Raw genomic sequence first — 64958 nt, 5'->3', positions numbered from 1 at the left:
GTCACACAGCCCAGCCCATTGTGTGGCAGACACTTCCTAGGCAATAGGTCCCCAGCACTGCCAGAGAGGGGAAAGCTAACTGAGTCCCAACAGGGATCAGACATTTTCTCCTCTCTCTGCTCTTGATTGGATATGGTGATTTCTGATCCTGTCTTGAGTTTCTCTCAGTAATGGACTTTGAACAGGAATCTTAAACCATATATATATATATATATACCCCCACCCTCAGTTGCTTTTGGTCAGAGTATTCGTAACAACAGAAGACATGAAGCCAAGGCAGGCACTCAGACTGGAAGTGGCACTGAAGGCTTGGTCTCTTCTGTTCCGTCAAGGCCTCCTCCACAGCCAGGAGTGAATGCCATCCAGAGTTGGACTGGTGATGGGTGAATGAACCAAAGTATTCCAAATATCTGTGTGAAGAGCTATGTAGTCAGACTGGTGGCTGTATGTGCACGTACCATGCAGAGTAGCAGAGGCGATCTCCATGGGGACAGTGAGAGGAGGGAACTTCTGAAAGTACAAGGAGTGCCAGCCAGCTCAGATGGGCACTACACAGGGGAAGTTTGCTTCAGTGGCACAGGCTCTCAAAGGAGATCCTGTTTCAAGGAGTGGACATGCTGAGAATTTAAGTTGTATGTGTAACTGAATGTCTTAGTCTCTCCAGGCTGCTATAACAAAATAGCACCAGCTAGAAAAACACATCCTCGGTTCTGGATGCTGCAATTCAAAGATCAAGGAGCTTGAAGATTTGGGATCTGGTGAGGACCCAAGTTCTAGTTCATAGGTGACTTCTTTTCCCTCTACCAGGTTCTCAACCTGGGGGTCATGACCCCTTTGGCAAACCTTTATCTCCAAAAATACCTACATTAAAGTCAAAACAGTAAAAATTTGCAATTATGAAGTAGCAACAAAATTAGTTTTATGGTTGGGGGATCACCACAACATGAACTAAATTAAAGCGTCACAGGGTTAAAGAGTTGAGAGCCACTACTCTTAAGCATGAGAACTACCTCTAGCGCTTTCTACTAGAAAGCACTAATTTCATTTAAGAGACTATGTACCCATGGCATCATCACTTCCCAAGGCCTGAGGGATCAGACTTTAAGTTGTGACTCTTTGGTGGGCCACAGACATTCAACCCCCCATGTTGGCATGAGCTTGTTTTCAAGTTCACATGTATATCGATTGGTCCTCGTACAACTACAGAAACACCGCAAATTAACTCAGTGGTCCTTATTCCAGTTCCTGATGAGAGTGCATCCTGTCCACATAGGCAATTGGCTGACTCATAAGGATGAAGAGCTGAAGACAAAGGAGCTGTGGGGTGCCTGTCTTGCCCTTTTTCTCATGGCCTCATTTTCACAGAAGACACTGGCTACTCCAAGCAGTAATGGGAAGAAGAGGAGCCCCAGGATGATCTCCGGTGTCTCTGTTGCTTTCTATGTTGGAAGCATGGTCTGGTTGGAAAGAAAAATATGGCCACTAGAAGAGGTTGTGAGGGCAAGACAATAGTGTAGGCTCCTTTTGCACTGAAGGCCACTGAGGTTCCATGCTCTTGGAACACCATAAGCCCCTTTACTGGAGGCTGGGAGAGAACACCTGAAGCTGGACACGGGTTAGTATACTTTCTCTTCTGATTAGCTCTTGTAAGAATTTTGTTGGTTGGTTTTTAATGCAAAGAGGTTTTCAATTCTTGGCTTCCTGCTGGGTCTTGGAGATTTTGTTGCAAGGTCTCAGGTAACATTAGCTGTCTCTGGAAAGCCAAATTATGATTCATCCGACAGTGGCTAATACTTAAGACCTCCACTTGTTCCTACTTTTCCAAAAGAAACCACAAATGTTTATCAGTCCAGCTGTCTCCAAGCCAGCAGGGCCTGTGAACTGCTGTAAATGTGCAGATGTCATCGTATTGGTTCAGCTCTTAGCATCTTGATCTCAGCTTTGGGGGAAATTTCCCCATCAAGATGCTCATAACAATTTCAAGGCACTTAAGAGTAGCTTTTGGTTGGAGGCTGAAAGATGAAACATTAGAAAGTCCTCCCCACCCCACAAGCCATTCTGACTTATTTAAGGTTACTATAGCCGTGGTGCAATGCCATGATCAGGGGAAGAAAGAGTTTATTAGGTTTATATTTCTGCATCACTGTTCATCATTGGAGGAGGTCAGGGCAGGAACTCAAGCAGGGCAGGAATCTGGAGTGAGGAACTGATACAGAGGCCATGAAGGGTTGCTGCTTCCTGGCTTGCTCCCCATGGCTTGACTAGCCTGCTTTCTTATAGAACCCAGGATCACCAGGTCAGGGATGACCTTACTCACAATGGCCTAGGCCATCCCCCATCAGTCATTAATTTAAAAAATTATCTATAGCCAAATATTATGGAGGCATTTTCTCTACTGAAGGCCACCCCCTTTTTTAAAAATAACTCTAGCTTGTATCAACTTGACTAAAACTATCCAGCAAACATCCCAAACAAGCAGAAAAGCATGGGAAAATCTAGAAACTATGTTTCCAGAAAGTTCCATTGTAGAGCTGCACCCTCAAAGCTGAATGTGTGTAGATATTCTTAAGTCTCCATTTCCCACCACTTCCTTCTTGCCTTCAAGAAAGAGATGGATGGAGATTTTTTTCTTAGAGTTTTACTGCTGAGAACAGACACCATGACCAAGGCAACTCTTCTAAGGACAGCATTTACTTGGAGCTGGCTTATAGGTTCAGAGGTTCAGTCCATTATCATCATGGTGGGAACATGACAGCATCCAGGCAGGCATGGTGTAGGAGGAGGTGAGAGTTCTACATCTTGTTCCAAAGACAAACAGGAGAAGACTGGCTTCCAGCGAGCCAGGATGAGGGTCTTAAAGCCCACATCCACAGTGATACACCTACTCCAACAAGGCCACACCTCCTAATAGTACCACTCCCTGGGCCAAGCATATACAAACCACCACAAGATTATACCCAATTATTTAATTTTAACTACTGATTATGTGAACTAAAGTTACTAGGAAGAAGAAAAGACCTCACCCATGTTAAAGATTTCATACGGCCAAATGACTTATGGAGAGTTTAAACATTGCAGAGTAAGGCCAAATTACATTGAGCTACTCTCTGAGAACCATTGCTCTTCCTGTGCCTGATCCAATATCCTTGTGACTGTCAAAGCTTACAATGTGTTCTCAGCAGACCAGTAATAGCTCTACCACCCTGTCCTAAGAATGTATAGGAAACTTTCTGAAACCCATAGCAGAGGTCTGCCTCTGTGATCTACCTGCCTGTTGCCCCACCAGTGCATTTGGTAGATAACTTCGGTTTTTGACCTTTTTTGTTCTGAAACTAATAAATTCTCACGTAACCACTTCTGTGGTGGAAAATGGTATTTGTAGAAACAAGAGTCTATTATCCCAGGTTCCAGTCACTCATATTTGTCTCTGGAACAAGCTGCTATTCCTTTTGTGGTAACGGATTTGTTGTTTACATTGACAGTTATTTAGAAGTGCACTCACGTGTGCACACACATGTCCACACCAAGACAACCCTTGGATCTTTCTGTCTGAGAACACATGCAGTGCTAGGGAATGGAGACCTGAGAACACACAGGCCCAGCTTTAAGGGGAACTCTACTCCTTTGTGCACCTGGGACTAAGAACGAACTTTCTGGAAACACTCACGCAGTTGGTTTCTGAATTTACCATCTGATCTCCATGTAATGAGGGAAGGGCTGGGACCAGGTAGCTTGCCTCTTTTCAACCCCACGCTGGGACAATATTATCCTAAGAACCCCTTAGTGATGAATGTCTCCCAGCCAGACTGGCCCTGTGCTGCATAGCAACCCTGGCCCTGGGGACATCTGTGCAATTGTACTTCCACACCATCCCTATCCTCAGCCCCCAGGGTGTGTTTGCTGCCTTTGAAACACAGATCAATATTTATGCTTTACAGAATTTCCATTTAGCAGGTTTGAGCATGCCCATGAATTAATAGATAAACTTGTTAAGGACCGAACAAAAAAAAAAATAATGAGTTTGTTGATGTAAATTGGTCCTCAGCTGGAAGTCCAGGCAAAGTAATCACACAGTTCTACTTGTTGACAGTTGCATTTCCTTAAATCAATTATCCTCATGAGTTTTCTACACTAGCAGCTTGCTGTGACTATGGCTTGGTAAAGCACCAGCTAATTGTTTTGTATCTTGTTACTGATGATTCTGGGTTTGCTTTATTTTAAGATATCATACGCTATTCTGAGCCGACCACATTAAGTGACCTCCCGTTGAAAAGGATTCTTCCTCCATGGTGCCATTTTCTTAACTGAAAAGTGCTTCCTTATTGCAGTCAAAGAACCATTGCGTTTTATTAGGCTTGCGCAAATGGGATAAAAAGAACACAACACAAACAGTCTGGTCGATGTTAAGTCTGCCGTTCCTAGTTCCTATGGTAAGTGTTGCGAAACCAGGGAGGGTCTTCAGGTGAGGTAAGAGGGGCAGGTGGTGGATATGGGACGTGCTTGAGTGGGCCCTGCCTCCATCCTTCTTGAAATTTCACCACAGGAAGCAGAGAGTGGAGCTGATGCATTCCGTGTCCTTCCCTGCGGTTCTGTACCTGAGAATCCATTAGGTCCACAGAAGGAAGACTTCATCTCAGAAAACCCTACCATCTTGCTATTAACATTTACTTAGCATTTTAAATATTCTCCCCTCCATTCTCTGGAAGGCCCTTCCTTCCACTTTGGGCTCTGGTGCACAGCTTCCTCCCTCTTGAGTCACTGGTGACCATGCAGGGGACACGGCTCCTGCTTGACCTCGAGTTGTCTCCTTCATGCCTCTTGTTTGCTCTTTCTTTCTTTCTTTCTTTCTTTCTTTCTTTCTTTCTTTCTTTCTTCCTTCCTTCCTTCCTTCCTTCCTTCCTTTCTTTTTTCCCTCTCTCCCTCCCTTCCATTTTCCTTCCTTCCTTCCTTCCTTTCTTTCTTTCTTTCTTTCTTTCTTTCTTTCTTTCTTTCTTTCTTCTTTCTCTCTCTCTCCCTCCCTTCCTTTTTCCTTCCTTCCTCTCTCCCTTCCTCCCTCCCTCCCTCCCTCCCTCCCTCTCTCTCTCTCTTTCTTTCTTTCTTTCTTTCTTTCTTTCTTTCTTTCTTCTTTCTCTCTCTCTCCCTCCCTTCCTTTTTCCTTCCTTCCTCTCTCCCTCCCTCCCTCCCTCCCTCCCCCCCTCCCTCTTTCTTTCTTTCTTTCTTTCTTTCTTTCTTTCTTTCTTTCTTTCTTTCTTTCTTCCTTTGCCAGATGGTAAAGGAACAGGCTGATTGACTATGGCCAGTTTAGATAGCTTGTTTCTGTCTCCTTGGGAATGTGTTTGGAGTGAGCCCTTGAGTGATTAGGGCTTAGAAAAGTTCGACCCCTGCAGGCAAGAGTGTGTCTCTCTGAGTGTGGCTCAGACCATTTCAGCCAAGATCTCAGAGAGAGTTTTCTCATTTTCCTCAACTTACGTCACAGAGTTCATCTGCATCTTCCCAGGGTGAAGGGCAGGGGAGGCCGGCACACCACAGACAGCCATTTCTCAACCCATGAGCTCTGACCTCAGGACATGCATTTCTTGGATGCTCTTCATTGTCTTCCTCTCCAGTGCTCAACCCATCTCCCCCTGATGAATGACCATAGAGAGCAAGTTAGTACAGGGATAATTTATTTAATGAATTGTTACTGGCAAAGGTTCCTACGATGCTGAGAGACCTAAAATGAGGGAAATTATCTGCTTGATTTATGAAATCTGTGATGACTGGGGTTTGCTCATGCTGGCAGAACACCTTTCCATTGTATTTTAACATGAGTCAGTCAGTGCTCGAATTACATGGGGTTATTTAGTCCTTAAGACACAAGAAAGCTAATGCCAAGATCCTCTGCTCAGCCCCTCACAGACTTTACAACAGGTCCTTGGAGACTTTCAGTACTGAAGATATGGAAGATACTCTAATTCAGGAGTAGTGAGAAAGAAATGCCTGAACACTGCCGGATGTTCGGCATTTACTTTTTTGATCAGTTTCTACACAGGTCTCTCCCTGAGAAGAGCGAAATAGGCTTTCCTTCACAGCTATTTGCGCAGGCAATTTACATACACCTGCGAATGTGGGTGTGAGCTGTGGATATGGAAATGTATCTTTTCATAGATTGAGGTGTCCTATGGTCTCCCCCACTATATTACCTTATATGACTATATTCTGTGTAACTTTGAAATGCAACAAATTAGCAACACCTGTTCCCATTGTGAATAGCCTCTGCCTGGCTAGGACTTGCTTTGAGCAGAGAAGAAATTGAGACATGGTTGTGGCTGAATCTGAAATATTGTCTGTAGGCTCATAGGTTTTAACTTCTGGTTCCTGGTGATAATGCTGTTTGGGAAGGTCGTGGAATATTGGGGACGGTTATGTGGCCGTGCCTGAGGAAGTGAGTCTTGGAGGGCATGAGGTTTATATCCTCGCCTTACTTCCTGTTCATTTCTCTCACTTCCTGTGTGTGAGCTTCCCTGCCATACTGGGCTCTATCTTCCTAGAATTGTTAGCCAAAATGAACGATTCTTTACTTAAATTGTTTCTTGTCAAGTATTTGATCATAGCAACAAGAAATGTAGCTAAGATATGAATAAAGGGGCCATACTGACCAATTTAGAATAAGAGTAAAGAAAACTAATCAAGACTGCTATGAGCTCCTTGGGTCACCACAACTTGTTTTTGGATCCCAGTAAAGAAAAGTTGAAGAGGGATGTGGTGGTTTGAATGTGCTTGGTCCAGGAAGTGGCACTATGAGGAGATGTGACCTTGTTGGAGTAGGTGTGGTCTTAGAAGTTTGTTATTGTGGGCATGGGCTTTAAGACCCTCATTCTAGCTTCCAGTCTTCTCCTGTTTGCCTTTGGAACAAGATGTGGAACTTTCAGCTCCTCCTGCACCATGTCTGCCTGGATGCCGCCATACTCCCACCATGATGATAATGGACTGAACCTGTGAACCTGTAAGCCAGCCCCAATTAAATGTTGTCCTTATAAGAGTTGCCGTGGTCATGGTGCCTGAGGTGAGACCCAGGCCTGTGCCATGTGCTAGCAGTCTGGCATAGCATTGTAATGCCACAGTGTGATTGTATGACACGATTTCTTCTTAGTTCCTGCTGAGAAAAATTCACAGTTTAATTAACAGAATGAATAGAATGTGTAGATTCTTTCTTTGAAATGCTTTGTAATTTTTATATTTAAAGCACAAAACTCCATGTAAGCTTTATGGTATTTTGTTTCATGTTATGTTCTGAGATGTTTTCTCAGGAGGGGAGAAAAAAGCATCATTTACATTAAGCTTTGCTGCTTGGAGTCAAATGGAAGACTCATAACAGTAAAACTGGGAAATACAACATGGGTTCTTTTGAAAGAACTTCTTTCAAAAATTATAACAAATAATATTTTATGATCTTGGCCTAGCAGCTACTTGAACATTCCTGTGTAGTCTTCATATTCATCTATATTTAAAAAGTATGTATGTATTTATTAACTGTATTATCAACAATGTATAGAATTGTTTTCTGTGCTTTTTTTATTTTTGTAGCCTTATGTGTTCCAGTTTTGCATTCAGAAAATGAGGATGCTTGCTCTGATTGTAAATAAAAGGGTCATTAATGTGCTGTGTTCCTTGGACATAGAGACTTTTTTCCCAAGTCTTTAATCTACAGATGTCTATAATATCTAAGTGAAACTGAGTGTGTCATTACATACATGTTCTCTAGTTGGTCAACCTTGGTGACATGTGACCACCATGTGAGTGAAAGTGAGGTAATTATAGAAACTATATAAAATTAAACATATTATTGGCTTTATACTGGTTCTATAGAGACATGGTAGCATTTTAATGTATTGAGCCAAGTATACATTTTGTAATTAATTTTATTTTAAATTTCTAATGTGGTTAATAAAAATTTGGATTACATCTGTCTTCACATTATACTTCTGGCCAGTGGCGTTAGACAGTGTTAACTCTTGCTTGAGTCCTATTTCTTTCTCTGCATTCTGGGTACCGCTCTCTGTCTTACCTTCCAGTTGAGTGATGCCACCTGTACAGATGGTTGCTCATGTGTTGTGCATTTGGACAGTCCATAACACTGCTGGGTTCATCTCCTCCATCCTTCATCACAGGAACTAGACCATCTATGGCTGGCAGGAGCAGCCATGACAAACCCTACAAGTATTGCTGGGTGTGACTGTATCGGGCTTGTGATTAGTAATTGCTTATGTGAATTAAAATGAGCACGCTCAGGGAATTCATGGGTTTAATTCCAATAGTATTTTAACTAACAGTTATTACGATCTGTAGTTTTAATTAAGTCTCCTGCACTTGTGTGCAGGCCACCATTCAGGAGAGATTGTGTGAGAAGGAATGGTGAAAGGGTGGCTGCTGTTTACTGGCAGGAAATGTCTGGTGCAACCGCAATACCTACCGCAGCAATTGGAAATTAGCCACATATTGCTTCATGCTGTGCTCATTAATTATGGTCTTTCTGGGCATTCTTATAAGGAGCCAGTCTCTTCCACTTACTTTCTCAGCCTCTGGGTTGTGTGTTAGGGGAAATGGCGGAATATTATTTGTAACACCAGTCTTAAATATTGAATTTGCTCTGTCTTTATTTTAAAATGTGTTTACTTTTAACTAAATGTTACACTCTTTAAAATAGTCACAATTTCTAAAAAAAAAATTAGTTGCTTTGTAGCTAATGGATGTTTTAAGTCCCAATCTCTCAATTTATTTAACACTCACTGATTCTTGGGATATTCCCTATGAAGGTTTTTTGTTTACTTAACTACCTCTTGGGAATTTTGCTCAGCATTATGTATGTTTATATCCTGAAAGCAATATCTTTTGTGACGTGCATTACAGACTTAAAGAAATAAAGCTTATTTAATGAATGTAAAACTATAAAAACTATTTATATGGGGAAAAGAATTAAGCACAGGAGACCAGGCTCTGGAGCACCACACACACTTGGCATGCTTCTGTTAAACTTTAGCGTTGCAGAAATCTTAATATAAAATTACGATTTTCCAAAATAGATATGCAATTACCAATATTTTCATGTAGACCTGATATTTTTCTCTTCTAGTGATCCAGGTTTCTTACACTAATATATTTTTAAAAATATATGTAAAATAGGGATAGATAACCCCCACTCTGTATTGGTTTCTTTTCCACTGTTGTGACAAAATGTCATAATAATAGCTGCTTAAGGGTAAAAGTTTTCTTTGTGTTGGTTCACAATTGAACTCATAATTCAAGGGTGTGGTTAACCATGGCTAGGAATCAAGGTGGTAGGAGCTTAAATCAGTTGCTACTATTGTACCTGCTGCAGTTCTGGGATCAGAGAAAGGAGTAAATGTACACAGCTCACATTCTCTTTTTAATATAGTTCAGGATCCTAACCTAGGGAATGGGGTCACCCACAGTAGGCAAGCCAGCTCTTCTCATCACAATTAACTTATTTGAGAGAGTTTTCCACAAGCATATCCAGAAGCCTGTCTGGAAAAAGAAACCTATAAATCCACAAAGAAGTCACAGTAATTTTCCAAAGCAAAATGCACATTATTGCTACTTGTTTATTTTATGTTTATTTCTCTGTGCTAATCACTTTTGCCTGTCAACTTGAGATAGCCTAGAGTTACTTGGGAGGGGTCTCAAGTAAGGGATTGCCCAGATCAGATTGGCCTGTGGATGTACCTGTATGGAATGCCACTCTGGGTGGCACCATTCCTTAGGGGTCCTGGGATATAGCTAGCTAAGCAGGAACTTTGACAACCCAACAAGAAGCGTTCATCCAGAGTTCTGCCTCAAATTTCCACAAACTTGACAATTTATGTGACATAAATTCCTAGGGTAATATAACTGAGCAAGACTGAAATAAATGATTTTAAAATATAATTCTGAATGCAAGGATCAAGCTGAATGTGTAAGTGAAAGTCTTCCACAGAGCATGCCATAATCCCAGCTCTATGGAAAGTATCCCATGAATCTCAGGCAAGAAAATAAGCCCAACAATGAAGGTCACTTATTAGAGTTAATAAAAGGAGTCAATATTTCTGGATATTAATATCAATGTATAAAAGTCTATATTATGTCCATACCTACAAGATTTCAATTTTTAAAATGATATGTTTTGAAATACCATCTAAAATTAAATGGCTAGATTTCTATCCAACAAAATGGTTTCTAAGAAAAACAATGAAAATGGAATTTTTTTAAAAAATTTTTTTCTATTTTTCTTTTTTTTATTACGTATTTTCTTCAATTACATTTCCAATGCTATCTCAAAAGTCCCCCACCCCCTCCCGAAAATGGAATTTAAAAACAATTAAAATAACCTGAATATTTACAGGAACATGGACCATTTAGACATTTGAAGCTCCATCATGACCAGTTGTCAGTTCCGTATACATGGGTTGATTCTGGGTTTGCTCATTAAAGTGTACATCTTGGATAGCAATCGGCTATCCAAGGCATTTAGCAATGACCTGTGCACAGGCACAGGCTATGGTGATGTCCTGTGAGTATGGCCAATGCTTTTTTCAGAGTGAACTGGCTTTTTATGAGATACCTGTACAGAAATTTCGGTGGCATGCATGGGGTTGGTGATTTGAATGGCGTCGCTTTGGCTGGCAGCTCTGTTTGCTGGCTGTCTTAGTCACTATGAAGGTAAGGCCCTTCGTGTGCCACTTTAATATCGTTCAAGGAATAACAAGTCAATTGAGTGTGATAATACCACGTTGCCATTTCACACGGAGGAAGAAATGGAGGTACTGGGAGCTGTCTGCTGTAGGACTCACCCTCAGCACTCTGGAATTCCTATTCTTAACCACCACACACAGCTGAAACTTCTTGGCTATACTCTTACATATTCTTTATCTTCAACCACAGCAAGGCATAAAACTCCTTCTGTGAGTTTCAGAATTTCTGTCCTAGCGCATCTGAGAAGGCATCATTGGTGTGCTACCTCCTAAGCTGGTGGATGCCTTACAACCTCCAGTCTTCTGCCATCTCCCCTCTCACAGGAGCAGACTCTTAGCCCTTTATTCTTTCATGGGCATCAGTAACAGAAAATCAAATCAAGCCAAATGAAAGGTAGTGTTCCCATGATGACATTTGAGGTTGGATTGGTCCAGCTCACAGTGCTCTGCCTGTTTCTGCCAAATTCGAGATCTTAGTGCAGCTCGCCAGTCACCAACAGCTACACATTGAAGCTCAGCCCAGAGACGTTTACTGTATGGATGATGGGAAGCACAGCAATGCTTGGGCTTATTGTGTAAAGTGATTGGAAATGACCTTTGGGGAATCTCAAATGAGGTTACACAGAATTGGAAATCTCCTATCTGCTTTAGGTCATCATGGATTCTTTTTGAGACATTTCTGGGTCTGATCCAGGAAGGAATACAAGGCAGAAGTCACAGTAATCATGGAAGGTCAAAGAAACAGTTACCAGACTTCTAAAATAGAAACAATTATTTCTCTAATCATTGGTTCTATCAAATGTTAAAATCAGGGGTTCTTTAACTTATTTCGGCTTGGACATCCTTTCCTAGTCCCTAAAGAAAATGCAAAGAAAAGCTGTTGTGGAAATTTAAAAGCTACATGAAATTTGATACTTAACTACTCCAATGTTGCAATCAACCTGCTTACATTGTCTACCACAATTCTAATTCATTATATGCCAACTTATAATTGACAAGACAAGTTTACCGCCTCTTGGCATAGAAAATACGTACATGGCAGAAATGGTACTCTTAACAATGTTGATGGCAGGAGGTTTCTCAGGATTTGCTACAATAAACACATCACCCGCATGATCCTTCCAAACACTTGACTAAGTGAATAACGGCTTTATGTCCACTTCACACATAAGACTTTTGAAGTACCGAGTTGCTAAGATGTAAGCATCAGGGTTAGTAAAGTGTTTTGTCAACGGTAAGGAGGTGGGAGCCTCTCTCATCATAGCTTAATAACTGGTGCAAGCATAGCTTAATGTATACACCTCATGCATGTGAAGAGTTCAGAGACCAGATGGGCTAGGATGTTTGATATGTGGGTGATTTGGAGACAAACTGCAAACATCTCCATTATTGGCAAAAGCAGCCACAGCCCCCACTTTAGTCAAGCTTCCTAGGAGCTTACAGATAAGAAAAGTAATTTTATTGAAGTCAAAGCTATTTTCTGACAGATGATCCAGCAACACATTGAGGTGTTATAAACCTAGCGGTTCCTGCTGGAAGTTGGTACTTAATGCCATAGAAAAAGAACTTCTGAATTTTGTTTCAAGTCATAGGCAACGATGGAAAATTAGTCACAAGAGTCAAATTTTAGAGACAAAGAACCATTTTTCTCACTGGACTTAGGCTATCAAGGAAAAATGTCATCTCTTGATGACTTAGAGGAAGTGTAGGCATGTGGTACAGCTCACAAAGAATAATCACTTTTGTGCCCTTGTGGAGCAGCAGGGGTCAATTGCAGATAGAGTGGGCAACGCTTGGAAGTTGAGAAATTATTGCTACTAAAAAGCATCTTGCCTTAGTGTGGGAGCAAGCTCAGCCCTGTGTGTGTGAGGACTTGAGCTGTACACTTAATCCAGGTAAAAAACATGGACAGTGGTGCACATTGTAATCCCAGTGCTGTGGTGTCAGAGACAGGAAGATCGCAGGAACTCACCATCTGCCCAGTCTATCCTAACCAGAGAGCTTCAGTCCCACGCAAGACACCATCTCAACAGACAGCATGGATGAGGGCTGAGGCTGTCCTCTGGAATCCATGTGAATGTATGCATGCATGGATGTACACAAATAATACCAAGTAGTAGTGAAGCTGAAGGAAGAGATGAGATAATGTCTGGAGCATTTTGTGGAGTTCTTAGCTCTGAATGCTAAGACTCATCCGACCTGGCTTGAAAATCGTACCAGACACAAACTGAGAAGGAAAGCAGCAGCTGCCCACAGCCTAAGCTTCCGCAGAGGAAGGCAGGGGTGAAGGGCAGGGAAGTCATACCCCGAGATGAGGGGCTGTAGGCTGTAAGAGTACTATACCACTTCCCAGTTAGAAGTGATGCACACTCATTTTTGAAAAGTATAGAACTGCTTTCATTTGGAAACATTTTGGAAATAACATTAGATTCAGTTTCAATGGTGCTCACAATTTTATCATTTCTCTCAGCTGCCACAAATTCATCTTCATTTCTCAGCTTTTCTAGCACAATATTTTGCTGTATATAATCATAAATGTATATATAATCATATGTATAATCATATATTATATAATCATATGTATGTATATATAAGCACATATACATCATGCTTATGTTCTGTTCCCATAAAGGCATTGCATAAAAATACAATTAGAAATAAATGCTAAATGATACATTCTTGGATAGAAAAATCCAAGATAAATGAATATGTTTTTATTTCTACATGTAAAATCTCACTCTGGGTGCCAGAACGACCCATCACTCAGTCTCCCCACAGCCTTAATTGCAGGAAGTTTTACCTTGACTTGAAAACCTCTTAACTCTGTGCCCTGGGATCCTCTGGAAGTATCCCTGCCTCCCTCAAGTCATCAGCCTTGCTTGGACCGTTCTTAATTGCTCCGTCCTTTAAAGGGCACTTAGCAAGAACCACATTGAAAAATTGATATTCTGAATTCACATCCCAAGAATAACTTTAAAACAATATAGACTTCAACCCAAGTTAATTATAATTTTTCACCATAGCAGGTCTTAAACCATGAATGAATAATTACATTCAATTCTAAGTTGAATAATACTATTCTAAGGTCTCACAAATCACTAAAAGGGACACTTTCCAAATAGCTCACTCCAAGGGCATGTGACATTATTATGGAATTCATCTACTGAGGAAAAATTAAGTTACATCATATAAAACTTCATGTTAAAATACAAGCTCTCATAAAACCTATTAATGTTACAATATTGTTCAGTGCTTCTTCATGTGTCTTTAGCAAGGATTTTATTCCAAAGCAGAATTAGCTCATATTTCTATTACACTTAATTGGTCCGAATCCTGGCACAATAAATTCATGGAAAGTCTTAAGCTTTCCAAACGCTCTATGATTGAAATCAGTTTATCTACCTCTGCTCAAGTCAGCTCAACGTTTTCTGTTATCTACATTATTTTATTTTATTTGGGTTTTTCCCTGATAAAGCATTTTAATTTCAAATGCTGTTGTGTTTGGCTCTTGCTTATGCAAAAATAAGATTCCACACAGCTCTGTTAAAGTTTTATAAAATGTCACAGAGATAACATCCCTAGAAATTTCATGTTAAATAATAAGATGTTTTGATTTTTCTGTGCATTAGGACTTAAAAGAAATTCTGCCACTTGGTGGGTGCCTGAGGTGTCAGGCACTGCCTTGACACCTGATGTTGCTTTTATTTGGTCCCCTGTTTCTGCCCCAAATACCTGATTTTAATGATTTACCATGGTGTCTCAAGCCTGGAAACTTTTGCAGGTCTTGTCATCCCTTTGAAAATGTCTGAAGACAGCTAAATAGTTGTCTTAAATGAACATGCAATATTCAACAGTACTGCCAATAGAAATCTAACTATTACTTCCATTTGTGTAGAAAGCTGATGTCTTAGGCAGAGTTTCTATTCCTGCACAAAACATCATGACCAAGAAGCAAACTGGGAAGGAAAGGGTTTATTCAGCTTACATTTCCACATTGCTGTTCATCACTGAAAGAAGTCAGGACTGGAACTCAAGCAGGTCAGGGAGCAGGAGCTGATGCAGAGGCTATAGAGGGATGTTACTTATTGGCTTGCTTCCCCTGGCTTGCTCAGCCTGCTCTCTTATAGAACCTAAGACTACCAACCCAGGGATAGCACCACCCACATTGGGTCCTCCAACCTTGATCACTAACTGAGAAAATGCCCCACAGCTGGATCTCATCGAGGCATTTCCTCAACTGAAGCTTGTTCTCTGTGATAACTCCAGCTTATGTCATGTTGACACACAAAACCAGTCAGTACAGATGACTTGTTTCCAAGGTCCTAGAAATCAGTGGTGAGTGTTCAGACTTCAAACCACGCATGTCAAACTAACTGATACCCTGCCCCTGCCTAGAGCCCCTACTATCCAAGCTCAGGAGGGCAATGTCCCCTGCCTATTCTCCACTAAAGATCTTGGTCTTGTTCCTCAGGAGTTTCACCTTCAGGGAGACTCTGGGATGATAGCATGTTGATGCCACAAGGAGAGCTGTTCTCTGTGAGTTAGACCCCATAAGTTTAGTGTGCAGGTATCCCACAACACTAGGTGCTGAGTTTGATACCTGTGATGAAAGGGGCAGATGGGAGATGGGTACTGTATTAGTCAGGGTTCTCTAGAGTCACAGAACTTATGGATAATTTCTAAATAGTAAAGGAATTTATTGATGACTTACAGTCGGCAGCCCAATTCCCAACAATGGTTCAGTCGCAGCTGTGAATGGAAGTCCAAGGATCTAGCAGTTACTCAGTCTCACGCAGCAAGCAGGCGAAGGAGCAAGAGCAAGAGCTCGACTCCCTTCTTCCAATGTCCTTATATTGTCTCCAGCAGAAGGTGTAGCCCAGATTAAAGGTGTGTTCCACCACACCTTTAATCCCAGATGAAAGGCGTAGCCCAGATTAAAGGTGTGTTCCTTAAACTCGGAGATTCAATCTTCTGGAATCCATAGCCAATATGGCTCAAGATCTTCAAACCAAGATCCAGATAAGGATCTCCAAGCCTCCAGATAAGGGTCACTGGTGAGCCTTCCAATTCCGGATTGTAGTTCATTCCAAATATTGTCAAGTTGACAACCAGGAATAGCCACTACAATCCACCCCTTGTCAACTTGACACAAATAATATCTCATGTTCACATGAAACAATAACAAGGTTGTAAATACGCCTAACACGATATAACTATCCCTCGTACAATCGCAAACGCATTAGTAAATTTACAATGGGCATTCATATTACTTTATAATCCTCGTTTCTGCAACTGGTTACGTGGCCTTAATTGGTATTTATAACTACCTTCCTCTACTACCCATTCTGTATTTCCTTCTCCTTCAGCCAGCACCTCAGCAGGTCTTGGCTCTTTTCCTGGAGGATTGACCCATACCTTCATTCCTGATGGATCTGCGTTCTTTGTCATCCTGCTTGGATTAGGCTGTTGTAGTTTCCCATTGACTTTAATCACAGGACATGGTAGTACTAAGAGGCGCCCTAAGGGATCTCCTACACTCCAGACATAATCTTGCTTACCACCATTGTGAAGAGGTAATCCAATTTCTCCATGGTAATCTGGATCTATCACCCCTCCTAACACTGTTATTCCTTTTTTAGCCTGTTGGTTTAAGGGCATTAGAAGCCCAAAATGACCAGGGGGAAGTCTGAGCTTCCAGTTCAATGGAATGTTTGTTGTAGCTCCTGGTAGGAGGACTCCCCTCTCTGGAGCCAAAACTTCTAGGCCAGCAGAACCTAGAGTTATGGGGACAGGAAGCAAAAATTTTCCTAGAGGGTCACTAGGAGTGATAGTAAGTGGAACTATTCCTTTTTCCACCCCTTGATTCCTGGACCCATGAATCCTGGCTATGGGTGAAACTGTACCATATATCGAGCGCTGATTCAAAGCATATACTGCCTTCTGAAGAACTCTGCCCCAGCCTTCCAAGCTGTTACCACCTAATTGGCGCTGTAACTGCGTCTTCAAAAGGCCATTCCATCTTTCTATCAGCCCAGCTGCTTCAGGATGATGGGGAATGTGGTAAGACCAGTGTATTCCATGATCGTGGGCCCACTGTCAAACTTCTCTGGCTGTGAAATGAGTTCCTTGGTCAGAAGCAATACTGTGTGGAATACCATGACGATAGATGAGGCATTCTGTCAATCCGTGAATGGTGGTTTTAGCAGAGGCATTACGTGCAGGAAAGGCAAATCCATAACCAGAATAAGTATCTACTCCAGTAAGAACAAAACGCTGTCCTTTCCACGAAGGAAGTGGTCCAATGTAGTCAACCTGCCACCAGGTTGCTGGCTGGTCACCTCGAGGAATGGTGCCATATCTGGGGCTCAGTGTTGGTTTCTGCTGTTGGCAGATCTGGCAATCAGCAGCAGCTGTAGCCAGGTCAGCCTTGGTGAGTGGAAGCCCATGTTGCTGAGCCCAAGCATAACCTCCATCTCGACCACCATGGCCACTTTGTTCATGTGCCCATTGAGCAATGACAGGGATGGCTGGGGAGAGAGGCTGATTGTCCACAGAACGGGTCATCTTATCCACTTGATTATTGAACTCCTCCTCAGCTGAAGTCACCTTTTGGTGAGCATTTACATGGGACACAAATATCTTCACATCCTTTGCCCATTTGGAGAGATCTATCCACATACTTCTTCCCCAGATGTCTTTCTCACCAATTTTCCAATTGTGATCTTTCCAAGTCCCTGACCATCCAGCCAATCCATTGGCTACAGCCCATGAGTCAGTGTATAATCGTACATCTGGCCATTTCTTCTTGCAAACAAACTGTAATACCATGTGTACTGCCCGAAGTTCTGCCCACTGTGAAGATTTCCCTTCACCTGTGTCTTTCAAGGTTGTCCCAGAAAGGGGTTGTAATGCTGCAGCTGTCCACTTCTGGGTGGTGCCTGCATAACGTGCAGAGCCATCAGTAAACCAGGCTCTAGTCTTCTCCTCTTCAGTCAGTTGATCATAGGGAACACCCCATGAGGCTATAGGTGCATGCTTGGCAGCAGATGGCATTGTAACAGGAGTAGAAACCATAGGCATTTGAGCAACTTCTTCATGTAACTTGCTTGTGCCTTCAGGACCTGCTCTGGCCCGATCACGTATATACCACTTCCATTTGATAATAGACTGCTGCTGTGCACGTCCCACTTTATGACTTGCAGGGTCTGATAGTACCCAGCTCATGATGGGTAGTTCAGGTCGCATAGTGACTTGGTGTCCTATTGTCAGACGTTCAGTTTCCACTAAGGCCCAATAGCAGGCCAAGAGCTGTTTTTCAAAGGGAGAATAGTTGTCTGCAGATGATGGTAGAGCTTTGCTCCAAAATCCCAAAGGCCTTTTCTGTGATTCACCTACAGGGGCCTGCCAGAGGCTCCAAACAGCATCTCTATCAGCCACAGACACCTCAGCCAACCATTCAAACAAACTTTTGACACCTTTTTTAACTATGCGAGCTTCCGTATTAAACCTAGAATCTCTACTCAGAGGACCCATGTCAATAAACTCAGCCTGCTCTAGTTTTATGTTCCTTCCACCCTTATCCCACACCCTTAAAATCCATTCCCACACATATTCACCAGGTTTCTGCTTGAATGAATTAGCAAACTCATTAAGCTCCTTAGTAGTGTAGCGAATTTCCTCATGGACTACACTTTCTACCTCCCCTCTAGGAGCCTGTTTTGCTTTGAGTCTGGTTACAGGTCTAGAAGAAACTATTGGTGGGCCGTGAGCAGACTCTGCAAAATTAATTTCCTCATGTGGGGAAGGCATTATTTCAAGAGGTGGGGCTGAGGGTACTACTTCCTCAGGTGGGGAAAACCCTTGAGAATCTGAGGATTCAAAATTCTCAGCTTCAACATGGTCTTCCCACACATCCCCATCCCATGTTGTAGGATCCCATTCTTTGCCAATTAGAGCCCTTACTTTAACTGTCGACACACTCTGAGGCTGAGACTTGAATTTTCGCTGTAGTTCAGCCAACCTTACAATGAGAGTTTCTGTTTGATTTTCTGCAACTTGAGCTCTATTGCTACAAGAGAGAAGATTCTCCTCAAGGACACACTTAGCAACTTTTAGATCGTTTACTTGTGTCTGGAGCCTTTCGATTTTATCACACAACTCCTTCCTTTCATTCATCATTTTTTCCACAGATACTAAGAGCAGCCAGCCAGTAAAATCATTTTTCGATTTTTTCCCCATCTTGTAGAAAGCTTTGTGCACTGAATCACCTAATTCATTAAGAAAATCAAGGGCATTAGCTTCTTTAAGTTCGGAATATAGTTTCAACCATGGGTCTTCAAAATTCTCTGAGCTCCCAGGAGGGAGAGAATCTGGAGAGGTTTCAATAGTTGAAAGTGCTGGTGGATCAACAAGCCAATTCCAGAATTTTAAAAGATTCATCCTTGTACTTCTGTTACTCTAGAACCACTCCTGGTACCAACTTCTGTATTAGTCAGGGTTCTCTAGAGTCACAGAACTTATGGATAATTTCTAAATAGTAAAGGAATTTATTGATGACTTACAGTCGGCAGCCCAATTCCCAACAATGGTTCAGTCGCAGCTGTGAATGGAAGTCCAAGGATCTAGCAGTTACTCAGTCTCACGCAGCAAGCAGGCGAAGGAGCAAGAGCAAGAGCTCGACTCCCTTCTTCCAATGTCCTTATATTGTCTCCAGCAGAAGGTGTAGCCCAGATTAAAGGTGTGTTCCACCACACCTTTAATCCCAGATGAAAGGCGTAGCCCAGATTAAAGGTGTGTTCCTTAAACTCGGAGATTCAATCTTCTGGAATCCATAGCCAATATGGCTCAAGATCTTCAAACCAAGATCCAGATAAGGATCTCCAAGCCTCCAGATAAGGGTCACTGGTGAGCCTTCCAATTCCGGATTGTAGTTCATTCCAAATATTGTCAAGTTGACAACCAGGAATAGCCACTACAGGTACATATGAATTTGGATCCAAAGAAAAGGCAAGTAAGAGCAAAGTTGACTTGGGAACAACAGTGGGTGTCTAAGGAGGGTGATTAAAGCTCTCAAACCAGAAAGGGGATTCCTATGCAAACAAGGGCCAAGGAAGCACTGCAGAGAACACCACACACACGAAACACACTAGAACCATAGAGAGCTGTATGTCTTCCTCTCTCAGAACCTGCTATGACTCACGGGATGAAGAAAGAAGTTATAGCCATTCAGGAAGAAGACAGACATCTCCCTCCACAGGGAGAATACAGAGGCTAGCCACACTTCGGTGCTGGAAGGGCTAGAGGAATTCAAGGCTGTCCCACAGAGTGGGGATGGAAGACTATGAAATAATGGCTTTTCATCTCATGGGAAGACCATAGGAAGCGTCTCCTCAGATACACAAGGTGCCTGATATACATGATACAACTGTCACTCCCCAACACATTTCAGAAGAAAACCTCAGGTAACCAACTGAAATTATAAAAATCCAAAACACAAGAATGGAGAAGCCAAGGAAGAATAGGGGAGGGTGTCTTTCCCTTTGAAGGGCCAGTAGATAACAAGAGAGATAGCAGCCACGTCTAGAGGAGAAAACATTGATCCACCAGGAAACACTTCAAGACAGAAGGACTCCAATCATTCTGACACAGGTTAGACTTAAGTGGAAACATTGTTAAAATTCACTTCTTGGTTTACATTGTGTTAAGTTCGGGAATACATGGAAGCATGCTTATAGACACACTAAAAAAAGACATGAGCTCAGCCAGTAGGTTTTTCTTTCCCTTTACCGTTTTTTCCTAACAGGCACATCTCACTGCTAAAAACATCTGTTTAGAGTTTCTTTATGTTGCTGTAATAAAACCTGCAACCAAAGTGAGTTATGGAAGAAAAGTTTGTTTTAGTGTATAGATCCAGACTGAAGAGAATCATGGTGGGGGCGGCATGGCAGCAAGCAGCTAGAGCAGGAAGCTGAGGGAGCTGACAGATCACACCTTCAACTACCAAGATAAAGCCAAGTAGGGAGTAGGGAGCACAGGGGGAGAGAAGGAGAAACTGGAAACGGGGCGGGGCTATAAACTCTGAAAGCCCACCCCTAGTGTGGTTCTTTCTCCAGCAAGGCTCCACCTCTTAAAGGTTCCAAATGCTCCCCAGACAGCTCCATTGACTGGGAATCCTGTTCAATTACTTGAGCCTATGGGGGAACATTTCTCATCCAAACCACGAGAGCTTGTGTGCACAAATTGCGCAGACTGGCGACATTCTAAAACTTAACCAGTCTGTATGACAAAGCTGCTGGCAAACTGTCCCGTGGGAGCTTCTCAGCCCACAGTGCAGGGTTTGCCATTTGCCCACGGAGGACCGCTAATGCTTCCGCTCCATTCTGTCGCTTCATTCCCTTGATGGAGTGCTTTCTGGTGTGGCTCTGTGTGTGCGCTGTAGTGAGGCTTCCTTCTACAGCTTAGTGTTTGTTTTCATTCCTTGACTCTGCATCTTGGTATAGGTGTTCACTTCACAGTTTTTACCCGACTCTATGGCTGCTGGCCGGTAGCTTATTTTGTGGGGTAACAAGAGTGTGACCGTGAGCCTCTGCACTCAAGGAGTAGAAGTGTAACAGCAGAGTTGTCAGGGAGAGCATGATGCAAGAAATGACTGTCTAACTGGCTCTGTGCAGAATTCCTGTCACTCCACTTCCTCACCACCCCTGATAGGTATGCAGTGGTGTCACACTATGGCTTTTAAGTAGAATTTAAATGCTGACTGTTAAAGTTGAGCGCTTTTCCATAGGGTATTTGTATGCTGTGTGTTTTATTTTGAGAAGTGACTATTGAGTATATTCTTAAAAAATCGGATTATGTGTGCTTTTAAAAAATTGATTTCTAGGAGTTATTTACATATTATGGATACATGCTTCATTTCAAACATGTGTTATGAATCAGAGCTCCAAACACTAAGCCATGAATTGTCTTGTTACCATTTAAATGGCCTCCTTTGACCAGAAGAGCCTCCTTAATTTTAAATAGTACTATGACTCAACTCCCTTATTTTTCTTTTCTTATTAGTACATATTTATGTACCTTTTACATATTTATTTTACTTCAAGACTATGAGAATCTCTGTAAGTTTTATTGTTTGCCTTTTCCAATTAGATTTGAGATCTGTCACAAACTGATCTCCTTGTACAGGATCCAAACACATTTGTTTTCCAGGAGGGCAGCCCGTCAACCCAGAACCGTGCTGAAGAGGTAAGCATTTTGCATCCTGTATGTTTCTAGGCTGCTCTTTCACCCAATCACTTGGATCACTTTGTGTGTCGGAGTCTTTCTTTACTAAGTTGGATTACTCCTGAGGTTCTCCTGATCTTTGCACAAATATGAGGTTGTAGAGAGCGAAGTCTTTTGTTTTTGTTTTTGTTTTTGGCTCTGAGAAGAAATGACACTGAAGTTTGTGAGTGCTCTGTACAGTCTCAGAAAGTTCAGATACTAGTGGCTTGGGAGATTTTGCTAGTTTTAACTCTCTGAATCCAGGGATCAGGTCAGAACTGAGAAAGCTAAAATGGCATGAACAGCTGCATCGTCCATCTGGGTACCACGCAGGTGTGCTAGGGCACACAGACACTCTGAGAAGATGACAGGGGTCAGCATGGGAGGGGCTCCTGGCTGACCCTCACCTGGGCAAGCTTCCTCCTGAGGTCTCAGGCAGTTGGTTCCTGCTGCTGTTCAGCAGATCGAATAAGTATGTCTTTGTGAGTGGCATTGAGGAGGACACATTCTTTGGTTAAATTGTATCAATAGTCTTCTAGTTTAGATAACAGAAGATCTGAGCCAGAGCAGGCAGGGCTTGTGTAGTAAAAGCCCAGAAATGTGGCTGACTCCTCACTCAGAGACCCTGACACTATTTTCTTTTAATTCTACCTATAATTATAACTTCCCTTTAAATATTTATCTCAGTGTCATGCACTGGCAGAAGTCTTACTTGTCACTGACTCCGTGTGACTCATGTAATGGGCACCAAGGAGGGAGGGGCAGGGTTGAACTTTTTCTCATGAAGTTTATAACACTAAGGAGGATGTAGAGCATCCTACCGAGTTCACCTTATATACGTGTATAGGAAGCAGTGTGTGCGGTGTTCTCCCCATGCATATGGCAAACAGGATAAGAACCAGGTTAGGAGGAAGCCTAGCTTCTGGTAGAAGGAGCAGCTGGTGTTAGGGGAGGGGCAGCCTGTAAGGGCTTGGGCAGAGCACAGAATGGTAGCTGGTCTTTCCAGGACGGCCATGCATGGGACAAGGCAGGGTATCTACAGCTACAGCCCAGGTCCATCATAAAGGAAGGGCAAGGGGAGGAGGGTCTCTGAAGAGGCTTTACATCCATTGTTGGGCAGTAGTGGGCTGTTACTCTCTGTGCAGTGTCTGGGATGAAATAGTGCCTGTCCTTTTCTAGTAGTGTTAAGGACCCTCTTAAAGCCCTTCTCAGTGACTCGGGAGAGGGGAATGCACTCAGAAAAGCACATTTTAAGCCACTCCTCCTACAGAGTTCCAGCCTGATCTATGAGCATTTCTAAAAAGTCACCCATCAGGGCTCCAGGTGTTCGGGTTTCTAGTGGGCCAGGAAGGGAAGTTCATAACTGGCTGTGGTGATGATACAGAAGACGTCAGTAGTGACAAGAGTTTCGTTGGGTCCTCAGTTTCCCTTTGTGTATTTTCAGGGAACTGGTAGCTTCGATGTGGTGATGTTGCATGAGGTTAATCTGGCTGTACTCAGTCTCCACACTGCTGGCTCCCTAGAGCAGACATTTGCTTGTCTTCCCAAGGTCACCCTCTCCGCCCACACATCAGTTAAGAACAGCCCCATTCAGGCATCGGCCCATTCTCTTCGCCCAGTACTTTAGAAGATCCGGAGGCAGCTCGGCCATGCATACATCCCACAGTCTAGAGAGCAGGAAGGTAAGCTGTTTACCCGGCAGTCAGACAGCATAGCTGGGAGGGCCAAGCAGAGAAGGGAGGCATAATGGAGGTCAGGGACTCAAGTTGGCGCCAGGACCGGGGGACAAAGGGTCTGTACTCCTTCCCCTTACAGGACAGGATGGCCGCTGGTGCCAAATTGCTCACCAGTTTGTAGATGGCAGCCAACTTCTGTTCTCCTCATAATAGGAATGTTTGTCTTTCAGAAACACTTTGGAGTTCCATGGACGGGGTTTCCAGGGCATGAGAATTGCCAGTGCTGGAAAAGACATTAAAAAGGAAGAAAGGAAAAAAAGAAAGCCACAAAACAGTTTCTTTCTTTGCAGGCAATAAGAAGCTGACTGCTCCCAGCCTAAGGCTGCCTTTGTTTCTGCTCAGAGATTGTCTTTGATCCAAGCCAGTGAACAAAAGCTCATTATCTTACCTTTAAATAGAGGGATTTTTAGCAGAAACATTGAAGGGTTAGGGGGAGGAGAAGGGGTTCCTCTCAGGATGCCCCCAAAGGTCCCAAGGCTCCTAGCCACCAAGGAAGAGCATGAGAAAGAGCACACAGACCCCATGAGTGGCTTCTGAGAATGCTGAAGACGGTCTTTGTAACTGTTTGTATTTATAGTTATTGAACAGCTCTGTCAGTCCATTTGCAAGCAGGACACTGGCGTCTTTACTCAGATTTCCTGTGTGCTGCATGTATGTCACCCAGACAGATTTCTCTAGGTAACTTTCTCAGCTGTCTACATAACCTGACACCAGATGCCCAGCTTTCTTTCAGGATGGTGCCTTTCTCCATGGCCTCCAAACCTTTATAAATCAGAGAAAGTAAACAGTCCAAGAGAAGGCAGATCTGGGTAAAGGCATGATGGAGCTGCCATGGTCTGCTCCAGGGGACCTTCCTAGGTTCTCATAGAACTCACAGTATGTTCTCATTTCCTTGTTGAAAATTCCTAAAGAAAACATCCTTTTATAGTGTTGGAAAAGCATTCTTATTTGTGCTTTTGGCTTTTCAAATTACAGTAACTCTTTATTATAATATAATTATAAAAGGTAATTATAATCTTTCAGGTGCAAAAATGCCTTATTAAAGTGCACCTGTGCACATACACATACACACGCATACATAGACATAGACAGACAGAAGGTAGACACAAACACAGGCACATATACACATGTAGGCATAGATCGATACACACATACAGGCACAGACAGATGCACATACAGGCACACACACACATACATACACATAAACATATATACATAAACACAGATATGCATACATATAGGCACAGACCTATAAAAAGACAGACAGACATGAACATGTACATACATGAACACACACACATACACACACACATACTTGGCTTACAGGCCATATTTGAAAATAAAGAAGTTTAATAATTTCTGACCATTTATTGGAGGATTATCATCTGAGAACAGTATTCACTGATTTTAATGTACCCTCTCTTTTCTTCTATATAGGACCCATCAAGGGAGACTTTAGAATCCTAATTTAATTGGTTTGGACATTGAAACTACAGTTCACACTTGTGATCCCACCACTGGGGAAGCAGACAGGAGGATTCATGAGGCTTGCTGGCCAGTTTGTCTAACTGAATCAGAGAGAGAGAGAGAGAGAGAGAGAGAGAGAGTCCTGGTTTCAAAATACAAGATGGGGAGCAATTGAGGAAGACACCTGATGTCAGCTTCTGGTGTCCACATGCTCTAACAGACATGTAGATGTGTACACACATGAATATACTCTCTCTCACACACACACACACACACACACACACACACACACAGAGTAAATTGAAAGTAGATGCTAATGTATCCTTTTAAGCCTGTATACAAAGTGGTAGCTCTGATGTCTGAGTCCTAGGATCCAAAGCTTACCCGCTGGGTCACAGTACAGTATATTTAGCATTCTGTCTAAACTCCACCCCACAGTTACCTGGCAACAGCCATGTAGGCCTGACTCACTATAAAAGAGGCTGCTTGCCCCTTCCTCTCTCTCTTGCCTCTCTCTCTTGCCTCTTGCTCTCTTGCTCCCCCTTGCTCCCCATTCCCTTTATCCCCCCCACCCCCCGCCTCTACTTCTCTACTCTCTCCCTCTCTGCTTTTCTCTGCCTCTACTACCCTCTTAACTCTCCTCCCTGTGCCCTGAATAAACTCTATTTTATACTATACTGTCATGTGACTAGTCCCTCATGGGGAAGTGATGCCTCTGCATGGGCCCTCTGAGGCACTCCCTTCCCCCATACCGCACCACACCCCTATAGAACATATTCTTATACCTCTTTATCTTTTTTTAAAAACACATCAGTATGTGTTGCGACAAGTAGTCTTCCCCAGGGCCCCTTATGGTTCCAGATAGGAGAGTTGGAGATCCAACATACAGACACAATTTTAAAACCCCAATTTTTTTTTCTTACCCCCAGACAACATGGCAACTAAACACAAGGTACAGCTTTCTGCACAGAGAATAACTAAGACAATGGTGTGTGAATCGCCCAACTCACGAAAAGGAAAGGACTTTTCTGTGCAAATAGAGGCACTGGATAATAAAGTTGTTTATTGTGAAATCCCAGGCTGTCTGCCAAGAGTGGGTAGAGCCCTCTGAAACATGGCAATGTCAACTTTCAAGCCTGCGTACTTGGTGACATGATTAAAATAGTGAAAAGAAAAAGATATTTCCAACTGACTCAGCAGGTTCTGAGAAAGCTGAGCTGGAAGAGAGACCGTGCCCTGGTGAGCTCAGCTCTTCTGAGCAGGGAACACTCTCTTTGGAATAAAGCAGGCTAGGCACTTTTAAAAAAAAAATTTTTGCATTTTCCTGATTCACTATGTACCATTTAACATTTTATGATGCTTTGTTTGTTTTATAGACGAGGCATTAAATTCAAATTACAACTTGAATGAGATTTACTCAGTCCCCCTTTCAGTGTGGGAATTTCTCATTAGCCAGACTCCCATTTCTTATGTAGATGGATGACCCAGACCTTAATGGTGGGTTGGAAAAGATGAGGTTATTTCTGTTACCCCAAATCTCTTTGTGTCAAAAAAAATTTTTTTTTCTGATCTTACCTATTTCTCATTGCTGAATATTTTGGAAGGGGGCCAAAAAATATTAATGTGTGTGTGTGTATGTTTCTCCACCTCCTAGCATCGATAAAGTGTCCTGTTCAGCCCCACCCTGTAATTTCATCTTTCATCGTTGACTGCTTGACATTCTGTCAGGGAAATATGTTCTTGTGTTACCGGGGTGTAAATAGGGTTCATGTTCTCTTGGGAACCTGACTTGCCTTGAAGCTCAGATTGCATTGTTTCTGATGTGCCTCTTGCAGAGAAGTGAACTCAAATGGAGGTAGAAAACTCATTTATCACCAGTTCAAATGCAAATGAAGGCTGCGGGCATTCTTCCTTTCATCTGCAGATTAGCAGTTTGTAGCCTCCTTTTGTAGTTTAAATGCCCAGTATGTCTTAAGGTACAACACACTTCCAAAGTTCTCCACCCCACCGGTCTGAGCTTCTCCCCATGTGAGGTTATGATTTGTTGTTTTCTGGGAATATCCTGTAGTTGCTGATTAAAAACTGAAAGATGGCATTTGAAAAAGAAATGTCATTTGTACTATGAGTGGCTTAAAATTATTTTGATACACAACAAAGGGAAAGACTTCTAACTCAGCACTGATATTTTAAAAAGAATTGGCAGCATCTTTGAGTGACTCGTGTTCACTTAACATGTGTGGTCCTTACAGCGTAGGGTCCTTTTGTGGCTTGTATACATAGTATGCCCCTCAAAGGCTCGTGTGTTGCAGGTTTGCTTCTCAGGTGATGAACTTTTGAATGAACGTATCCCAAGGCTCTTACTTCACCCGTGCATGATCCATTTGTGGATTCATAAGTTGACAGCATTATTAAGAAGCGGTAGTAAGTAGGGTGTGGGGCTTTGTTGGATAATCCGTTTTCTGTGACCCCTTCTCTCTCCCTAGACACCATGAAATGAAGAGCCTCCTCTTCCATAAACAGCTGGACTCCTCAGAGGCCCACTGCAACGGAGTCACAATGATTGAGGCCTCAGAAACCATGTGGTAAAATAGATTTCTTCCTTTTAAATTGCTTTCACTAGCATTTTGTCCCAGTAACTGAACATTGACTCAAGCAGACATACTGAAGTTCACAGTCAATCCATTTCACACACAACATATTTATTTCAGGTCTGAAAATGCTCATTTCTAAAGTGGTCCACCCGACAATGACAATTAATCATGCCCTTTGTCTAAATTTAACACGTTTAGGGTAAATTTGAGAATAGGTAATATCAGGGTGAATGCCAGTTCTTTGTCTTAGAAGTCTAGAGTTCATGGGTCAGAAGTCATAAAAGAAGGTAACAATTTGCCTGCTGGCCTTGACTGACAGTCATGTTGAATGTTTCTCACAGCCAAAATGGAATAAGGCATATTTTTTCATCTGTCTTTCACTCCATCTATCTGTTCATCTATCCATCCATTGATATATTTTTTTTAATCCAGTACTTACTTGCAGATGTCTATGGCATACCAAGTTCAAACCTTGGCTATATTGCTCAGAATTATCTGAAATGTGAGACATTAGTACAGTGCCCAGGAAGCCCATTCTGACTCCTAGCCCAAGAAGGTGGGATCCAACTATAGAGCTAGAGGGAAGTGACCACAAAGACCCATCTCATTTCTAGTACCAAGTGAAAGCTCAGGGTCTTTTCTACAACTTCCATATTTACCAATTGCTCAAAGACTCACAGAATTTCCTAGATTCTGTTATATTCAGGGTTACATTCTTTACAGGAAATTAAAATTTAATTTCATTAAAAATCAGTCAGTTGGGAAAGGTATATGGCAGAACTGTGTGTGTGTGTATTATATGTGTGAAATGTCTTGTGTTCACAGGATGTGTGACCTTCAGTTGAATTGTGACAATATGAATAGAGGATCTTCATATTGAAGGTTTACTTGCGCAGTACCAAGGGTTCTTTGGGGCTTCATTTTGCGGACATGATTGATGAATTATATGGTTGTACTAAAACTCCAGGTCCTCCCTCCATGGATGTTGGACAACTATGTCATAGTAACAGTCTTTTATTCCCGGTAGTCTGACCAGTTATGAGTCTCTACAATAACCACTACCTACTGTAAAAGGAAAGAAAGTAGGAAACAAAGAAAGAGTGAAAAGAAGGAAGGAATTTACATCCATATGTAAGCTAAATGCAAGAGTAATCTAGAATCATAAACACAACTGTTTGGAGGTTAATTCAGTAGGTATATCACATTCATTTAAAAATCAATAGCAGAGGTTTCTTTCATTGTCTCTATGATCTCCTTAGACATAGGTCTTTGCCCTTGGCTTATAAGGTGTTAAGTCCATGCCGAAAGTAGTTTGCTGCACCCTTAACAGTCATTGCATTATTGCCCAGCAAGTACACATTGCTTGGTATGTTAATGGGGTAGCATATAGTGTTCACATCTGAGCAAGAAAGTTTGTGATACTCTTCCCAATCATCCTGCATATCCTCTTCCAGCTTGATGAAATCCAGTTAGTTATTGTACAGGTCACTCTTAACTTATTTTCTCTATATACTACCACTAGAACATTCTGTGTCTTTAACACTAGAGTTTTAACAGCCAACTTGTTCTGGAATGAACCCAATATTGGTGGCAGTATTCTTTATGGTTTGTGGGTCTTCAGAGGCCTCCTTGGTGAATAATACATAAGCAAGTAGTTCATTCTCAGCACTGGGATGTTCAGTCAATAATCTTGTGGCTTTTGAATGTGTCTTTCCTGTCTATTCAGGGTGACTTGTTTAAACTTTTGAAACTTATATTTTCATTTTTTTTAATCAGTTGATTTCCCAAATCTGTAGCATACTAAGGATACTGTTGTGCAATGAAACCCTTTACAGAGTATGATCAGGATATCTAAAAATCCAAAATGATCTATTCCAAGTCAATGAAGTTGGTCTTGGGATTCAGCAGCTAATAAAATATTAGCAAATTACAATGTAGCATGAAAATATATCATCACTTCTATCAGTTGTCCCAGAAAAATAGCCATGTGAGTGTGAGACACTACCTTATGCTGTCTTCGGTAATCTGTATTTTAATCTCCATGAGCCATGTTACTTTCTCATCCTGGGGCACTGCCATGTGGCTGATACACATTTTTCTACTTTCTTGGATCAATAGGGACAACTTAAGCTACTCTGGCTCAGTGTACAGGAGGAACAGGACCATAATCTTGTCTACTGCCCTTGCTATTCTGGTTCTGACAGGTCTGTCTGGTTGTCTTTGAGGGCCTCATTTTCTCATCAGAAATATTTGACTTCTGAAAGGAGTGTGGTTTGAACACACAATCTTCATCCTTTGCATACTATATTGCATGGGAGAAATATTCTCAAGGAGAATAAACATCCCACTAGAACATTCTATTTTGTTTAATCTGTAATGTTTTCATTTGCTCCATTTTTTCAATTTTTTTACTAGATTTTTTTTCATTTACATTTCAAATGCTATCCCGAAAGTTCCCTATACTTTCCCCCTGCCCTGCTCACCTACCCACCCACTCCCACTTCTTGGCCCTGGTATTACCCTGTACTGGGGCATATAGAGTTCCAAGACCAAGGGGCCTCTCTTCCCATTGATGGCTGACTAGGCCATCTTCTGCTACATATGTAGCTAGAGACACAAGCTCTGGGGGTACTGGTTAGTTCATATTGTTGTTCCTCCTGTAGGGTTGCAGACCCTTTCAGCTCCATGGGTACTTTCTCTAGCTCCTTCAATGGGGCGGCCTGTGTTCCTATGAGCATCTACTTCTGTATTTGCCAGGCACTGGCATAGCATCACACGAGAGAGCTATATGAGAGTCCTGTCAGCAAAATCTTTCTGGCATATGCAATAGTGTCTGAGTTTGGTGGTTGTATATGGGATGGATCCCCGGGTGGGGCAGTCTCTGGATAGTCTTTCTTTCCATCTTAGCTCCGAACTTTGTCTCTGTAACTCCTTCCATGTGTATTTTGTTCCCCATTCTAAGAAAGAGCGAAGTATCCACACTTTGGTCTTTCTTCTTGAGTTTCATGTGCTTTACAAATTGTATCTTGGATATTCTAAGTTTCTGGGCTAATATCCGCTTATCAGTGAGTGTATATCATGTGTGTTCTTTTGTGATTGGGTTACCTCACTCAGGATGATATCCTCCAGATGCATCCATTTGTCTAAGAACTTAATAAATTCATTGTTTTTAATTGCTGACTAGTACTCCATTGTGTAAATGTACCACATTTTCTGTATCCATTCCTCTGTTGAGGGACATCTGGGTTCTTTCCAGCTTCTGGCTATTATAAATAAGGCTGCTATGAACATAGTGGAGCATGTGTCCTTATTACAAGTTGGAACATCTTCTGGGTATATACCCAGGATTGTTATAGCTGGATCTTTTGGTAGTACTATGTCCAATTTTCTGAGGAACTGCCAGACTGATTTCCAGAGTGGTTGTACCAGCTTGCAATCCCACCAAAAATGGAGGAGTGTTCCTCTTTCTCCACATCCTCACCAGCATCTGATGTCACCTGAGTTTTTGATCTTAGCCATTCTGACTGGTGTGAGGTGGAACTCAATTCTTCATTGAGTTAGAAGGGGCAATCTGCAAATTCATCTAGAATAACAAAAAACCTATGATAGCAAAAACTATTCTCAACAATAAAAGAACCTCTGGGGGAATCACCATGCCTGACCTTAAGCTGCAATACAGAGCAATTGTGGTAAAAACTGCATGGTACTGGTACAGCGACAGATAGGTAGACCAATGGAATAGAATTGAAGATCCAGAAGTGAACCCGCACACCTATGGTCACTTGATCTTTGACAAGGGAGCTAAAACCATCCAGTAGAAAAAAGACAGCATTTTCAACAAAAATGGTGCTGGCACAGCTGGTGGTTATCATGTAGAAAAATGTGAATTGATTCATTCTTATCTCCTTGTACTAAAGGTCAAGTCTAAGTGGATCAAGGAACTCCACATAAGACCAGAGACACTGAAATTCATAGAGGAGAAAGTGGGGCAAAGCCTCAAAGATATGGGCACAGGGGAAATAATCCTGAACAGAACAGCAATGACTTGTGCTGTAAGATCGAGAATTGACAAATGGGACCTCATAAAATTGCAAAGCTTCTGTAAGGCAAAAGACACTGTCAATAAGACAAAAAGGCCACCAACAGAGTGGGAAAGGATCTTTACCAATCTTAAATCAGATAGGGGACTAATATCCAATATATATAAAGAACTCAAGAAGATGGACTCTAGTAAATCAAATAACTCTTTTAAAAATTGGGGTACAGAGGCAAACAAAGAATTCTCAACTGAGGAATACAGAATGGCTGAGAAGCACCTGAAAAAGTGTTCAACATCCTTAATCATCAGGGAAATGCAAATCAAAACAACCCTGAGATTCCACCTCACACCAGTCAGAATGGCTAACATCAAAAATTCAGGTGACATTTGCTCCTTTTTAAATTTTAATCCCTGTGGTGATTAGGCTTTAAATCCTTCCAGAGGCTCACTAGTACAAGGCATGGCTTCCTGTCATTGTTCCACACTACCCTCGGTACTCCACACAAATCTTGACGAATTTGTTCATTGTCTACTTTTCCCTTTTCATCCTCTTCTGAATGTCTTAGCACTTTATGAACTGTGTTGGAGCACAAGGTCCCTCAGATAAAATAGAGGACCTTCTCCTAAGCAAGGCAGTGTCCTCTTAAGGGGTTGAACAAAGCCAGTGAGTTCCCACATTCCCGTCTGGAGTCCATGCTGGATCAATTCATTTCTTAATTTTATATGAGTAGAATCTGAACAAGTCTCAGCAATACTTCCCTTCCTCTGTTGTCTTCCAGTCCCTCATATTCCCAGAAACCTCAGCAGGAACCAACCAAATGTCCTAAGGAGGTGCTCCACCAGGGACTCATTTCCCTCACATTGTCTTATATTTTGTGGATTTTTGTCTTAAGAAGGGATGTGTAGTTAAATTGATCAGTCTCTCCCCTCTGTCATATGTGGACTGATCTTCAAGGCTAACAAGCCAGGTTGTAAGATACATTTCTTGTTTGACAGTCTTTCATTGTTCAAGCAGTTCAGAGGCACAGTTTTTCCTGGTTATCAAAATATCCTGTACTGGGCCATTATTACAGAAGAGGCCCTATGAGTCATAGCTTTGTGAACTTACTGAATACTTTACGTTTTGTGAGCTTCCTGTATCTTAGGAGCCTTCCTTCTCTAGGAGAGAATAGATATACAATAGTAACCTCTTTTTCATTGGTGGATTAGTAATTAAGGTTATTGCATATGAGGAAAAATGTAAGAGAAGGTAAATGTATCTTTGAAGAAAGAACAGAGTATTATATCTATTTTCCATTATTATAAGAAAATGCACAATGTAGTCAATTTGCAAAAAGAAAGGCTTCATTTGGAGCCAACTTTTGGAGGGTTTAGTCTGCTGTTGATTTTTGGCTCATAGAAAAGTGTCATATTGCTGGAGTCCTGCTTTGGCTGGGGATCAGGCTGAAATGGAACACAGCGAAGGATGAAGACTAAAGACTGACTGATGATACCTGGCCTTTTTTTTTTTTTTTTTTTTTTTTTGGTTTTTCGAGACAGGGTTTCTCTGTATAGCCCTGGCTGTCCTGGAACTCACTTTGTAGACCAGGCTGGCCTGGAACTCAGAAATCCGCCTGCCTCTGCCTCCCAAGTGCTGGGATTAAAGGCGTGCACCACTACACCCGGCTATTTCATGTTTTAATAAGCACTCGTTTCTTTTCTCTCTTTTTCATGGACCTCTCATTGGTCAGGAGAGAGGATTAGAACTCAATAACTCTTAGTGAACCAGAGAGAAAAGAAAGAAAAAGAATTAAAATCTTTTACACAGGCAATATGCACACATACACATACATACATACATACACACAGACACACACACACTACTGTACTACTATCAGGACAAACCATCTGTCTCATCCACTTCACAAGTGTTCATGCATACTTTAATACACATACCTACATGTACATATGCATATATATATATATATTTGATAGATGGAGCAAAAGCTCCTATGAGCAAGTTTCAATGAGCAAACACCATCACCAAAAGACCTCACTCATTCTTGATGAAAAAGAAGTTCCAATCTTTATTGTCCAGAGAAAGAAAAAGCTTCTTCCCTTTCATTGCTGAAAATAAGAAAAAGCCTGTTACTATTTGTTGTTCTTTTTTCTTATACTTTCTCAGGAGAATTGATCATGTGGTCTTCCAAGCATCTTTATATTCCATAGGTTCATAGCAAGTTTAAGACAATAATTCAAGTCATAAATTTATAAGGAGTCATAGCAGAAATGTTTACATGTGTTTCCATCAAGACTAGTACCTGACTAAACATTCAGTATCTGTTAGTAGCTTCATAAGTTCATTAAAAGTTTAAAACAATAATTCTGTCAAAAGTTAGCACAGTTTGTCCATAGGCAAAAAATTTGCCTTGTATCTCACTAGTTTTGGAGTTTTGTATAGATAAACTAGTTAATATTGTATTTTCTGTCCTTGCACCTACAATATAATGTCCATTCCCAGTTTGTGATGTTTAGTTATCAGATAGTCTCACAGCTAACCTACAAGAAATGTATTCCCTGATCATAGATTTGGTCCAAGACTGCTTTCTTATCATAGTGCAATTTGCCTGTGACACATGAAGGTTTACAGAGCCCTATTTATACCTTTCTAGAGGGCTTGGAATTACTTATATAAAATTAGGAATTCTACAAATTAATTCTCAGGAATTATGAAATTATCAGTTTGTCTACATAGCATTGCCACATGAGAGTACATCTTCATTGATCTGCAGAAAATCTGCCCAGTAGGGTGGTCTAATGCCCAGGACTCATTAGTCTATGTAATAATGACAGGAAAGGCATATCAGTAGCAGAAAGCAATCCTGGGACAAAATCTCTAAAGGCCCTGAAATACAGCCATGCAGAGTGGTGGGCCATCTCCAGAAGACTTACTCGCATGCCTTTAGCTTTCCTAGATGGCTTCTGACAGCACATCATACAGAAACATGTATGTTAAAAACATGTATATACTTCATGGATGGAAAGGCAAGAGGAACAGTTTTACTATTCACTTAAAGTCATATTCTTATGACTCAAAGATCTCCCCCATTAAGAACTGCCTCTTAAGTGCTCCACCACTTCCTCCCAATAATGTAATGCTGAGGATTAATGTTAACACAAAGCTTTTTGAGAGCAGTTTTGAAATATTAGTCCAGACATGTGGAAAAGGGGGAGAATATATGTAGCTACCAGTTATTACAGTCATGCTTTAGAGCTATGCTAGTCTTTAAACTACCATTCAGTGTCGAGATAATATGTCTAACTGGAAGAGGACAAATGTAGTGGAGGTGAGCAGTTAGGTTTTATATCAACCTAGAGAGGAAAGGGAAATTACAAAGGAATTCTATGGGGGTGATTTTAATAATAGCCTATAGACATAAAACTGTAGAAACAATAAATCAAGGATACCAGAAAAGTGAAAAACATGTTAAAAAGACACACAGGTAATTTTGGTCAGTGAAAAGAAACATGACAGCCATAATAACCCTGTCTACTGATGATACTGATTTGAAGAACTTAGAGGTGGGTGTGTAAACAAGTTGCTTGAGATTTAGATGGCAAAGTGGTTGATGTTACTGTGATAAAATGGGTGGGGCTTGGCAATGGGAGGGAAGTGGCTAAAAGGCCACTTACAGAGATAATTGGAGAAGAGTCCCACTCACAAAGGGGCTAGGCTACAGAAAGAGTCATCAAGACAATGTTGGAGTTTTCTGAGTTAAGGCTAATTGTGCAGGTGGATTGAAGCAACAAGAGTTTCTTCAGTGTGGAAGACCAGAGTGCACCTGTGTATGGTAGCAGTGATCTGAACAAGAGATGATGAATGAGATCATCTTATGGCATGAATCTTGGAGCACACTTGATAAAGTTGACAATTAGAGGGGTTTTTTGTTGTTGTTGTTTTGTTTTTGTTTTTTTTTTGTTTTGGTTTTGGTTTTTTGTTTTTTTTTTGTTGTTGTTTTTTTCGAGACAGGGTTTCTCTGTGTAGAGGTTATATGTTTTTTTTCTGTATACTCTGATAAAGCTCAATTCAACTCATCCACAAGAGAAAAATTCCTGGTTTGTGGGCCTTTGTAGGCACTGTGTACAACCATAGGACTTTACTTCATATCCCAATTTGTTATGTGGCTGTGGGTGGCTTCCTGTCTGCTCTAGCAGGATGCCTGTTACCAGTCCCAGAGGGAACCCTTCATTTCCATTCTTTTCACTATATTTTTATAGAATCTCTTCTAAAAATCCATATTCCAAACTTTGTTTTCTAGATCCTTTAGAAATTATGAATCAAATACTGGTAAAATTGTAAGCCACTATTGGTAATCAAAAAACCCTGATTGAAATCATATATTTAACCAAAAAACATTTTGAATAATTAAAAACAAAGTTGATTTTAAGTCATTGAATCATACCAACTCAGAAAATGTCTTGTGTGAAAAAAAAATAACTTAACACAGATATGGTTCATTTGGCCACCAACCCTCAGGGTAGAAGCAGTCCTGAAAGAAACCACGATTTTAAATAGAGCATGAAAAGCCACCAGCAGTTAATTCCTCAATAAATCTATTGAGAATTTGAGGATATATAACAAAGGAAGACAACTAAGTTTTATTTCAATATCTCATGAATAGTGATTCAACATTCCAGTTGAAAACGACTCCAGGTCAAGTCTGATCACAGAAGAATAATACTGTGATAGATTAATTTGTCTGTCAAGGGAAGCTCATAGTTACATAATATAAGGATGGCTTCATCCCTCCCTTTGTTCCCCTCCCTCCCTCACTTCTATCCATTGCCCTCTGCTTCTTTCTTTCCTTGCTTGTTAATTTAAGGGGCAGGGCACCTGTTATAATGAGTTAATGAGAAACCTGATCCAGAGACATTCAGAAAATTATCAATCGTAAATGTATGTTTGTTTGTTTGTTTTTGCATCATAGTAAAGACAAGTACTCAGGTCTATTTAAGACTTCATGGGGGGGGGGGTGTCACAGAATGAGACATTCTCAAAGGGAAATCAGTTAGCAGACATTATAGTAGAAATACCATGCATGAGACTCAGAACTATCCATATTTCATCATATTCTGAAATGAGTATTCAGGGTTAGCTTCAGGGAGCTTGTCTTCAGATGAACAAGGACTGTGATTCCAAATGAGAGAGTCAAACCAAAACAATAAAGAGCCACAAACAAAACCAAGTGAGCTTCTTGCTCTCCAAGACCATCTGAAATTTAGCTCCTGGTTCTTTATTGTTCTTGTCTCTCAGGCTTCCATTGCCTGTAGATGACACCACTGTTCTTCACCTTTCTGTTTTTTTGGAACCAGAAATAGTCCTCCAACTTTCTCTCGGAAAAGCAAAGGGATTTCCCCTAGGATTGCACTGCCTAAGAAATACTAACTGCCCCTTTCCCTGAACCACAAGTAGCTGCAGGCATCAAAGACCCGAGTTCCCAATTTGGCATGACTCAAGAGCCTCTTTAATTTCCCCCCAAAAGTCTAATGTGTGTGTGTGTGTGTGTGTGTAGGTAATTATCACCACACAAGGACATTATACTTTGTTTACTAAACTTGGGAGTCCCACCCCTGTGTCATACACACGTCCTCATTGGAAAGTGTCTGTGGCTTTAATGATCACAAATGTGAGGCCTTCCCAAGAACAAGGCTCTGAGCTTCTGCAAGACATCCCGGAGAAACCATTTCTGAGCAGACTCCTGCGGAGTGAAGTCATTAGCTGCTGCCCTGAACAAGGCTCTCTGGAAGCTGTCCCACAGGATGCCTGCATGAGACAGAGTAAAGCAAATGGCGTTTTCTGTCGAACTGCAAAATCCCTCCAGGGGAATCTTGGGATTTCACCCAACAACTTTGAATCTAAGCAAAGTAAATTATGGTAGAAAGAACTGGCTCTCACCCTGTAGTTAGCTCTGTCATGGAAGGGAAGAGCTTGGGCTACTCCATCTCTAGCCCATTAAAAAAATAATTTGGGCTATTTTACTCTTCCACACAGGATATAGGGTTGTTTAGTTATCTCTGTGTGTTCTTGACTGAGGATTGTGCACTGATTAGCTGGCCCTCTCAGCCTCTTCTTGCTGATGCATAAATCAGCAGCCTCAATAGAGCCAAGGAAGAAAGTATAACAGCCTTGCTCTAAGGTAGGGAAAGCTGATGGTAGATATGTAGGAATGGACATCTTGTTTGAACGGATGTATGTGAGCATACACATGCATCTTCTAGAGAGGAAGGTCATTGTCAACATGTGAAGACAGCTCTCACCTCAAAGGAGATAATAGACTCTTTATTCTAGGGCTAAATATGAATGTTCATAGTCTGGAAACACAGATTCAGGTTACTCCAAAGACCATGTTCCAACATAACAGCTTTATAAGTTTGATAGTAACAGAACAACAAAAATTATAAAGCAAGATATTTTGAAATACAATGGTGAAATCACTAGGTAGACAGATGAAGACAAGGCAGGAACATTTCTGCTAGAGATTGGAGATGTTCTGATGGGATTCCTAGCCTATGGGTTGGTGGGAAATAGGACCCTACATTCCACAGAACTTACCTCATAGGATCCATACAGAGATGGCTAATAAACGGCTACTAAGGTGGCTAAGGATAACCCAAGATAATCCGGTTCTGGATCTAAAGAATTCCAACTTCTCCACATAATTAAAGTTCTAATCAGTCAGTCAACATTGTGGTCAGGTCGATGGAAGGTGACCTTTCTTCGGGAACTTCCTTACATACCATCATAAGTTCTCAACCTACATCTTAAAGCAATGCAGCTGAGCCACACTTGTCTAGCGTCTGTGTCTTAGTCAAGTCATGACCGGGAAATAGAGTTGCTTCAGATACCACACACACTGTAGCTCTTTCTGTGCTTATCTTCTAGTGGGTCGGGGTGCTCATTCTCAGAAGCAAGCATCCCATCCACAGCCCTGGAGCAGCTGTGGAGGCAAACTTAAAATGCCCAAGAGGGCACTCTGAATATGCTCCACACCCTTGGAAGTCTACCACATTCCTCTCTGAAGAGCTGTGTCTATGAATGATGCAAACAGAATCTTTGCAGGAAGTGTGCTACCGGGCTCTGAGCAGTCAGGTAAGAATTCCCAGCAAGAATGATGGCTTCTTTTGTACTCACCTATGTTTTTCGTCTGGATAATGCACACAAAGCTGTTTAGCAAAACGCCTGCTACATGGTAAACAATGCAGACTCTATTCTTTATTCATGTAGGCAATATGTCTAGCTCCCACTGCCTTCTACCAGCTACCCTGATCCACAGTTAGAGAACTGAGAGAAGTCACATAGCTACCCCATCCCCGACTCTTGCTTTCCCAGGATTCAGCATACTGCTGCCCATCAGGAAGATCCCTCCGTGATATAAAATAAAGGCGTGATTCTATCCCTGTCTTGGATTTGCTGAGACTCTTGCTAAGCCTGTGTTGTACTGGCATAGCTTTTAGAAGTCCTAACCTCCCACCATTTGAACAGCTCAACCGTAAATACCCGACTCACATGCAGCAGCATCTTCTTCTGCTAACCTAAGCCTCGGTGAAAGGCTGAACAAGCTGTCAGGTTGGATCATCTGTAGCCTCATGCTAGGGCTCTTTTCTTCACTGTTGTCTCTCAATCTTCTTTCTCCGCTACTTCACTGCAAATACATTTGAGTGTAACTTCAGAATGCATTTCTGGGAAAGCCAATGTTAGCACCCTTGCCCTGCGCTGTGTGCTCTGGTTAACCTGCAGCTGCCACTTTCCTGGTGCCCTCTCCCTGTACACTGGTCTGTGTGCATTTATTCCTGTGCCCAGTGGGTCTCCCTGCCTGGCACTTGCCATGTCAGTGTGCATAGACTTATAGGCTGACTCACGATGTCCTTCCCCTGGGTAGCCCAACCTGGGTCCTTACGGTATCTGCTTAATTTTGAAATTTGCTCCTTGGTTGCTTCTAACATCAGAAGTGGGTTTTGAGTTGTAGAAGGTCTAGCTCTGTTTTCTTCTTGGGGTGAAGAAATGAGTAAAACAGAAGAAAGACAGGCACACAGGAGAGGTGCTGTTGGTCTCTTGTCCTGGACACGCTATTTCTCAGGATTTATAGGGAGACATTCTATCCCAATGTTGCTTTAGCAGTGACATCCTGGGAATGATTCTTTTCTGGTTGCATCTGGTTATTGTCGGAGAGGAATTCTGTCCACACGTACATGTTGGGTGATAGAAGCTCTCAGGGTTGGAATGGAGAGGTGCAGGTAACGCTAGCATTTTGCTGTGTAGGTGTAGTCCTTCAACCTGCGGGGTAGCAAAACCTTATTACATCCTGAAAGTGTGGAATCTCAGGCCTTCCACTAGACAGATGGACTTAGCATAGACAGGACACCAAGACTTTACAGGCATTGTGTTATCTTTTGTAAGTAGCTAGGAGCCCAGGTACTTTTAGAACTTTTCAACCATTCTCTGTAATGATAGACTCCCCCACTAGAACCCATATAAGACTCCTTCTATGATCCTCAAAGACACAAAGCATAAAGGTGTCAAGCTCTTCTTACATTCTTGGCTTATTTCTGTCTTATTTAAAATATTCAATACAATGTACACTGTTGCATAAATACTTATAGAGGAAGCACCAGCAAAGAAAAGGCCATCTATAAATTAGATCTGATCCATACAGACCTATTGTTGAAAGCTATTTCTGACCTACAGTAAGGCTGCATCTATGTGTGTGGAACCCACAGATGTGGAGAGCGGGCTGTGCAAATTCGCTTCCTGTATGTGACTCACTAACTCTGCTCTCTTTGGTGACAGGCTTTTGAAAACTCTGAGTTTTGCCACAAAGTTCGCCAAATGCCATAGAGGGAAAGCTCTCCACAGACAGAGTAAATATAGTAAATATCAAGTATGATTCTCATTGAAAAATTGTCTTCTCTCATAACTGTCCAGAGGACATCTATTCTTGGTAGCCAAGGATGATACAAATGAGACAGATTCTCTACTTCCACAACCACAACAAATTAGACAGATGGGAGGAGATGGTTGGCTCCCCGTCAACACTGCTTCAGGGACATTGGGGTGCGGGGAGCCTGTGATATACAGGAGGCTCAGCAGAGCATCTCCAGATGCTGGAGTAGATGAATTTGAGCATTGGCACAAATCTACTCCAAGCTGAGCACATCTGGGAGGAGAGTCTCTGGGACTACAAACTTGATAAGGCTCTTCATAGAAACACACTGACCGGTATTAGCTGACGCTCATACGGAAACACTTTGTCACCAGTGGCTTTGCAGGGGTGGATGCTAAGGTGGAGGCTGCTTGGCTGCTATGGATGCCTGAGCATCAGGAGTCATTTAGCTGTGTGGCCTGAGTCTAGTGCCACACCACGGGCAGCTCCCAGAAATGGGGAGACCCCAGTTACAGTGTTGTCTCTCTCCTTGTGGAAGTTGAATAAGGTGTTCATGAGTCCCTGCAAAGCTCTACCATGTAGATGCTGGTATTATTACTTAGGTTTCAATGCCCAAGGCAGCACTAGCTCAGTAGGCAACTGTCCTTTGCCTGCCTAACACTCCATGGCTTCAAACAAATAACATCATTGCCTATGCATAGCCAGCCATTCTTCACCTTAGTTCTCTGCTGCCCTGATTTATAGACAGGATTCCATTTCCCCTGGAGGTCACTGTGCACACTCTGCTGTGTGAAGTGATCCATATCTGTGCTGTTTGTAATCCATTTGTAAAAACATTTCTAAGCCACAGGGAAGATGGCAGTCAGTAAATGCCTGGTGATAATCCCGACTGTGCCATTCATGACTGATAGGAGATAAGGAAGACTCATCACAAGGCAGGTGACAGCAGGATAGGGGTAGCCTTCACCAAAGCCTCTTCCTCTTTCCAAGTGCTACTTAACAACGAATATTTGAAGCAGAGCAATTCTTTCCAGCAAGTGGGGTGGCTGACGGCCTGACCTTAGCATCATAGGAAAGACATAGGCTCTGAAAGGGTGGTGGTGTCCAGATGCCTCAACTATTGTTTAAATTTGGAGGTTTTATGTTTATATTGAGAGTCCGGTGTTTCCTGATTGCATTGTGAGATATAATTCTGTTCCTATGGTCAGAAAAGTAGAAACCCTGCATATGGTTGTCTTTCAGAGAACATTTTTTTTATAAGATATTTTCTTCATTTACATTTCAAATGCTATCCTCTGTCCTAGTTTCCTCTCTGAAAGTCCCTTATACCCTTCCCCCACCCTGCCCCCCAACCCACCCACTCCCGCTTCCTGGCCCTGACATTCCCCTGTACTGGGGCATATGATCTTCACAAGACCAAGGGTCTCTCCTCCCATTGATGGCCGACTAGGCCATCCTCAGAGAAGAATTATGATTTACTGTGTCTCCTGTCTTGACTATCACTCTGACTCACCCTGATTCCTTATGTTCAGCTGTGGGTAAGATCAGAGTGACAGGCTGCCTTGAGGCAGAGGCCACTGGGCTGGTTATCTTGTAGGCTGTGGATTCACTTTTCTGGCATAGCTCTTCCTGCCTGATCTTTCTCTTCCCAGGGTGACCTTTGGATCTAGCTCCTCTACCATTCCTCTTCAAGCACAGTATCCAGCCCTGGCAGTGGTAGAACCAAGGAAAGACTCTTCTGTAAGGTGTGGTAGTACTGCAGCTCCCCAGGAATAACAGAGGAAGCCATTTGGACACAGTGGGATGTTTTCTGGGCAGAAGAATGTATATGTGGACAGAGGCTCCTTTAACCCGTGTACACATCACAATGTGTAACTTTAATTCCTACAGCCAGTTAGCTAAAAATATGCCTTGTTCCAGGCATTGTTTATTTTAAAGTTGCATTTTTACTGAAATGTCTTACATTTGTGTGTAAATTTATAAGCTGCCATAAACACATTTGCTAGTTTATATTAAACTAGATTGCCTATCTTTTCTGTGACTTTAGAGGAAACCCTGATTATTTTCACATATAAAAATATCTTCCTAAATCTCTCTCTCTTTCTCTCTGATACTCACACACTCTCTTTCTGCCTCTCTCTGTCTCTGATACACACACACACACACACACACACACACACACACACACACACACACACACACACACAGAGGCTCAGGTGGGAGGGGGAGGGGCTATTTTATGCTGTTGTAATAGAAAACCACAGGACGAGTAATTTATAAACATTAGGAGTGTATTGGGCTCACAGTTAAGGATGCTGGAAGGTCCAAGTTCTACATACAGATCACATCTGGTGACAGTCTTCTCTCTGTGCCTTTCCTATGGGAGGCACCACCTTGCATGGTGCAAGCAGTAAGGAGAAGCACGCAGTTCCCTCCTCCTAGCTGTGACAGAACACCTGACAGACTCTCCTGAGAGATGAAGAAAAATTTAACTGGAATCACAGTTTTATAAGCTAGTGTTCATCACAACAGGGAAGGTGTGACTGGAGTCCATGGTGGGAGCACGTGGCATGATCTATTTCTTGCTTATGTCACCTTCAAGATTTCCCACCAGTGACCCACCTCTTACATGCTCCTCTCAACATGTCTGGGAATTCCAGGCACATGAACTTTGCTGGACACAGCCAAACCACAGCACATGTCAAACATTCATACCACTTGTCAGCACTGACAATTCGGCGGCATCTTTAGCCACCAATAGATCAGACAGCTTCTGATAGTTCTGTCATTGGCAGGTATTTCCAGTCTTGAGATGTAATGAGTTCATGTTTGCCCTTTCCCATGGAGACATGATCACTCACACAAGGCTGACTGACACAGACTCATTTCCTTCACCTGCATCCTTGTCATTTTTTAAGATGCTCTTTTTTTTTTTAAATCTCATAAGAAGGTTCTGAGCATCTCCTTCCTTTATGTCCCAGCTACTTGACCCATGTCTGCAGTGATCCCTGACTTTGACTGTGCCCTTTGACCTCAGAATGAAAGAAACACATGGCTCCACCCGCATTAGTCCTGTGTGCACCACACACTCAGCATGACACTCTCTCATGGACAAGGGAATCATGAATGCTTTTGCATGGAGTGTGTATGACAAGTGTTGAGAAGGTTCATATCTTCTGAGAGCCCCCTATGCTGAGGAGATGTGTGTAGGAGGGTTCTCTAAGGCTTTTACTCCTAAGGTGACATATCATTATTTAAAAACTCCGAAGCTGAGAGATGCTAAGTGGATAGAGTGCTGGCCAAACACACACTAGGGCTATAATTTAAATGTCCAGACCTCACACAACTCTCCCCTAAATTGTTTATAGTTGTGTGTCTATAATCATACAAAAGCCAAGTTATTACTTTTTAAAATAATTTTATTTACTTGTTTTTTTGTTTTTTGTTTTTTGTTTTTTGCAGTGGGGAGGCAAACAGATGCCATAGCATGCTACATGGAGATCAGAAGACAACCAGCATTATTTAGTTTTCTCACCACACCATGTGGATCGTGGGACTCAATTAAGGTTATCAGGTTTGGCTGAAAGAACGTTTACCCAATGAGTGATGTCTCCAGCACCACCTCCTTATATTTCAGGACCATGTGATTCCCATCATGCACCATGAAAAAATGCAAGTGTATCAGTTAGGAGTTGCTTATGAGGTAAGGCTGCTCTGAGAGATCCTGGGCTGAGAGCTGAAGCAGCAGGGTTCATAAAAACCAGAGCCAATGTGAGTCTGCCAGCTTGGGGCTCGGGATCCATCTAAAGACTACAGGGTCAAGAAAAGCCACAGATAGAGGGAAGAGCCATAGGACACACTGGGACCACTAAGGAGGAACTGTTTTCTGGCCATCTTTACTGATGTCCAGTCAGACAGTCTGTAGGCTACAAAGCTGATGTGCTTGACCACGGAGTTAGCATGAGGCCAATATCCTTATTCGTGTCTGTAGATGTAGCTGGAAAAGGAATTCCTGCAAGTAGAATTGCTGGGCCAGGGGACATATTCACTTGTTATTTGCTAGATATTATGAATTTTCCCTCCAAAGGTGGTTGTACCAATTCATATTCCTGTCAATTATGCATGAAGATGAAGGTTACCTGATACAGGCATTGGCAGAACACATTATCTTACTTAAAAAAAAAAAACTTTAAAATTCAATTTATAAAAACAACATAATATATAATTGAGATCTTACTCTGTATTTCTTTTCATAAGATGCATGTTTAACATTTGTAAATGTTAAATCCATTTGTATTTTTGTCTTACTGCATTAGCAATTTTCTCTCGTATTCATTTATCAGTCTATACACGTTTAATGTGAGTTCACCACACATCTGGTAACTTTATCTAATATATGAAAAGGTTACTCTGCAGTTCATTTATTACACTTCCTATTTTGTCTAGGTAGACATTGATTTTTATGATAATGTACCTGTCACATTTTGAGTGCCTGAGTTTGCTATTGTTGTCTTTGAGAAAAGATTGTGTTATTGTTAACTTGACACAAACTATGGTCTCCTGGGAAAATGGAACCTCAAGTGGCCTGAGGCAAGTCTGTAGGGCATTCTTGATTATTAATGAGTGCTGTAGATCCAACGAACTGTGGATGGCACTACCCCTAATAGGTGGTCTTACGTTATATAAGACATTGTTTATGAACCACAGAAATCACACCAGTGAACAGCTGTGGTTTCTGCTTCAAGTTCCTGCCTTGTGTTTCTTTCTTGGTTTCTTTCAAAGATAAACTATAGCTTGTGAGCTGAAATGAACGCCTTTCTCCCCAGGTTGCCTTTGGTCATGGTGTTTATAACAGAAATAGAGAATCAAATTAGACCTCTACTCACCAATGGGTAATGCATGTTGATAAAAATTAACTAAACTATACAAGATCATGGACTACTGAATGGTTATGTCCACCGTGATCTCCACAGAAAGCACACAGAACTGTTTTATTTGGTAGTAAAAGGTATTTAATAAGGAGAAAGGTTTAAAGGTGTGGAGACAATATAAGGAAATGCACAAGAATTAGATTTCCCTTCAGAGTGGTGGCAGTGGCAGAACCCACTATGCCACATAGGAAGAGAGAAAAATGAAGGTGTACATTGTTGGACATAAAGGGAGGTTATGCCTGATGGCAAATGAGGCACCAGAGAAGATCTGTAGTCTTTGCTGGAGGGACATTTTCAAAGCACAGAGTCCTCTGCTGAGGATGGAGTATGTTAATTGGCCTTCCAGAGCTGCAGGAAATGGAGACAAACCAACCAAGTGATTCACTCAAGAGTTTTTTTTTTTTTTTTTTTTTCACTCTCCTAAGTCATAAACACATCACCCTGAGAGACAGGCACTGAGTAAGAAGTGACAGTCAGTTATGACAAGGACAACATCTTTGTGCTGAAATAGGGTTTAAATATTATTTGGGATGTGGGTATATTATTTTTAACTTTCCCTGATTAGCTCTGAGGAAATAAAAATCACCTGACTCTCAGGTTATGAAGAAGGAAGCGATTAAACAGTTCCTTGTGCATAAGAACTAACCTGTCGTTACCATGTATGTGAAGGAAAAACAAACAAACAAACAAACAAACAAAAAAACAACTGCTTGGTCACTAGAATCAAGGCACTGGGGCATTTCGGTCAGTAGGATGTGCCATTTCTTTAAAATGGCATTAGACTACAATTTTGACACATCTCTCCTGTATACCATTAATTTCATTTGGAAGCATGGTACTAAAATAAACTCTGTAGTTTATGAGTGGCATAGAAAATAGAGGCTCAAGGGTAAATCTTGAGGGTAATCCTTAAGCACGTACAGAAAAAGTCAGATCAGAAGTATGGATACGATCTAGAATAAAGGAAAGCTAGCAGATAAATCCCAGTCAGGCTAAATCAGCTGCAGTTTCTGAAAATACTGCTTAAGGTCCAAAGATTGTGTGTAAGCTAAATTCATGCAGGAAAAGCCACAAAGAAAATTCCAAATCAGAAGCAATGGATGCTCAATGGGTGCAAGGTTTCCAACTGTTAGAAATGCCCTGGAATTAAAATTTAAGATAAAAACAAATGCACATCATTCAATACTTACGAGTTCCCAGATAGGTCACAGTGATATATTAAAGTGGATTTTGGCATCAGAAGGGCCAGCTGACTAGAATGGACTCACTTCATAACCTGTTTGGAATAGTGGTAGATCAGCTGGCCAAAAAAATTCTTCAAAAGGTTAGAACTGTAAACATGAGCCTGGAGTTTGAATTAACATGAGATACTAAATTATCTCTATAGATTTTATTTTTACATTTGATATGTAAATGAGACATGAATTTACAGAGGAGGATGCTAAGAGTGAAAATTAGGGGAAACTGGTTTATTTGTGAAACTTGTAAATGTATCTCACTAAGGAGTAGACAGGGAGCTAAATGTTAGAGGATTGTTCATACATAGAGTGGAGATGAGGATCCAGAACAGACTTAAGGAAAAACCAAAGGGAAACTACTTGGTAACCAGGCCACTGCTTTGGTGAAGTATGCAATCTTTCAAATTTCAGTCCATTTCATCAAAGTTATGAGATGTGGTTATAGGGTTGTTCTTTATGTTCATTTTTCTTTATATTCATTTATTATCTACTAACTGTCCATGGACCTGTAGTGATGGCTCCTTTTCCGTTTCTGGTAGTTTTCTTTACAGTATTCCCCTTTCCTTGTTAGACTAGTTAGAAGCTTACTAAAGTGATTGGTGTTGTTATAGGAATAGCTTTTAGCTTTCACTAGGTCATATTCCATGATGTTCTTAACTTTTGTGGCTCACCAACTCATGTGCCATGATGTCCTCAAATTCTGTGGTTATTCTTGATCTGCCTGCCAACTTATCTGACCTCCCTGTATCTTCCCATTTGACTGTCTTCCTTTCTAAGTCCCTATGCTTCCCCCCTCTACCAATGCTACCTATGACTATGTACTTAGGGACACATGTCTTCCCATACCCTCAGTCATTGGATGTCCCCCAACACCTTCCTGTGGTCTCACTTTTCATTACGCCCCAAAGTGCTATTGTGGAGCTTATACTGTTTCTCTGATTCTCAGACAAGACCAATAGATTACCATGGATCTCCCAAGTGCCTCATAGGCACTTAAGCATCTATCTGCACTCTATTACCATTCCCTGATATCACTTCCTGGCTTTTTTTTAGAGTTTGTTCTACCCTCAACCTGAGAGTAATTCAAATAGTGCACCAACCTCAGGGTTTTATGTGGCATCCATAATTTATGAAACGAGGTGTCGATGAGGCAATAGGAACATGAGTCCAGATGTCCTGTGCCAGGTTGCTTCTTTGATGACGACGATGATGATGGTGGTGGTGATGATGGTGGTGGTGGTGGTGATGGTGCTACTGCTGCTGCTAATGGTGATGATGGTGGTGGTGGTGCTGCTGCTGATATGTGGTATGATACATTCTTTGCAACTTTAAACTCTTTTCCCAAGTAGTAAACTTTCCTTATAGCTAGAGGACTCTGAAAATTCAGAGCATCATGGGAATACCTCAGAGTTATTTTAAATTTGGAACGTGTAATCTGACCTCAGATTTGAATCCCACTTTCTAGAACATTTCTGAAGGTGTTTTACTTGATAAGAAAAACATTTGTACACGTGGTTGAGGGAGTTGAACGTGGGGGAATTTTGTAGAGAAAGGTTAAATGCTGAAATGACTCTGAAATTTCACCTTTCTTTCCTTGGAGAGGTGAAGTATTATCATGGCTGCTCCTTTGTGGAGAGAGATTAACTTCCACTTCCAAATTTCTATTTACAGAAACCTTTAGACCTTGATATCCTATTGCAGCTAAATCAGTAATGGACTAACTTTCTAGCTTCATTTAGGGTTAATAGCATTGTCTGAGTGAGAAAAGATCCAGAAAAAAAAAAAAAAAAAAAAAAAGGAAAGTGAAATTCTCTAGGTTAAGTACACTTAGAAGTATTGCCTGTTAGAAAATAGAAGAATGCCTTTGGCAGAGGCCTTTTTTTTTTTCTTTTCCTTTAAATAAATGGCCACTATAGGGCCAAAAGCATCCTTTCAATGCATCCATTTACTAGAGTGGTTGATTATATTGATTTTTTTCTCCCACAAATTTCAATCAAAATAATATGTATTTTTCAAAAAGTAATACTTCATAGTCTTGGCAGTGTTCTTAGAATCCAGAATATTCCTTTTATCTCCTTGACATATGTCAGCAACAGCTATATTAAAACTCCACATTTTAATCTCTCTGAACTCAATTCTCTTGACAAATTTCTTCATGCTGGATGCCTGCAGTTCTGACTTCAAAAGAAGCTTTTCATACTCAGGGATATAAATGGTAGGAAAACCAAGGAAGGATTGGGCCAGCTGATCCTGGGGCCTCCATTCTTCCTCTATTCTGGGATGTGAAGTGTGAATCCACACTAAATGGTGGGAGAGCATCGCCTATTGCCTTCTCCACGGGCTTCTGGAAGAAACTACACCACTGAAAGAGGAGATAACAAACTGACTCTGGTGTGCTATAAAGTTCTCATCCATCTGAGAGATGGGAAATCTGCAGGTTAAAAATTGTAGATTGGTAGCACTGGCTACTCTTCCAGAGGTCCTGAGTTCAGTGCCCAGCAACCATGTGGTAGCTCACAACCATCTGTAATGGGTTCCGATGCCCTCTTCTGGTGTTTCTGTAGAGAGTGACAGTGTACTCACATAAATAAAATAAATAATTCTTTAAAAAAAAATGGTAGAGTGTAACAGAACTAGTGGCCATATTACTGGGCTAATGCCTAAGAAACCAAACCGGAGGCTCTCTGTGTTTAGGAGGGTAGGTAACTTTAGTGTCTAAAGTTATTGGTTACTAGGGGTAAGGAAGGACCAGGGAGTCCAACAGGCAGACAGGTGGGGGCATCTTCTGGGCTGTATGCATTCCCCTCTCAGGGGCTGGTCTTTGGACACTTAGTATATGCAGACTGGAGCTTCCCTTTCCAAAATGCTGGTCTCTTGATTAGTCCACCATAGTGAAGAGATGAACTTTAGCATCTAATGCAGAAGGCTGAGTAACTCTGGTGTCTTCACAGGAAGAGCAAATAACATGGAGATACAGGACAGCTGGGGAGGGGAAGATGGAAAAGAACTGAGTCAAAATATACATGGGAGACTTTAGATGCTCATAGACGAGCGATGCTCATGGGATTTTGTCCACGTCCCTCACCCCCACCTTTTATCTGCCAATGGGTTAAATGAGTAACAGAAAATAGCACTGCATTCTTGAGAGTTCACAGAAGTGGCAGTTGGTGGCTCGATCTGGTAAGCCTGTTCTGACTGGTGCTCCTCCTGGGACCCTGTTGGGGTGAGGGGTAAGGATGCAGTGACCTAATGCATCAATTCTCACTTTCCAAGTTTAATTTCAGTAAGATGGCCATGAGATAACAAGGAATCCCCGAATGAAGCACACACAAAGCTTCTCCATGCAGCTGAGGTCCTTCATACTCATGGCAAGTATGTACCCTGTCATTCCTCAAAAAGACTCACTGATCCAGTTTGCTTGCTTCCTGCCTGCTTTCACACTATGCCAGCAGATGGGTACTGATTTGGACAGGTCCTGAGAGGAAGTCCTGCCCTTGACTAAAGCGCATCTCTGAACTCAGTGTGCTTCCGTTTGAGAAAAGCATAGACTACTGTAACAGTTGAAGCTTTCATGTGCCCTTCCTAGATTCAGATGCCAAACTTCCAACTCCCAGAGTGACAGTATTGGGCAATGGGGCTGTTAGGGGTGATCAGGTTTGGGATGGCTTAGAACTCCTACAAAAGAGGCTGGGCTAGCCCCTTGCCCTTCCTGCCTTGTAGGGCACAGTAAGGATGTGAGTGTGGAAGGACTTCTCAAGACACCACATCCGGTCTTCCTTGATTCTGGAGTTTTGGTCTGTAGAAGAATGTAAACAGTTTTTAATTACAGTATCCAGAACAGTAAAGAGACATGACCAATCTTTTCAGTTTTCACCTTTTCTTTATTTCCGGGGCACAGGGAAAAGGTAAGGATTATAAATGTTCCAAAACTACTAAACGTCCACTGTTGTCATTTTATTCTGGTGTGTGATAAAACACCCAATACAGAGCCACTCTGGAGTTAGGCTTTATTTGACTTACAATTAATTTCAGGTTCCCTTCCACCATCCAGGAGAGATCCAACAGCAACTGCTGGAGAAATGCTGAGAATTTTGCAATTCAGGAAAATTACCCTGATTTGCCTAGACTTTAACCAAACTACAAGTACCAAGATTCATAGAAAAGGAAAACATTTTTTTTTCATTTTGTGCATACTCTGCAGCCTAAAAAGCCCTTCTGCAGGCAGCCGGACAGAGGGGAACGTGGGAGTGCTGGATGTCTCAAGTGGTGCAGGCACAAAAAATGTCAGCTTTCTTCGTTGGATGCAAGAGCGTCTGGAAAAGTTTATAATTGAACTTTAAATTATTATTTTAGAAATATAATACTCTTACTTGTGTGTATGGTATATGTGAGTTTGTGTGCAGGCACAAGTCATCAGAGGTCACATGAGCATGTCAGGTGACCTGCTCTACCATTCTCCGCTTTAGTCCCTTGAGACAGGGTTTCTCACCAAACCTGAAATTCACCAGTTTGTATAGGCTTGCTAGCTGGAATGCTTCCAGAATTTGCCTGTCTATGTGCCCTGATGCTAGGGTTACAGCATGCACAATCATGGCTGCCTATTTTTTATAAGGATTCAAACTTCGGTCTTCACGCTTCTGCAGCAAATGTTCTTACCCACCAACTCACCTCCCCAGACCCGAAATGATTTTTTTTTAAAAGAATAGACCTATATATTCTCCTTAAAGTAGATGCACAATCTTATTTTTGTCCAAACATGTGCACCCATAGCATGCTCGTGCTTCAGACATGCAGAAGCGACAGATTAGGGTCAATGTCAAAGATGGGAGCAAAGCGCCACTTTGTTTACTCTCAGTTAAAATTATTTGTAAATTTGCCTATGACATAACTTGAAGGGCTGAGTGCTGCTGAGTGTCTTTTTCCCGTGACTTGTGTCTGGTGTCCCTGGGGAGGGAGCGCCTGCTAACTGATGAAGATGTCAAACCATGTCAGGGGAGTGTCAGCAGCTGCATATTCCTTGCTGCTGCGCCAGAGGCTGCCTCGGACTGGGAGATCTCACTGCTTACTCACAGCAAAGACACTTAATTAATGAGTAGGCCTAATCAGGCTGTCTTATTATGTATGGGACACCAAGTGTGGCTGATGTGCAAACAAACCATCCTTGAGGAGCGCTAATTAATAATTCTGAGCCGGGCATTCTGAGAGGCCTTGTCATCTAGCTCTCGGGGGCATTGGTAGCATCTCCTATGCCAGGCTCTCATGTCCTCTGCATGCAAATGAGTGACCATGCAGGCAGACTTCCTGTTTATTACAGAACCACACTTACCTTTGCATAGGACTTAAGAGAGACGGATACACTGAATGGAAGAATTGTGGGTATCTCTCTTCTGCCAGTCAGCAATCAAACCTTTTTGTCCTCTCACTGAGTACCAGATCTTCTAAGTATGGATGGAATTGACTTTAGTAGGTTCAAGAATGAACTAAACTGAGTAGCACTCATTGAGCATTCACAATATTTGTAAGTTTCATTACATTAGGTGTTAAGCTGGAATTAGAAAGAGCACTGAGAGAATCAGAGAGGCCAGAGCCATTATGACTGCTATATTGCCTTCCCGTCTCATTGTGTGGCATTATCCTAAACTGTGGGTGAATCTGTTGTGTAACTTCTCATTGATGCTGTACTTGATCCTGGGGACTTTCCTTTACAGTGGTTATGGGAACCACCTACTGGCCTGCCAGCTTTGCTCTCCTAGTGGAGTCCCTTACTGCTATTCCAATGTTGCAAAGAAGACTTTGGGAAGCTGAAATATCTCTCTGCCCTTCATGTCTCTCAGGTAGGAGAGCTTTGGCACAGACAAATTTCTTTAAGGGTATTTTAGTCAGGGTTCTCTATAGGAACAGAAATGATAGAGTAAATCTGTATCTATTTATCATCTATCTATCCATTCATCTATCTTATCTATCTTCTATCTATCATCCATCTATATATCTATGTATCTGTGTATCTATCTATCTATCTATCTATCTATCTATCTATCTATCTATCTATCTATCTTTAACCTATCATCCATCTATGTATCTATGTATCTATCTTCCACCTATTTAGTCTGTCTATCTATCTATCTATCTATCTATCTATCTATCTATCTATCTATCTATCTATCTCCCACCAATTTATTCTATCTATCTATCTATCTATCTATCTATCTATCTATCTATCTATCTATCTATCTATAATCCATCTGTCTGTCTATTAATCATCTATCTATCTTTTAACATTCATTGACTTCAGCCTTACAGTTTCTATGTGATCTATAAGGAGACTTTCATCCCTGTATTCCCGTATCAGTTTGAACCTTTCCATTTAAAATCACTCTGCACACCAGATAATACACTGCCTATTATTGGCATGCTGGCCTGTCTGCAACGTTTTACTGATTTTTGTGTGTGCTGATATTTGATCAGTGTGTTTCTCTGCATGTGCAGCCCCCTCTCTCTTCTGTGTATGTCTATATGTGTGTTCATATGTTTGTGTGTTTAATCTGTATGCATTCCATATGGAAGGCAGAGGATGTTGGGAGATAACCAAGTACCAGCTTGAACTGAAATCATAGAATTCATATTTGAAATGAGTTTCTCAAGTATTCTCATGGGCTTCCTTTTGGATTTGGGACCCACTGATCCAACTAAGACCATTAAATATAAATATAATCACTTTCAAGATATGGTATATGGAAAACAAGACAGCCGCTTGTGAATTTGTTGAGAGTCCATGAAGTTGATTCCTACTTTGTTGAAGATATTCAAATAAACTTCTTTTTGGCCAGTTTTAAACTGACAGTTGTCACCATCAAATGCTAATTACGTCATTACCCAGCTCCTCACAGATGTTTGGAGGATGCACTTCACACTTGTTATTGCCCAGAGCGAAACATTTTGAGGAACTGTGGCTCAGGTTTGTTGTGATTTTAGCACTTAATTTCAACATCATCCTTGAAAAGTAATCATCACTCAGTGTTTGCCATCATGACAGAATCCACAAAAGAAATTATGTCGAGTTGCTTCATACTTTTGCATAGCTTGTGACTGAGCAGTGATTTTAATGATGATCTAAATAGAAGATAATATATTCCTTATTCTTTAATTGGGCTTATCTTGAGCCTGGTGCCTTCACACATTAATATGTAAGAGATGTATACACTTGAGATGCATTCAAAATTATCCAAAGAGTATTTTTAAGTGGATAATATCTGCTGATTATTGAATCTGCTTTACAACTTACAGTCCACTCTGCTGTTGCTACATCTTGTAAAATTATGTCTTAGAACATTTGTAGAGTGTTGCGTCAGAAATGTTTGATAGTAAGGAGCACAGTGGACTGAATATGCTGTTTTCCTGTTCAGAGTTATTTAAACTGGAGTATTAACTGCAGCCATAGAATGACACATTTCTCTCCTTTCTTTCCTTCTTTCTTTCCTTCTTTCTTTCTTTTCCTTCCTTCCTTCCTTCCTTCCTTCCTTCCTTCCTTCCTGCCTGCCTGCCTGCTTGCCTGCCTTCCTCTTTCTTTCTTCCTTCCTTTCTTCCTTCCTTCCTTCCTTCCTTCCTTCCTTCCTTCCTTCCTTCCTTCCTTCCTTCCTTCCTTCCTTTCTTTCTTTCTTTCTTTCTTTCTCTCTCTCTCTCTCTCTCTCTCTCTCTCTCTCTCTCTCTCTCTCTCTCTCTCTCTCTTTCTTTCTTCCCCTCTCTCTTTTGGTCACTCCTCTTTGAGACATTCCTGAGAGCAATACATTTAAGCAATCCCTTTAAGATTTGGTTTGCAAACTTTCTTTTTTTCCTTTGAAGTCCAAAGTTCAAGCTTTGGAACTTCAGCATTTATGTGTGGAGACATCTGCATCTAAACCAGGTTCATTATAACTGAACTATTTAACATCCATCCTGTATCGTCCAGAAAACTTCTTTCCTTTCCTTCCCTGGGCATGCCTATGCCCAGTCTCTTCTGATGGAAATAATACGCCTCTCCTCATTTCATGGCAGAGCACTCTTTCCACAGATCTCTGCTTGTCACATGCCCTAAGGTGCCTCTCTCACAGTTCTTTCTGTCCCTGCTCCCTGAGCTGCCTGTCTCCTCCTGGACCCCACGCCATACTAACAGACACACCCATCTGCCTCCTTATTTAATTATCCATTTTTTAAAATGATGTGACCTCTCTCTCAAGAAATGTATGTGGTCTGTTTTCTTACAAGTGTATTCCTAGAGTCCTGCCTGGCACATAGTAGGAGCTACCTTACTGCACTGGCTGAGTCTGGAGCCTCTCTTTTCCTCGAGGGATTAGCATGAGCTGCCTTCCACACTGTGGTTGACCCAGAGAAGGAGAAGCTATGCTGACTCTCTCTTTCTGATCCTCTTCATTCTTCCAACACAGTCCTGTTCATCTTGTTACTGGCTTTAGCAAAGCCATTTAATTTAATTATAATACAAACAGTGTCTAGTGGGCTGTAGCCTGAAGCTAAATGAAGAGTGAATTCTAGGATTTGGCCATCATAAGAAGCCATGTCTCCTCTACATCCCCTACTCTGGCCATGGCTATCCTGTAGATGTTTCAAGCTAACACTGAGGGGAGGTAGACTGTACCATGACGTAGTATCTGCCACCTCTCTCACTCCATTGTCACGGCAGTTCTTTCAGCCAGTGCTCACATCAGCAGAGAGATATCGTGAAGTTGTTCTTGACATCCAGAGTAACAAAGCATACTAGAGGTAAGGTCAGGGGCCTATGCATGCCAGAGCCACATATAATTATAGAGGTGCACAGCCATTGCCAGTGGACAGATGGAGAGCACTGTCGTTAACTCTGCAATATGCTCTAGTGGCTACAATCTCCAAATTGGATAATATACCTAAGTGTAGTAAAATGTAGATCCCAAAGCCCATTTGTATCTCTTACCTGGGAATTGCTCAAATTAAAGGCAGCACAGCACAGAGCTACACACCCATCTGTTTATTGCAGCCTCGTTGACAGTAGCCAGGTTCTAGGATCAACCCAGGTGTTCATCAGCACATGCATGGATAAAATTGCGTTTTATATACACAGTGTAGCTCTCTTCCACTATGACCAACCAAAACATTGAAATATCAGGAAAACAAGTGGAGTCCTCATATTAAGAAAAAATAAGCTGGAGTCAGAGAAACCAACGTAGCATGCTTGTTCTCATTCGTGGATCTTAGGCTTTATGGAGATGCATAAAGTCATTCATGTATATGGTCACTTATGGGAATGGGGAGGAGGTGGTTATCGGAAAGAGGGAGGAGGAGAAAGGGAAGGATACGGAAGATGAGCGTGCGTTCTCAGCGTCATTGGCGAACTAGCCTGGAAGTGTCTCCAGAGACACCACCACCACACACAACGAACACACACTACTAAATTTACATAAGGAAACTGTCCAAATTGAATGAAAAAAGTCAATGAAGATTGACTTCTTTTAGTCTTTAAAAATTACTATATTTCTTGGTGGAAAATAGCCTGAAAAGTATTTTCTAACAGTTTAAAACATTTACTAAGTTTTGCAATTCATTTTTACCTTCACACATAACTTTTTTTTTTCCAACTAGTCAGTATATTCAGAGTTAAGTCAATCCTGGCAATTAGATTTGTGGGGTTATGAAACTTCGCTTATGTTTGAGCTGAATTTCCAAGGATACTAACAATTTAGTAGTTGAATAGATGCTACTTTGTTTATCAACACTCATAACCTAGGTACCCACACTGACTAGAAGTCAAACGTTCTGTACATGAACAGCATCATTCACTTGCTATCAATGATATTGCTGAGGCACCATGAGTGTGCCTCAGAGCTACCATCTCTGTGGCTTTCTCAGTATGCTGTAGAGTCTCCACCCTTGTTGCCTTGTGTCTCTGGACCAGAACCTTCAAATTTCATGGCTTTGTGAGTGTCTTTCAGTTTCCACAGAACTTGTCACATAATCTATAGAGATGCTCACTCAACAGGACTCTGCTGGAAGAGAATATTTTCCATACTGATTGCTTTATCCTATCAAATAACCTTAATTTTTTAAACATGTCACACATGTGCATCCAAAATATAGGAAACTATACCAAGGCAGAAGATGTGCACTATTTCCCTCTCAAAGGTTCTTGTCTTTACCATTGAGACAGATGCCCACAAAGCTCTCTTCATGCATCCATGTGAAAGGCACACGGGTGTCATTGCACTGCGTGCATATCCGCCTCAGCACCCTGACTGAATCTACTCTGCTTCATTTTCTTCCTTCCCTTGTGCCCGCACCTTCCTGTCCTATGCTGCTGTCCCAGCTGCAGTGTGAGCTGGTGGCTTTCTCTTGCTTGCCTCATGCTCACACTCACACGTACGACTAAAATCCCGAGTGGAGGGATGACTTTGGATTAAAATGGGATTTCTCCAAACTCAGTTATCTTCCTAGCTGATAAGAATCTTAAGACTCTACAAATCAACCACATAGGAATTTGTTAATACTTCCACTTTGTGGCTGCAGAATATTATGTCTGTCTTTCCTAACTGTTGAAAGCTTGTTTCAGTTCAGTTGCAAGCCTGATGATGCTGTTTCTCCATATCCAACACTAAGGTAACCTGTTCTTCATCTTGCACACTGACTCTGAATATGTAGGAGCCTCTTGCATTTCACTTTCATTAGTATGTTAATTATACCTAGTAATTTTATTACTATATGTTTCCATGCATGTATGTCATGGCATTTGCCATATGCACTCCATTGTCATCTCTGGTTCCCCTGCCATCCCTCCAATCCCCCCTTTTCCCCAACTAGTGCCTCTTCTAACTTTATATATTTTGTTAAAGCCAGCAGCTTGTAAACTCAAAAATCAGCGTATTAAGAGAATCAAGGTGTTACAATTGAAAGTCGATGCAACAACTGCAGATGTGACTGAATTGGAAAATAATTTCATCTGGACTATTTTATTAGAGATGACTCATGAGTAGTTTGGACACATTCTGTACTTATTTTAATGGTTGAGCTGAATTACCGTGTTGTGAGATTGATAAATATCTTAATGAGGAATTTTATTTCTAGGTCATGTATTAAAAGATGAACGGGAGTGCCTTTGTGACAGCCACCCATGCTAAATTAGCATAGGAGAGCTCTCTAAATTTATTTCTCAGTTGAGTTAACTCCTTTGTAAGAAATCTGGTAAAAGCCTGGAGTTCCACCAGACCTCTGAATCACTGTGGCAAATAGTGACTTCTGGGGCCTTTCTGAGGCAGGCCTGCAATTGAGGCATTTTTTTGAGCAAGCAGATTCATGCTTTGTATTTTACTTTATTTTTGAAGTATGTATGTGTTCTGTATACATGTCTATGTGTGTATGCGTATTCATGTGTATGAGTGAGGGCGTGTTCATGGGGTGTGTATGTATAGATGTGTGCTATATCACATGTGTGGCAGTCAAAGGTCAGTCCTGGGTGTTGGTTCTCCTCTTGCCCTTGGAGACAAGGTCTCTTTTTCATTGCTCATCATCACATACACCAAAGACTAGACTAACTTCTGGATTTCCAGGAAGGCTCCACCTCCCACCTCTCAGAGGGAGTGCTGTGATTGCAGATACACAAAACCACACCCAGCTTTCCATGCGTTCTGAATACTGGTACTGACTGGCATTGAGTAAGCAGCTCAGCTCCCTTTTCCTATTTAAATTGCAGTGAAATATACAAGTCAGGGATGATGCTTTCTGCCAGGGAGCCCGTTCTTCTTAATCTCATCTTCCAGCCCTCAGTGAGGGAGCGAGAGTCGAGGCTGAGAAAGAACCTCCACAAGCTATTTCCAGCAGAGTCCCCAATTCTACAGGACTGTTTCTTCAGGACCTTCTAGCCAGTGGCCATGGAGACTCAGTGGCTGGACACATGGACACCCACATCACTCATTGACACTCATAAAGTGTTGCCAGTTAGGGCCAGTCAGTCTTTTGGCAACACAAAAAGAAACAAACAAACAAACCCACCCACCTCTCCCTTTCTTTGTTACAGTATCTGTGACAGGATCAGAAGAAGTCTTTTCAGACAGGATAGCTCCTCTTCTTCTCCTTGTCAGGAGCTTAAAAAAATGTATGAGCCATTCCTCAAACATGCAATTTCTGAAAATACTAGAAATTAACGTGGACAAAAAAGACAAATTGTAGACTTGCGCATTGGAGCTATGAAACCACGGAGAACGAGAGCTCTAATCACAGTGAGGAATGAGACGCTCTTCCCTTTCCTTGGGAGGATTTCTCAAGAATTTTAGAAATTGGAAGTAATTTTCTTAGGAAAAGGATGGCTTAAGTCAGAGCGAAAGGGGGAGCAAAAGCAAATATAAATGCAGAGGGAATCAGTGATCCTCAGCCCGCCCTCCCCCACAGCTCAGTTCCTGCAGGAAGAGATGTTCCCCTGGAGAACCAACGTGCCCCATCCTCTCTTTGTCCTTTTGAAGTAGAGCAGTTATTAGTCTGCTCACTGGATGAAAGGGACTCTGACATATGTCTGTGGATCAGTGTTCAATTCCCCACTACCCCCCAGGAATTTAAGAATGGCTTTGAAAAGCCAGTGGGAATCTTAACCACAACACTTGTTTGCCGAGAATAAAATCCCACAGGAAACAGAAGTCACCGGGTCCCCTTTCCACAGAGAAGCTGCTGTCTTCCCACCTGGAAACTCCTCATCAGTGGGCTTCAGAAGCCAGGAAATGACCTCCAAATGGTAATGACCCTGGTAGAAAGACACTGAGGCTGATAGTACCTGTCAATGTCTCTCTGAGTGTCTCTTGCTGTATCATATGTATTATGGAGCTGATCATACCTTTGAGCCTCCTGTCTACATATCCAGGTTCTTACTCCACCCTCCGGTATCTTCAATCTATATTTGGTCGGTGGATTTCCTATAGGAAATATGCTTGAGATGGTAGGCTTAACCCCCACCCCCTCAAAATTATTTTCTCATCAATGATAAATTATTTTTTTCATAAACGATGTTTCCTCATCAGAGTACCCAGATATAATCATCTGCTCTCATCTAGCTTCATCCTAAGGAATAGAACTGCTTACGGGCTTCTTTCCATCTGTGAGATTTGAAAGGGGAGATCGGAGAGATCCAGAACATCTGTTATCTCTGCCCTCAACGCAGAGAGTGTCTTTAAAAATCTGGGGCATCTGCACACACACACACTCAGCAGCAGGATGCCCGTGGCTTCATCTCTACCACACTCATTCAGAGGCAATGCTGTCCGTATGCGTGGATGTACCAAGGAGCTCATTCTGGCTGAAGGGCTTTACTTAATGTGCTCTCCCCAGCACACTGCTAAAGCCATCAATTCTAGGGCAGAGAAGACAAAATGCAGTCCAGCCAGAGCAAGGTGGCCTTGCTCAAAGTTGGGCACGTCACATAACTCAGTCAACCAATCAGATCACACTTCTGTCCTGGTAAAGCCCTGGGGACACTCACCTATTACACATTTTACACACACACACACACACACACACACACACACACAGAGAGAGAGAGAGAGAGAGAGAGAGAGAGAGAGAGAGAAGAGGGGGGAGGGAGAGAGAGAGAGAGAGAGAGAGAGGCGCACACACACAAGCACACGCACATACCTGTTAAAATATGTACAGTGTACCTCCTTTCAAGGAACTTTTTTTCCTGAATAAGTACTATATTTAATTGTGCATTTGCTCTGTATCAGTCATCTCGCAAGTATAATGAATAAAGCAAATGGAATTCACAGCTTAAAAGTCTAAGTCATGTAAGCACATCCGCTTGGCTTACGTAGAACGGTAAAAATAACACTGGATTTTGGAGACTGTGGAAGATAAATGATGAAATTTTAATCCAGTCCAATCCCTCATGTAATGCCATAGACTGAGCGATTCATCTATTCGCCCATTTCTACATGGTTTATCTGTTAATACCTTGGTATTTAAAGGAGAGCATTAGATGAGATCAAAAGAGAGAGGGTGTACATTACATTTCCATGCTTAGTACCCTTAGTGCCGAGAGGCTGCCAGAGAGCTTCTCTGGTGTGCATACTGAAACCAGAGAAGACCATGGAGTTTGACGGGATGGGGCAGAGATGGGCAGTTCAGAGTCCTTTTAGCCCTATTAAGCAAAGATATTCTCATCTCTCATGTCTGGCCTCGGTTCAGTTCTGTATGTAATGAGGGTATCCCTGTACATCCTCGGTCTTAGTGGGGTGGTGTTATACGTACAAAGATGTGGGATAGTGTATCTACATAGAAGGGCATGGGGGACTATAAAGTAATCCCAGAGGACTGAAAACTGTGTGTGTGTGTGTGTGTGTGTGTGTGTGTGTGTGTTGTAATTCCAATTTTCATTTTGTCTCACACAGCTGATTTGATCAGACGGAACCCTGTTGTAGCACACTGACACAGTGTGAGGGAGTCTGGCTTCTGTTTCTGTTGCTGTTCTTGGCATAGACAGACCCACAGCTTCAGACTTTAGTACCAAAGGAGGATGCAGAGAGAAGGGGTTTGCTTCCACATGGTTTCATGGGCTCTGTCCATGCTTATAAACATTTACATGGAACACACAGAAATGCCATGCAAGTTCATGTTCCATTTAATCTAAGACTAAGTATCACTTTTCAGTTTGATCTATAATCAAACTGTCTCTATGAGGCACTGTGTAATGTGTAATGTAGATCTCCTTGTTAAGGATTGAACTCATGTTAGGTAAGTGTTCTCTCATGGCCACATTCCCAGCCCCTCTCATAATTCCTCTCATAATTGAGTGGCCACAATTTGAACACTAGATGCCTTTGTGTCCTGGCTGAACTGCACAACAACACTTGGCACTGTGTGGTGATCTGGATGAGAAAGTCTCCCATTGGCCCAGGTATTTGAACACTTGGTCCCCAGTTGATGGCTTTGTTTGTGGGAGATCTAGCAGGTATGGTCTTGTTGGAGAAAATAGGTCATCAGGGGTGGACTTAGAGTTTTCCAAGCCATGCACTATTCCCAGGTACCTCTTTTTTTTTTTTTTTTATCATTTTTTAAAAATTTTTTATTAGGTATTTAGCTCATTTACATTTCCAATGCTATACCAAAAGTCCCCCATACCCACCCACCCCCACTCCCCTACCCACCCACTCCCCCTTTTTGGCCCTGGCGTTCCCCTGTACTGGGGCCTATAAAGTTTGCGTGTCCAATGGGCCTCTCTTTCCAGTGATGGCCGACTAGGCCATCTTTTGATACATATGCAGCTAGAGTCAAGAGCTCCGGGGTACTGGTTACTTCATAATGTTGTTCCACCTATAGGGTTGCAGATCCCTTTAGCTCCTTGGATACTTTCTCTAGCTCCTCCATTGGGGACCGTGTGATCCATCCAATAGCTGACTGTGATCATCCACTTCTGTGTTTGCTAGGCCCCGGCATAGTCTCACAAGAGACAGCTACATCTGGGTCCTTTCGATAAAATCTTGCTAGTGTATGCAATGGTGTCAGCGTTTGGATGCTGATTATGGGGTGGATCCCTGGATATCCCGGGTACCTCTTTCTGTGGTTGAGGATGTAAGCTTTAATACACTAATTTGCTCATTATATTGAATGTGCCAGACATGGTGGGATAAAGTTGAAGAAGCTTTGAGAGGAATGGCTTGGAAGGTTGATGAATTCTTAACAAAGGATCTCTTTGAGCGTATCTCTTTGATCCCAGTTGACTGCTTACTTTACAACTGGGGGCATGGCTGCCAATCAAGCTAATGCTTAGAGAAGACCCTGTAGAACCCATTCTGCCCATTCTGTAGGTTGTTGGGAGGGTAATTCTTCCTAGTGACTCTTCCGGCTGACCTTCCAACGTTGCTCAGTATATTTGGGCACTGGTATGACGCAACAGGCTCTAGAGTCATTAGGGACCATGAAGAGAATGTAAAAATACGTGCATAATTAAGGCTAAATCCTGTATATAGAAATATCCAATTATTTCCACAGGCACCTGCTTAAATTCTTTTATAAAGGCTAAAAGCAGATTGAATTATTTGAATATCGGTGTTGGACATCATTCGGTAGACACGAGAACACAGCCCCAGATCGGCATGATTGAAAAAAGTAAAGAAAACCTTTGTTTAGAGATGTTTAAATTTTCACACTTTCAGCTAAATGAATTCTTTCTCAAGGTTTTCTATGAGAGACTGTGACATCTATGTCTATTAAAGGACCCCCGGAGATGGCAATAAATACTTAGTACGGTCATGTGTGCATTCAAATTACATATTGTGAACTCAAATCCCATCACACTGAGTTAATTTCAATGAGTATGACATGAACTTCTGGGAGCGATGTCAGCTAAATTACATGTTTACAAACTCTGCAGGCACTGTTCTCTTCAGCCCACAGAAGTAATGCCCCCAGAAATGAAAGCAAAGAATTAGAAACATCACAGCTCTGTTCACGATAGCATGGAAGTGGCGACAGTGGAGATGTCTGTCAGCAGATGAACGAGTAAGGAAAATGTGGTACCTTTGAGCGGGGGATAACAAGAACAGCAATGAGGTAGATACAGTTATTAACCTGAAAAGATGCCCTGAAAGGAGCCAAAAGGAGCAACTGAGAGAAGCATGTGAGACAGACTCCAAATTGGTACCTGTGCTATGGTGTTGGTGAGCCCTGCTCTGTTGTAACATCTTATTTGGAAGACATGGATAACTCAAAACAGCATCAGAGTCACAAGAGGCTGGGTGAATTTTCCTTTCTTTGTCTTCTTTCATTGTTAGCTTTCTTCTTGCCTACCTCCTCCACCTTCTCTGTCTTCTCTTCTTCCTCCTCCATCTCTTCTTCATATGCCAAATGAAAAAAAAAATGAATCATTGTTGTGGAGGTCACGGCACCAGGCAATGCCTTTTGAAAATATGCAAGATATTTAAAAATCCTAACAGAAGACTTCCAGGCCTCTGTGTCTAAACAGTAGCTGGGAGCTCAGCTTTCAGCCAAGAGTTAAATTGGTAGGAGATGCACACCGAGGGGGCCCACATGATGGTTGAGGGTTTAATCTCCTAAGATAATCACACTTTTGCAGTGCTCAATTGTACAACAAGTCTCCTTAATGATATTTTCAAATTGCCCCATCAAGCCTGGATGAAATACTGCCACGGAGGGCTGTTAACTACACCCTATTACTTCAAGCCAGGAAGCTTTGTTATCATACAATTAAGATCGAGAATTAAAGCATAAAGTTTGGCAATTTGCTCTGAGGTTTTCTAACTTTGAATCCCAGGCCCTCACCAGCAAATCCTGTTCATTCAGCTTTGAGTAAATCCGGCAGTTTAGAGAAAGGTGCTCAGTAGTCCATTTGTGGCTCCTTTTCTTTGTCCTTTGCCCAATGTTCCGAATGGGGGCTCTTATGCTGCAGGGGGCAGCCAGCACTCTGAGGGCTACAGAGGCTGCAGGGCTGTGAGCCAGAGCCTACTTAGAGGCCAATGGTCCTTCTGAGAATCTGTGTGCTGGTCAGTGACTGCACAGCGCTGTACTCACAATAACCTGGCCTGACCACAAGGCTGTGTTCCTCACCTGCCAACTGCGGACCTAGGTGAAGCCACAGGATACAGTTAGGGGCCCTGCCAGTGAGTGTGGGTGGTGGGAAGGTCAAGGCAAGCTCATTTGTTCTTTTACTCTGAAGAGAAGTAGACAATATAAAGGAATGAGTTTCTCTTATCTCCATTATGTTTCATGGTTCTATGCCTCAGACAACAAAAGAGAGAAGATTCCTTTTTAACTCATGGTCCAAGCAATGTCCATCCAAATGCCAGGGAGGGCGTGGGGGATCAGAGTCATTCATACCACAGCAGCCAAGGAGCAAGAAAATGAAACAAAGAAAGAAAGAAAGAAAAAAGAAAGAAAGAAGGAAGGAAGGAAGGAGAGAGAGAAAGAGAGAGAGAGAGAGAGAGAGAGAGAGAGAGAGAGAGAGAGAGAGAGAGAGAGAGAGGAAGGAAGGAAGGAAGGAAGGAAGGAAGGAAGGAAGGAAGCCAGAGCAAGATAAGCTTCCGACCTCCAAGGATGT

The 64958-nt window shown here is 41.9% G+C and overlaps 1 long non-coding RNA gene across 5 annotated transcripts; it reads left to right on the top strand.

The window, feature by feature from the left end:
* Nucleotides 1-21904: 21904 nt before the first annotated feature.
* Gm34684 lies at nt 21905-51208 on the top strand. 5 transcript variants are annotated; one of them, XR_876393.3, is made up of 5 exons: nt 23462-23668; nt 27673-27771; nt 44203-44443; nt 50194-50281; nt 50961-51208. It is a non-coding gene; the product is annotated as a predicted gene, 34684 (long non-coding RNA). The 5 variants fall into 5 exon arrangements; XR_385210.2 differs by lacking the exons at nt 50194-50281; nt 50961-51208 and adding an exon at nt 38742-38948 and having other exon boundaries at nt 23450-23668; nt 44203-45155; XR_876395.1 differs by lacking the exons at nt 23462-23668; nt 50194-50281; nt 50961-51208 and adding an exon at nt 21905-21968 and having other exon boundaries at nt 44203-44909.
* The last annotated feature ends 13750 nt before the right edge of the window (nt 51209-64958 follow it).

Source organism: Mus musculus, chromosome 17, assembly GCF_000001635.26.
Source record: "Mus musculus strain C57BL/6J chromosome 17, GRCm38.p6 C57BL/6J".
Lineage (NCBI taxonomy): Eukaryota > Metazoa > Chordata > Mammalia > Rodentia > Muridae > Mus > Mus musculus.
Note: the sequence above shows the minus strand (reverse complement) of the source record. Positions and strands in the feature narration are given on the sequence as shown.